A 72,089-nucleotide genomic window follows, 5' to 3' on the forward strand; every position below is an offset into this window, starting at 1 on the left:
AATGATGATGCTGGAAGTAACTCTAAAGGATTTAAGGCAGAACCAGATATAGAGGATACTTTCCTCACATCAAAGCAGCATCTAGATTTATAAATCATCTGCTGTTAGGGCTACTAGGGACAGGGATAAAGGAACTGACGATGGAAGGGAATAGTCATGACAGCCCTGCAGGAACAGACCTGAGAATGTTTCCCCCTACCTTCTCCTATGAACAAGACCCTTTTTGAGACTGTGGCCCCTTCCCCAGGTAAATATTCAGTGAAGATACCTACAATATGGGCTTCTGTGGAGGTGGAGGGTATGTGGGTGTGGATGAGAGTGAAAGTCCTTTGTGGAGTTCCAGGCATGTTGTCTGGAAGGAGCATATATGATAGAGGTCCCATATAGAAAGTGATTTTTGCCTCCCTTGCACATGCTCTGAGAATGGTGGACACATAATGACCATAGTCATCTCTTTGTCCATACATTGATGATAGATTAGTGCTTACCTAATATCTACATGTAGCAATATACAGGCAACACAAATTGTACAGATGAACAAATTGCAAGCCAAAACCCAAGTGAGCAAAAGTTAACTTCATTTTTTTTTGTAACAGAACTTTATGTTGAAAGTTGGCTTTCTAATAAGTGGTGTCAACTTGATCTCAGCCAATCAACTTTCTTCCCTTACCCTGGGGTTGCTTCTGAGAGCATCTGGTGGACCATGAAGGCATTGGATGGGGTAGGGATGGGGGAGAGAGGAGCATAGGTGTCTGCTCTGAGCTACCTTCTACCAATGCCATTGTCAGCTGAAACATCCATTCTATTCTTTGAGAAGTCTTGTGCTGCTCAATGTTACTCCATGCTCCTTGAGAGTTATGTGAGAGTCATTTTTGCTCTTGGCTATTACCTCCTAAATGACTACCTGTATGCAGTTGTTCATTATCTGAGGCTCTGCTTCCAGGTGGAACTAAGCTTGGGCAGGGTCTTTGTTTATCTATTGGGTCAGCCTTAAGAGGTGCATGGTTTAATACTGGCTCTTTTTTTGTACTCTAGGCTCAAGAAGGCACAATTTGAAAGGGATGGTATTGGTAGTGGAATGAACAAATGGAACTTTTATTAGTTTTGTTGATATAGTAAGGCTGTGTAATCAACTACCTGAAGACTCAGTTGCTTACAACAGGCATTTATTCTCAATTCAACTTGCCAAGGTGACAAGTTCAGTTTATTTAGGCTGCACTCATCTGGACAGCTCTGGTTCATGCTGTGAGATGGCTGGGTTTTGTTCCAGAATGTGGATCTGCTCCATATACATCTATTCTGGAAACAGGCTGAAGGGGCAGTAGCTCCCAGGAACATATTCTTCTCATAGCACTGAACCACTGAAAAGTAAGCACCAAGCCAAACTGCGAGCAGATTTAGGGCCCTTATTTGCACCACGTTCACTAATATTTCATTGACCAAAGCAGATCAAGTTTAGCATCCATAGGCTAGGAAAGTACACTCTGTCCACTGGGGCAGAAAGAGTAGAGTGAATAATCATCATCATCGTGTGTATTAGTGCTATATAGCCTTGTAAAATTATGAGGCAGTTAGGAAAATATTACCCTTTCTCCTTATGGGTTTAAATTTATATTTAAGAATTAATGTCCGTCCTTGAGTCATATGTGTGTATTTGTGTTTGTACTCACAACTTGTACATGGTTAGTTCAATAGTTACCAAATGGGCATTCAAAAGGAAACAGATATATCTTCAACCCTCCTGGTGGGAAGACTTTGAAGATGGCTGGATATGGAGGACAAAAGCCAGTTGAACAATCCTCTGGAATTCTTGAAAAATTATTTTAGTTTTACTGAGTATTTATAACTGAGGGGGAAGGAATGGAGTCTGGGGGAAAACCAACACTCCCCCTCCCACCCCCCAGCAGGAAGAGGTCAGATTCTGAAATGGTGGGTGGAAATTCCTGGAATGAAGGTTTGAAGCAGGAGAGAAAAATGGGCCTGAAAATAGGAGAGCAGAGTTAGGAATTGGGGGCTTCTAATGAGGGGCCCTCTGGGAAAGCGTTAATGCTTCGTTGCTGTAATCTGGCCTATAAACAATGTCATGATTAGTGAACTGTTGCAAATGACTTCTCTCACATGCAGTCCCTGTAGTTCGGGTTTTTTGGTTTTTTGTTTTCTGTTTTTCCCTCAACACTTTAGTTAACGCTCAATCATACAACTCGCACAGTGAAAGATGGGGCTATAAAGGAAAATGAAATATACCTATTTAAGCAGATTCTTAAATTACCTTCAAGAAAGCTCATTTAGGGACTTCCCTGGTGGTCTAGTGGTTGAGACTCTATGCTTCCACTGCAGGGGGCTTGGGTTCAATCCCTGGTTGGGGAACTAAGATCCCACATGCCCTGTGGTGAAGCTAAAAAATAAAGAAGAAGAAGAATTAATAAAAAAGGAAAGAAAGCCCGTTTAACGTCTTAATGTAAACCTTCACCTTTTCCTTTTTATAGTTCATTTGGGAAATATAATAAGTAAGAGAAGGAGGTCCTGTTTTTCTTGGAAACATAAGCTTTTTTTTTGACTTCGTGAGAAACCATTTATTCTTTTGATTTATAAGCATATTGTACATATTCTAGTTAATACATCAAGTATATAATGTGGGAGTTCCTTTAAAAATGCTAAGACCATACATGTTAAACTCAGCTACACATTGTATTAGGCTATTAGACAAATGTCATTTTTTAATACCACAACACATATATATATTACACTTATTTTTTTCACTGACAGAGGAACATGCCTTTCAAAAATAATTTTATTGCATGAAACTCTCTTATTCTCAGGAAAATTTTGGTTTTTGATATAATTTATTATGCCTTTTAAAATTCTGTTTGATAAAAGCATTTGGTAAAGCATTATAAATACCTGTAAAGAAAATATAGTTTAAAATTCTGAGGGAAATATTATATAAGTTTCCTTTTCTACATTTTCACAAAAATCCACAGAGGTACTAAGAAAATGACAAAAATATTTTATGTCTAAACAATATGTTCCAGGTTGGAAACATTCTAACATGACTTTATTTAAACATTAAAGCTTCTCTTGATTGAACCTTTGGCTACAATCCAATGGTTGGTTGGGGTTTTATACTGTCAGAAGAATGAAAAAGAAAGCTTCATACAATTAGCACTAGGTTAGGAATGGGGATAGGATAAGTTTTCATTTTTTACCATTTATTGGCCTCTCTGGGCCTTAGCTTTATTTTTTTAGTTGAAATTGATCTAATAACTCTCTGGTACTTTTCAGCTTTATTTAATACTTTTTGATGTGCAGAAATTTTCAAAATTCTATCTAACACTATGTATCAAACAACAGGTGATACTTCCAAGGACAGAGTGATACTGCAATTCTTTCAGGAGAACATCCTAGATGCATCATGGGTATTGCTCTGGAAATACCCTCATTCTGCACAAGTTCAAATGGTAGAATTGGGGGTGAAAGTTTGTCTTACCAAACACACTTTAAAGCAAGTGACAGACTCTAGGGTTCTTTTCCTGATCTAGTTCAATGTAGTTCTCTTCCTGGTCCAGTGCATGTGTGGCCTTATGAAGTTCAGACTTCATGGAAGAATTGCAAACAGCAAACTCAGTGGGAGAATGCCAGTATTGTAGGTGACTGGAACCTTTGTGAGCATATAGGGAGTGGGAAGTGAGGGGATTGGCAGTTAATGAATTAGTATAAATGAGCATCTGGGTAAGGTGAGATGAAACACATAAGTCAAACAAGATTTCAGAGGTACTTTCAGGGGTCTCAAATACTACTTTTTTTGCCTATAAATTAGATCATGACAGATTCTTATACTTATTGATTATCATACAGGTCCTACCTGAAAGAAGTTGGGTATATTTTTTTCCTAGTGCATTTACACTTTGTACATGTTCATTAGTGCAGGAAAGGGTAAAATCAAATGCCTATTGAATGCTGACCTGTAAGGTGCCTGTGATAAGCAGCACAAAACAGGGTATCATGGGGGCATATGTTCAACTCTAGCTGGGCAGCTGCTACTCAGCTCCAACCAACTGTTGCGATGAGGGAAGATGGGTCTGAGAATTAGGTTTTATGTGAAATCTCATATTTTCAATAATCACTCACATATTTAAAACATTTAACATGCCAAACAAAATCTAGCCTTTGGGCTGCCAACTTGTGTCCTCTGAGTTGAAGCTTGGAAACAATTTGGTAAGAATTTGGATACTATCATCTATAAGACTGGAGAAGGGCCTTTAGTGTCAAAGAATGAACACTCAGTTTCAAAGATCCAAAAAAATCTGCTCTAATGAACATAATTTAAAAAACAAATGAAACCTCCCATTGGCTCTCATATTATGAATTTTTTTTTTCCTGTTATTGGTTTTCCATGTTATGAGTGGTTTCCTATTATGACTATTAAAAAAATTATGATTAGGAATTTGCTAAGTCCCAAGTATAAGTTTGTTCTGAGAAAGTGGTATCAGTAGTTCTCTCAGCATTTAGTTTGTGGCTGAGAAAGGAGAAGGTAATGAAGAAGAGAGGAAGGCCAGAGCTCACAGCATGAGTCAGAGTCACCTTTAGATCCATGGAGGCCTCTCCATGGCACACCAAGCAAAGAAAAACGCTCTAAAACTGCTCAAACCAGAAAATGCAGGGTTTGAGGCCTGTTTCTGGATCTAAATAACCCAGCCTTTCCCCAGAATGATCTAATGGCCACTTCCTGAATGAGCAGTACTTTGGAGTAGAAACACCCAGGGTGTGAGTCTGATTGTGAACTCCTTCATTAGAGACTTTCCAAACCCTTCTTTGGCATCAAAATTTGAATCACCACATGGCAAAGACAGAGGACAAGCTGTTGAGAATAGTCTTCCTTCCTCTCATTTTTTGCAGATTACTTTTTCAAATTAACTGTTGCCCAGGTTATGCCTTTTCTTTTCAGACATGAGATAGGAGGCCTGAGGAGGCATTCTCGTGTGGTATGAGGACCACGTGTGAACTGTGGCTCCAGAAAGAACAAAACATTTGACTTGTGCAGGCAGGGAAGATGTGTTTTGAAAGAGCTATAATCAATTCAGGAAGTTGGATTTACTGCTTGAGCTCATAGCTTTCAACTATCCAGGTTGGGGAGAAAAAGAGAAAGTACCGCAAAGGATATTACAGGCAGAAGAATCAATGACAAAACAACCACTTTAGACACAGGCAATATCTAACAGGAAGGAAAAAGCATGACTATTTCCAACTTAGGACCACCACTCATTTTAATTTTCCTTCCTCAGAATGTCCACCAGAGCTTGCAGCAGCCGGTCATCCCTGTGCTTATAAGGTTTCGTGTTATAGAAAACATCAACGTAGTCATTATACAGACTATCCTCAGGGTCTTTAAGCTGGGAAGGTTTGTTCAGCCTTTCCAGGGCTTGATAGAAATTTTCGTAAGGGATGTTGAGCTTTGCACTTGGAGACTTCTTTGCTGATTGCTTTGGGGGTGAGTTTTTGCTGAAAGCGCTTTGTAGGAGTTGTAGCATGGCCTCAGAAGGCGTTGCCTCTGCCAGCTCATCCCTTCTGCCCCCCACACCGCTGCTGCTGGGGCTTTTGGATGCCAGAGGGTTCTCACTGAGGTTCTCTTGCGTGGGCTGCTCCTGAAACACAGAAAGCCACCGGCAAAGGGGAGAAGGCTCATTATTTAGGAGCAGGCAAGCCAGCTGCAGCACACGCCCACTGCCTGCCCCTCGAGAGGCAATCTGGGGAGCAGAGAAAGCACAAGGCTTGGATTCCTCACTTACTGAGGCACCTTTGGCACCTTTGTAATCTCCGTGAACTTCTCCTGTAAGATGGCAATAAGAATCACCATTTCTGGTGGTTTTGAAGACTGAGCGAGATGATGTATGTAAGTGCTCAGATCTATCGGTCTCCTTCACTTGTCAGCCTGCTGTCGTAGAATTCATGTTAGGGAATTTAACAATATTGAATCCATTAATTTTAATGTCTGAATTCTGGATGAAAAAATAAATTTTAAAAGATAGTAGGGTTTCATCCTATGGAAAAGAAGCAGCTTACCACTCCCACTCCTTTTCCTCCCACCCATGTTTTGGGATGGAGCCGATAATAAAATAGGTAATAACTCGTACAGAGGCGCCAACAGTGCTGTCGTGTGGGAATAGCTTTCTAGAGGCCTCTGGCTCTGTCAGGAGCTGCCCTTTCAGCCTCGGAGCTGTCAGAAGGGGCCTGGGAAGAGACTGGGGTGGTGGGCGGGGAAGGGGGGAACTGGAGAAATCAGAGAAGCGGCTCTTTGTCAACCGTTGTGGAAGCATTTCAGTATTTTAACAGCCAAGGGGTCCTGTTAATACCCCTTAAGGAATCTTGGAGGAAGAAATACCCACAAGGTCCACCTGCCTCCAGAATTGGGAAGAGGAGGCCTCCAAGGTGGAGTCCCAGAGGAAAGCTATTCTGCAGAACATAAATGGGGCCATACATGAGTTGAGGCCTTCTCACAGCTAGTTTATAAATTTCTTGAATGAATAATGTCTTTGTACCTTCCAAAACACCCGTCACAGAGCCATACCTATTCAGGGAAGGACATTCTGGAAATTCTGATAACCTACCTACTACATCTGAGGCACTGTGCTAGAGGCCTGGGGGATACAGAGATAAAGAAAATGTGCTTTCTGCCCCACCATCTGATAAGGGAGAAGCCAGCAGCCTCAGTAGACTGAGACCTAGGAATGTAACTGACTCACTTCAGCTTTCCTTGGCAATTTTCTGAGAGACACTGTGATTCTATGGCTCCCCTTGGAGTTGCCAAGAAGTGTCAGTTAAGGAATTAGTAAAGAGAAGCATGCATGATTTGGTCACTTGAGCCTTGGTCTTCCTTCTGTAAAATGGACATATTGAGGTCTATCCTTTCTAGGTTACAAGGATTATAAGTTAAATGAGACAATGTGAAAAATGCTTACAAACTAGGTGCAATAAAAATGTTAACTATATGTGATCATACAAAAAGACAGCTCTCTTTAAAATTTGATATTGTTATAAATGGGAGAAAATTCATATTAGAAAACTGAATAATTTTGAGTTCATTAATTTTACTTTCTAACTTTTAGATAAAAGAATAAACGAATGAAACAATTTCCTGTGGAAAATAAACAGTTTACTCCTACTCCCTTTCCTCCCAACCCATGTTTGATTCACTTCCTGCCTAAAAGTTAGGGGCAGCTTCACCCACTACATTGTCTACTACAGTTCACAAAAGAACATGCCAGTAAGAACAGAGCCACACAGACCTCCCCCGAATCCACCATCTTCTCCACCCCTCTTCGGTCATTCTGAACGGTGTTGTAGGACGTGTACACTCGGGGCTGTTTCATGTGTTCTGGTTGAGAAGAGGTCCCATGCAGAATTAGCTTCCAGTTCACGATTCTTCCTTCATTTTGCATTCTTCCAGACTAATGAATAAGCATACATAATTTTAGTGTATGTTCTGAGCAATATAAACTCCTTCAAAATAGCCAAATTTTATAGTTTAATTTTAAAATTCTGTGCATTTCACGTGTAGAGCTCTGGGTACAAAGACAAAAATCACTGGAATCACTCTTGCTATGAAAATAGTTGACAGGTTCAAAGATTTAAAAACTGATTAATTGCCCTCAATTAAAAAAGGAGAACTCTCTACGTGAACCTTCTTTTCTATACTGGGTGTGTCCTTGAAAAGTTGACTGTATCTTATATAATGAGAATTATATTTATCAATTATCAACTTGTAGAAACATTCCATTGGAAAAAAAAGTCTGCAGAGTAATATAAATAGCCTTCAGCATTAAGCAGTCCTTAAGAACTGTATATTTATGGGAAGAGTAATAATTTTCACAGGCTCAACAATTATGTTAAAAATAATGCTGAGGGCTTCCCTGGTGGCGCAGTGGTTGAGAGTCCGCCTGCCGATGCAGGGGACATGGGTTCGTGCCCCGGTCTGGGAAGATCCCACATGCCGCGGAGCGGCTGGGCCCGTGAGCCATGGCCGCTGAGCCTGCGCGTCCGGAGCCTGTGCTCCTCAATGGGAGAGGCCACAGCAGTGAGAAGCCCGCGTACCGAAAAATAATAATAATAATAATGCTGAAATCTAAAATATCTTTTTAAAAAATCTAAAATTGTAGAGTCAGATTTTGCAAACTTGGTATAAAATAGTCCCATCTTGGTAAACACTTAGTTTCCTTATGGTGAAACTGAGTTAAAGAATGGAGGCCAAGGTCAGGAATGGACCATAAACTATGAATGTTTTCTTGCTCTCCCTATGAGAGCAGAAATTTTTACAACTTCCATTGCTAAATCACAATTTTAGCAGTCTTTAGGTGAAAGCTATTCTCAGAGGAAAAAAAGTAACAATGACTGTAGAATTTTTATTAATTTAATTAACATCTCCAGGAATTTAAAATCATTTATTTTTAAAAAGTTAGCTAGACATTGAATCTGGTGCTACTGGTACTTATAACACTGCTATCTCAGAATAACTTGGACCTGAAAAACCATTCATTTATATGCTCACCTATAGAAAATGCTGGAGAAATGATATAAAAATAAATAATTCAACTGTATTTGGCTTTTTGCTCAGACACTTTATTTTGGGGACTGTGTGTTACAATTATAGAAGAAAATCAGAGTGTTAGCAAACAGAAAGAAAACTGAGAAATGCTTTTGTTTCATAACTGAAACAAAAGCAAAAAAGTCATTAAATAAGATGTTATCTAACAAGTAAGCTACTTTTAAATAGCCACTGCAGTAAATATTGGTAAGAGCTCTGTCCTATGACTCCAGAAGAGTGCCATAGCAAAGTTGGTGTAGCATGTAACTACGGTTGTGAATACAGCTGATTCTGGTGGCTTAGTAGATCGTGTGGCTGGCTGTGTTCTGACATGGGTATACTTGGATTTGCCCCACAGTCTGTCACATTGTGTATCAAAATATCTTTTCTTCCTTCTTATGTGGCTGGTGCCTGATTTTTTAAAATTTATTTTCTATATAGCTAAGTGGGCAGAGCTTGAAACACTAAACTTTCTCCTTACCTCTATAAGGAGTGATCAAATTTTCTTTGGGCCCTTTCTTATGCACTAACTTTAAAAGAGCTTCAGAGTGTTTGAAAGTGAGCTTGTGGTTCTGTATCCTTTCATTCATACTTACAATGTCTGTAATTCCCAAAGTCCAAGTGCCTATGGGATTCTCTCCCCATGTGTGAACAGACATGAAGTCCCAATTCTTAAAGCCATTAGGAGATGTATCCCGCTCTCTTTCAGCCAACAGTACGGTGCTGGTTCCTGTTTTCATGCAAGAATCACAAATTAACAAGTGTCCTAACAGATATGATAGTAGGACACACTTTAGCATTTGATATCTGAAAATGGAAGCTGGGAAAAACTAGCCCTCTTAATTTTCCCTTTGAGTATAATACCAGGATGGGGACATTCTCGGGAAATAAAAAAGTTTTTATTCACAGTACTTAGTGCATTGCCTGACATATAATAAGTTGTCAATAAATATCGTAGAAAAATAAATAATGGATGAATATATTGAGTAAGGTTTATCTGAATAAGGAGAACTCAGAGAACTATGTTTATGAGCTACATTAAAGAAGAGCATCAAAGACCTAACATACATATTAATGGAACTATCATTTTGAAATTTAAGAGGAATTTTAAAAAATTTAATAGGTGCCTGAGTCTATAATGTAGCATAGACATAATAAAATAAAGCCATATATAATTTAATCTCTTGTCATATAAAAACTACTAGTAAGAGTAGTTTACTAGTAAGATTAGTTACTCTAAATTTTCAAATGCAAGTTCTCTATAGATCAATAAATAATATTTTTAAGAGAAAGTGTCAAATGAACTATAGGGCCATTAATGAAAAAGCATTCTGCCAATATTTCAGGCCAATTCCAAGGTATTAAGGAAGCATAATTCCAGAATTAACAGAACTTACTCCAAACCTCTAGGAAGTTCATATCCTGGAAGGGCATTATAGAGATAGTTCATCTTTCTCATACATCACTTATGGGAATTAAATTTAGTCAGTTGAATCCTACTAAAACATGAAAAAGGATTAGGACAGCTTCTCCTGGTTGGATCGTGGTTTATGTTTCACAAGCTCTTTACTATCTATGATCTTGTCTGACTTAGTAACCTTTCAGGAAAGGACAAATGTCCATATATCATATCATATGCCTTAATCATATAATTGTGGAAAATTTGTTAGTCTCCTCAACTCTCTTTCATGGATCAGAATTCTCAGTTTTTCCACTTAATTCCTTGGATGAGACTGATGTATCTGTCAGCTTAATTATTAGAGTAAATTTCACTAATGTGTTACCTGAGAGAAATGAATGATAGATCAGTGACCTGGGATAATGAACACAGTTTGAAAATGCATAACTCACAAGGGTTTATTAATTGGTATTATTTGAATAGGACTCATTCTTTGCTTCTCTAAGGATCAGTTTGAATGAGCAGAGCAGAGTTCTGATGCAAAAAACAAACATATTTTTTAAGACCTGAAAGTATCTATAGGAAGACTTAGGTCTATATATAAACAAAAATCAATAATTGATTTGAAATCATTTAATTTATACTGAAAAATTTAAACACATAATTTAGAAGAAATTGAGGGGTTTTTTTTGTTTGTTTGTTTGTTTTTTATTTGAAATTTACCAGCAGCAGAAGTGAGGGTGACATGAAGGTCTCCTCTGCGGGAATATTCAATTGTTGCTTCAAATTGTACATGTTCCAGTGACTTGATAGCATTTTCTTGTCCTTCACAAGCTCTTGTTGGAATTTCTATGATAACTTCTCCATTAGCTTTCAGAGCTCTAAATACATTAAAGAATCATCACTGAACAAAGTGTATCTCTTCTTCCTTGCATTTTATGGAAATATGTACACAACACTCTTAAGGAGATACTCAGCTAGGCTTGTTGTCTCTCTCTATTATGAATAGAACTCAATTCAGGATTAGGTATAAAGTAATTTTAATGCACAAGAAAATGATAAGGTTTTCTGGAAATAGAAAAAAACAATTCTACAATTTATATGGAACCACAAAAGACTATAAATAGCCAAATCAACCCCAAGAAAGAAGATCAAAGCTGGAGGAATCACACTTCCTAATTTCAAAATATAATACAAAGCTACAGCAATCAAAACAGTATGGTACTGAAGGGGAAAAAAAGCACTAATTTGAAAAGATACATGCACCCCAGTGTTCATAGCACCATTATTTACAGTTGCCAAGATATGGAAGCAGCTTAAGTGTCCATCAACAGATAAATGGATAACGATGATGTGATACGCACACACACATACGATGGAATACTAACCAGCCATAAAAAAAATGAAATTTTGCCATTTGCAACAACATAGCTGGACTTGGTGAGCACTATGCTAAGTGAAACAAGTCAGAGAAAGACAAATACTGTATGATATCACTTATATGTGGAATCTAAAATACACAACAAACTAGTAATTATAACAAAAAAGAAACAGACTCACAAATACAGAGAACAAACTAGTGGTTACCAGTGTGGAGAGGGAAGTGGAGGGGCAATACAGGGGTAGGGGATTAAGAGGTAGAAACTCTTAGGTATAAAATAAGCTATAAGGGTATGTTGTACGACACAGGGAATATAACCAATATTTTATAATAATTATAAATGGAGTATAAACTTAAAAAATTGTAAGTCACTATATTTTACATCTGTAACGTATATAATATTGTATATCAACTATACTTCAAAAGAAAAAAAGTATTGTACTGGCATAAAGACAGAAATACAAGCCAATAGAACAGAATAGAGATCCCAGAAATAAACCCACCCATTAGACCTGAAACTGTAAAACTCTTAGAAGAAAACATAGGGAAAAAGCTTCATGACATTGGTCTTGGCAGTGATTTAATGGATATGACATTAAAAGCACAGGTAGCACACACACAAAAAATAAACGAGTAGGACTACATCAAACTAAAAAGCCTCTGCACAGCAAAGGAAACAATCAAACTGAAATGGCAACCTGCAGAATGGTAGACAATATCTTATAAAGGGTTAATCTCTAAAATATATAAGAACTCCTACAACTCAATAGCAAAAAAAACCAACAACCTGATTAAAAAATGATTTAAAGACCTAAGTCAACATTTCTCCAAAGAGGACATACAAATGACTAACAGGTAAATGAAAAAAAAAAAAAAGTTTACCATCATTAATCATCAGGGAAATGCAAATCAAAACCCACATCAAAACACCTGTCAAGAGTCAGATGACTATTACTAAAAAAAAAAAAAAAAAAAAAAAAGACAAGTGTTGATGAGCATGTGGAGAAATTGGAGCCCTTGCACAATTGGTGGGAGTGCAAAATGGTGCAGCCACTATGGAAAACAGTATGAAGTTTCCTAAAAATAATAAAACTGCCATATGATCCAGCAGTCTCACTTCTGGATATTTATCAAAATCAAAAGAATTGAAATCAGGATCTCAAAGAGATATTAGCACTCCCATGTTCATTGTAGTATTATTCACAGTAGCCAAGATGTGGAAACAACTTAGATATTCATCAACAGATGAATGGATAAAGAATATGTAATATTCCATACATACAATGGAATATTAGCTTTAAAAAAGAAGGAAATTCTGCTTTATGTGACAGTATGGATACAACTTGAGGACATTGTGCTGAGTGAATAAACCAGTCACAGGTAGATAAATATTGCATGATTCTACTCATATGAGGTATCTAAAATAGTCAAATGCATAGAATCAAAGAGTGGAATGTTGGTTGCCTGAGGCTTGTGGGGGGAATGGAGAGTTCCTAATCACTGGGCATAAAGTTTAAGTTAAGCAAGATAAATAAGTTCTAGAGATCAGTTGTACATTGTACCTATAGTTAACAATTATGTATTGTACACTTAAAATTTAAGGGGGTAGATCTCATGTTAAGACTTCTTAACACAATAAAATAAAAAGGGAAAAAAGGGGAAAAAATGTTAAGGAAGACACAGATACTTAAATACAATGCTATTTGCCGTGGCATTGAATTCAAGCAGATTTGCCTTATACCCATCAAAAGTGGTCCAATACTGAAATATACCCCCTTAAGAAATGATTTTCTCTCCCTAATGCAGGCCCTCCAAGCCTCCCACCCTTGAGTATTTTGTGTGAGTGGGTCTTCAGTATAATTGCTGTTGCCTTGATACGAGATTCTGCTTCCGTAGCTAGATGTAGTGGGAGAGGTGTAGTCTAATTGAAAGCCATATGATAAAAGATCCTTCACGGAAGGAAAGTCATGATTCACAAAGCACTGTGGCATGCAGCGAGGTTCTTCTGGAAGTAGGTTTGGGATAACACTGGTTGGCAAGTACTGCATTTCATCATTTCTAAGATGCATTAAAAAAAACATTTTAACATCTTTGAATTTGGAATGAATATTAAAGAACTGATGGTTGGTAATAGTTTAATTGGCAATGATTTTTCTTAGTGCTATATAAAACAATTGTGCACATTAACTTACTGCTATCTGGTTGGTAGGCTATGAAAGGAAAATACAAATATGTTAACACTATTTGCAAATCTTTGATCTCTGTGATTCCTCATGGACACACAGGGAACACTGACAAATGCTGTCTCCACCTACTTCAGAAGGGTAGGTGAGAAAAATTAGGCAGAGTGACAAATGTCATACTCAAATAGTGCCACGAGCACACATTTGTTTAAAATTCCTGGAGACACTTACCTGGGCTCAAAGTCATTGTCCTTTACAACACACTCCTTCTTCTCAGGCACACTGCTCCAGGTCCTGGGATCAGCTAAATCCACCAGAGCTTTGGCATTTAGCAACCCGAATCCAAATCGACTATTCACCATCAAGCCTGCTCCATTCTTTTTCCATCCAGGGTTATTGGCCAGTGGGTCATACTCAGAGGTCCAGACAACCAAGTGCTGCATATCTCGCCAGGTGAGATTTGGACTGGAAATGAAGTGACCCAAAGAATCTTTCAGGGACAAAAAGAAGATTCCTTGCAAAAGCAAGTGCTAAAAACAATCATCTCCATTCAGAGATGATGAGGTATCTTTTGCAACTGTACTTATATAATTTTTGTGTGTATCACTATTGGTATGTCTTTCATTCATAATTAAAAATACAGTCTTGAAAACTTCTCCTCATACTACATAAGTTAAGATCTTAGCATGAGTAAAATTGTTTTTCAGCATTGTAGAAAGGTAGAACTTGGCCCCTGATTCCTATGTACTTAATTTAACTGGAGCAAAAATTAAAAATGACAGCACTTCCTTTGTGCCCTCCAATCTTCTGCTGTTCATTAACAGCCTTAGTATTTTCAGCATTATGAACCCACAGTTGAGCTTTTGACTTCCTTCTTAGGAAGACTCAGATTTAGACATGGGCTGGCTACCTACTCTTAAATATTTTTTATCTCTTTTCTTTATATAGCAAAAGTGTCAAGAAGCTCTTAGCTACTTGAGATCATTCTTACAAGGCACCATGCTGAGTAGTGTGGGGATATTCAAGGAGGTAGTTCATGTTTTTAAGAAGTGTACAATCAAGTAAAGGAACTAAGTCTTTCAATAACTATAATATATCTGTTGAATGCTGTATTCATAGCATAATGTATTGTAGAATTTTGAAGAGAAAGAATTCTTTTGGGATGGAAAGATCTAGGAAGGCTTTTCTAGGAGGAAATATTTGAGTTGATCTTTAAATGGTGGGTAGAATGTCAAAAAGTTGAAAGAGAGAGAACAGAGATGAGGCAATGGGTCAAAACCTCTGACAGGGGAAGGATAGGATGTGGCCAGAGTACAGTGAATAGTTTGGTTTACTGGAGCAAGGAAGAGGTGAGCAGGAGTACTGAGCTGGATGGTGAGGACCTTGAATGCCAGGAAAAGGAGCTTATACTTTAGCGTTTGGGCAAGGGGGAGCCATTGAGGATTTTTGGGCAAGGGAATGGTATAATGAGGAGTCTTGGCAAAATTAATTTAGCAGCAATATAAAGATAAATCAGAGATGCATGGGATTGTCAGGTCTGTTATAAAGAATATGAAACCTTCCCTGATCACCCTATTTAAGATTTCAATTCTCCCCAAATACTCCTGAGCTCTCTTATCTTGCTATACTTTTTTTTCTTTTATAGTGCTTATCATCTTCTAACATACTGAGCAACTCATTTGTTTTGTGTATTATTAATGTCTGTCTCCCCTGCTAGAATCAGGTGGGAGAAGGGCTGAGATTTTTATCCATCTTGTTCTCTGATGTGTACCTAGCACTCAGAAGAATGCCAGACACAGGGTATATATGCTGGGTAAATATCGGTTGGTTGGTGTCTAAGTGTTAACTAGCCTTAAATACAATTTTAAAACGTACTGCTGTTAGTCATTAGAGTCTTTCATGATCTCAAGCTTTTCCTCAGCTTTGAGACCTGCATTATTTCTATCAAGCCAATCAAGCATTATTTATTAAATAATAAATGCCTAAGTGTTGAGTCTTCAAGGTTTCTATCTTACCACTAGGTTGTGAAACAACCATCAGGGGAATCTGGCTCAACTTGCTATTTTCTCCCCAGAGCACATAATGGACTGGTTTAACAATCCCCTGGTGACAAGCAAGAGGCAATACACATTCCTAAACACTGAGGAGTCGGTTGCTGTCTAAAATCCTAGTCCTCATCATAGGCATTGCAAAGGCCCTATCTGGTGGGCCTCATGGGGAAGCTGTCCTCTCTCCACACCAGCTTGAGTGCACAGCCCGTCCATCACCACCTCTGAAGGGAGCTGCAGTCAAGGACTCAGGCCTTCCTCCCCCATCAAGCTCTTCCCATATTTACATTCCTAGGCCCTGTGCCTTCATTCCTAGGTCTCCTTATCTGAGGCCTTGGGCAAAGCTCTTCTTCAGGCACCTCAGCCAAGGCCTCCTAATGGGGGGAGGAGAAGGAACCTTGAAGATACTTCTCCCCACTCTGACTCAGTACCCAGTACTTCTCCACTCTGAGCCCTTCCCCTCACCCCACCCCACCCCAGAGTCCATAAAACTACCAGAGCCTTCTGTTGGGGCTTCCTCAACAGTGAGACAAGCCCCATGTCCATGCTTTCACCTGACCATCGGCTGGTGCACCTTTCCATGGGGGAAAATGGAATAGGGAGAGTCAGTGTTTTCTCTGGTTTTAGACTCTGGCCTTTGCCATCACAGTAAGTGATGAAAGGCTTAACTCTTTCATTTTTGGTCTGTTGCTTTAAAGCTACTCTGACCCCTGGCAGCTCAATATGCTTTCTCTCTGCTCCTGAGCAGAGACAAACTGAGCTCCTGACAAACAACACAGAGTGACTGACAAAGGCCTGAACCTACTGAATCAAAATATCTGAGGGTAGGGCATGATTTTGTATGTATATTTGAAAAAAAACTGTCTAGGCAGTTTTATGTTATACCTAAAATAATAGGAGTTGGAAGAAAGAATACAAGCATATAACTAACTAAGACAATTAGAGGTCAGAATAGGGAGTAATAGAAGGCACATTAAATTATATTCTACTGCCAAAGACCTGTGTGACCTTAAGCAACCCACCTCATCTCCCTGGGCCTGAGTGGACTCATCGATAAGATGAGTGGTTGAGTATGACAATCTTGAAAATTCCATATTATTCAGAACTCCAATCTGCTCAATATCATATATACTTCATTGTATATCTTGTTTCCACATTGGCCATCTTACACTGAGGAATAATTAACTAGCTGAGCAGAATGGCTTATTTTCTGAATGTGGAAACTAGTTCTGGCCTATATGGCACTTTATTGAAATTCTTGCTTCCAGTCTTTTAAAGGGAGTTTTAGGTAAAAGCCTCTTATCAAGGGGGTCTCTGGGCAACACACCAATTTCCCACTTGGACTCTCAGTGTGGGCAGGTGTGTGTGTGTGTGTGTGTGTGTGTGTGTGTGTGTGTGTGTGTGTGTGTGTGTAGATTGGGATGAGGATATGTAGTAAGGAGGCATGGTCGATAATCATGATAATCAAACACAAAGCAGATTTTCTACATTTCTCTAGTTAGAGAATTGTTTTTTATTTAGTTGCAGATTTTATTGTTTTTTAATTTTCTTTTACCTATTCTTTGCAAAATATTCAAAGAGGCTTCATTGTCATGCAATTAGGAAAATTAAGCCTATTTTTCATTTGAGTGATTGCATTTCATAAATGAAAAGGAGCTTCTAACAATAGTGCATCTCATTCCTGACAGTCTTCCTCTGTTAATTAGCATCTCACTCCTCAATGGCATATCCAGAATAATTAAACTTTTTAAAACTACATTGGGTTGCTAATCAAGGTTGTGCTTATAGAAAATAAGGGCTTTGGAATTAAACACTGAAATTAAGCATTGCTTCTAATTAGAAGAGTGTAGGTAAAGTAATCTGGAGACAAAATTCTAAGATGAAAAATCTTAAAGGCTACGTGGTTTAGCCTCTAATCACAATTAGATAAGCCTAGATGTTGAAGATTTTCTAACCTAGAGACTTTCCAACATTTCACAATCCACTGAGTCAAGGTTTTCTTTGAAGTGATTTATCCAAAGGTTTCATGCAACTTTGAAAGTCTGTTTCCCATCCTCTAACCTTTAGTGAAAACAGAAGATCAGTTCATCTGTTTGTTTAATACCTCCAAAGGTGTGAAGGGATTCAATGTTTCACTTTTTGCTCTTTATTAAAAATTATTCTGAATCTTTGCTCTCCCCTCAAAAGACAGGTTACTGTCTGCCATCTTCCTTAAGTATAATGGTACCACAGGCATTGATCCAAGGAATTCCTGTCTCTCTTAGTGTGTGTGTTTGTGTGTGTGTATTATTTATAATATGTATATATATATATATATATATATATATATATATATATATATATATATATATTTCCAGGATATGCCTATTAAGTATCCTAATGGACATCTTCACAGTCACAGCCCAATGAGGTTGTAGGAAAATACAGTTGTAAGGTAACCCTTCATAGCAGCTGTTTCTCAAATTTTGGCTAAGGTAACTAACAGCATAAACATTGCCTGGAATATCAGAAACTTCTGAATCTGAGTCGCTAGCAATTGGACCCTCTGGCAATTGGACTAAATAAACACCCAAGATGATGACTGCATGCTGGTGTTTGAGAAACACTCTTCTAGGGAAGGAAAGTATTCCTGTATACATTTGATCCAGAAACTATTCTTTGAGCCAGAAATCATTCTTTCTCCTTCCCTCTCCTCTTCCCATTCCCCAGAGTCCCATATTTAATGCAGCATAGTAAGTAGTCTGCATGACAGGAGCCTTTTATTCAGAACTCATAAATATGAGTTAAGATGTTTCTTTATCAATCTCAGTCTTCTTAACTCCTCTTTCTTTGAGGGGATGAAATTTCCCCGACCTCACAGGACTATAGGAGGCAGTGTCCTGTAGCTGCTGGTAGTACAGGCTTTGGGGTCAGACAGACCTAAGTTTGAATCTTTTGTGGGATCTTGGTTACATTTCTCAACCTCTCTAAGTCTCAGTTTCTTCCTTAGTAAAATGCAATTAATAATTTATGTGTCACAAGATTGTTGTAAGGATTAGAGTTGGTATTGTATATAAAGAAGTTAGCACAGTGTCTGGCCATGGTAAGAGCTTGATAAATACTGAATGTTATTATTCTTGATAAATTTAGCCCAGAGTTGTTCTTCAGTCTCCATAGTTGTTCCTTGAGGAGAAGCACATGGTTAAATGATTCTTCCAATCTTGATTGTCTAGGGACTCTTCTAGAAATTCTGGCATTCAGATTTTCTGAAATAGTCATTTTGGTATAGACAATTGAATGGAGCTAAGAAAACTGCCCAGTTGAGAACATACATCCCAATAATCTGTATGTACTTTGGCAGGAAGTTTATAAATGTTAAGATAGATTATGGCCATCTTACTGATGATTGAATCAAAATGAAAATAATTAAATTCTTATTACATGCACCTGGGAGATCATAGACTCTTAATGTCTCTTAAATCTTGAGCAGTGTGAGAATCTGATGAAACCTACAAACCATTCCCCCCAAAATGCCAGACACGCACTCTCAAACATTTCTGCATCTAGTTTCAAAGAAGTTCATGGACCCCATGTATTTCATAACAATCCATGGAGCCCCTGCTTTATAAATAATCCATTAGGAATTAACTGAGATAAATGAGGCTAGATCATTCTTAGATCACTTTCTTCTTATACAGAAATAGAAGGTTTGAAATTTTAGAAGTCAGAGATTACACTTTTAAAATTTCAGTTCTTAGTCAAAATAACATTACATCTGTTCAGCTAGATGGGTGTTTCTACTATTCTGGTCACTAAACAAGGATGGGCTAGGTCTGGCTAGTTACATTTGCATACATCTGATAGGTGTTGGGTAGGGTTGACAAGATTTTAAGGATGGTTTTCTTTTAAAAGCTCCCTGGAGCTAAAAGCTTGTATCATAAAATCATAAATATCATGATCTTGTTTCACGACCTGTGTGTAACTACTTGCCTTTATAGGACCTTATTTCTTTCACTCTGGACCTCTTACCACCAACCTCAGCAATTCATGTTAGATGATCTATATATGCTGATACCTTCAGTTTCAAACTGGAGGATTTTATAAAGGGAAAAGGTTTGAAAAAGATGATCTGATCTGACCCCTCCATTCTATAGATGATAAATTGAGCCCTGTTAATTTGCCTAAGGTCACATAGCTCGTGATATGCCTAGAACTTGAAGCCAGGTGTTCCTTGCACTTTTCACTGCTTAGATTATCTTTCCTCAAATTTGGTTTGGGTCTGCTGATGCCAGTCAAAGCTTGTGTCTTTAGACTTTGCCCTCTGTCCATCCCCTTCCTGTTACAACTATACTCAGATTCTGAACATAGCTTTTCTGTTGGATTCAAGAGCTTCAGATTTCCCTGTTTCTCACTGGGCATCTGAATTTGCTCCTCCTTTATCAGTATCTTTCCAGCCCATCCAAGTAGGTAGACTCTTGATACAAGCCTTACTAGGCCTATCTTTCTTAGCCTCTGTGGCCATTTCATAGCTGAGATACCAGGGACTAAACCACAACTCCACAGGTGGCTCCAGGGGTCCTGGAACAATGCTGGACTCTCCTCAGCAACTGCAGGGCTTTTCCAGCTATGGCCGGGGCCAAGGAGTTCTGTTCTTCTACTACTGTGAACCTCACCTCATCTACTGAACATGACATGAAGGAACTGCTTTATCCTCTCTGTAGAGAATATGGATGTTCTTCTAAGATAACTTCCTTATTAGGAAGGATAATAGTAATTTACAAGTTTTAACACGTCCTCTATCATGCAACCATAGCACCTGACTTAACATTTAAAGATTTCTCACCACACATCGGAACATTTTTTCCTCTGTATTAAGTATTAGACTATTGAATAACTATTATGTAGGGGAAAATGTTGCTAACTCTCTTTTTGGTAACATACACTAAAATAAATTCCAGGGGTATTTAGAACATAAATATGGTAAAGGAACCATAATAAAAGACATAAATAAATGTGTATATAATTTGGAGTTATAAAGATTTTTCTGAGCATAAGAAGGAAAAAAACCTTAAAGAGACTGACAAAGATAACTGTATACATTTTAACTTCATTACATTAAAAATTACATGTAAGTAAAATTAAAAGTTAAATGTCAAACTAACCAAGCATTAGTAGCTTTTCTAACTAAGGCCATAAAACAAAATCAAGGTCATAAACAATCACAGATGATAAATGGCAAAAGAATATAAAATATTGAGCTTCATTAGTAATGAAATAAAAGCATATAGAGATGAGATGCCATTTTCACCTATCAAAGTAGCAAATATTTTAAAAGATAATAAAAGTAAGTTTGATAAGGGTTTAGGAAACTGGCACTCTCGCACATATACTGCTGGTGGGAATACAAAATGGTACCGTCTTTATCGACAGTAACTTGTCAATATGTATCAAAATCATTAAAACATGCATGCCCTTTGACCCAAAAATTCCAATCATAATTGTTTATCTTAAGGAAATTATCAGAAATGATAACTAATATATATGGACAAGGGTGTTTGAGCATGAAGGCCTTAATAAAATTTGCATTTATATAATGGTATACTACAAAAAGAGAAAAGTCCTGTTTTTAATTCTCATGTCCCCTGATGTGTTATATCAGCTCTAGGGAGGGGCTTATATAATCTAAAAAAAAAGGATGTTTTTTAAACTTATTATTCCTAACACTACCCACAGGAAATTATCTGAACAAAGTCTTTCTTGGTGGGAATAAACAGAAGTGAGAAGGCCTTATAGCTGAGTGGTAGGAGGACTGAAGAGGACTGAGTGGGAGGAGAGTATGAGTTTTTAAAAGTCAAGAAAGATTGATTTAGATATGAGAAAGTGCTCTTAATATAGGTGGATTAAAAAAATTACAAAATAGTGTGTGAATTAAGATTCCAATTTTGCAAGATAAGTGTGTGTATTAAACCTACATTGAGATGTTGACAGGAAGAGAGCTTATTTTTTATTATTTTTTGTAGTTTTCCACTGTAACCATATATTCAGAAAAATATATATGCTATGACAAAGAAGGAGAAACAGCTTTTTACAGGTGATTAGACTCTTTCTAGGCCTTACTTTGCTTCCAGGGCCAGAGCGAAGATGCCAGCAGCCAGGGGTGCTGAGGCAGAGGTGCCTGTGTGGGTCTCTGTGCAGTCGTTGTGCAGGTCAGCACTCGTCTGAGGGGCACCAGGAAAGAAAGAAACATGGGAGAACATGTGAGGAGTGTGATCCTGTCCCCGGGGGTTAACCTTACCTAGGGCTGCATCTGTTAGGATCAGGAAGCCCAGCTGATTCGATTCCCTACTTCCTCCTCTAAACTACAGGCGGATGTTTGCCATCTGCTGATATTTTAGCTCACTCTCCTCTATATGCAACTTGTCTATAATTCTGGCATCAGAATGCCTTTTCTGGGGATGAAGTCCTCCCACTATGAATTTTTTTTCTCTTCTGAGATTCCCAAATGAAATGCTGTCTGTAAAAAAAGGGACTGTTTCAAAATCACTGTGAATCATGCTGGCCCATTAATCATCAGGTCCATTGTGTTTGGCCTGGCATATTTAGAAATTTTGCCTCATGCACAATTCCCTTTTGCCTTCAGATTGACATTTGACTGCCTCTTCAGCTCAAGGAGGTAAAGCCATCCTGATTTGGGCCACTTGAACTATTTGCACAAAACGTGTGTAGTTTGCACTCACTGTTGATGTAATCTGATGGCCATGAGTTAGTGTCACATTTGTACTTTGATGAACATGGCGAGTTTTTTCAAATGAAAGTGTGCTGGACTTAGATCTGGGCTTAAATTCTAAACCTGCCACTCAGTAGATGTGTCCCATGGGCAAGTCACTTGGTTTCCCTGTCTGTCAAATGAGGTTGATATTTCTTGACTCATATTCTGAGGCTGAAATGAGATCCTGTCTGTGAAAACATTTTCACACAATGTGATTGCACATAAGGAATTACCCAGGCTAATTTTAGCTTAGTGAAGAGGTTGCTGAGATGAAGGGAAGAAACCAAAGAGGCTTCCGATTAGTCTGCCTTGAGGACCACAGTGTTGTTGGTGGAACAAGTACTTGGGCCAAAGGATTACTAACAAGACACCCACCCAGGCTCTCACACTATGATTTTTAGCTAGAGATTTCAAGGTGTGGGAGGGAGGTGCAAAAAAACAGTTTGTTCTATTATCACCTCCTTTGGCTTCCCACTTGGAGTCGCTGAATATCTCAAGTTCTGGTGGCCCCCTGTTCCTCTGGGGGCTGCGGAAGCAAGGTTGCCCTTTTTACCTGTTGACGCAAGTAAGCCCCAGAGATGATTGTGCTGAGGAAGAGGTTTGCGTAAGACAAAGGCTATGTTAGTGCAACTGTCTCAAATAGAATCCACCAGCTGTCTCTTCTATGGCTCATTTATCTAAGGAGGGATCTTTACAAAGATGGAAATTCTTCCTCCTGCTTCACAGCAGAGAGGCTCAGATGAGGGACCATCTATGAAATGGTGACTCTGAAACGGACCACAGGCCATTTTTTGAAAAGCCACTCTGAACACCCACAGGGTCGTCAAGAGCCAGGGGCTGTGAATGCAAGTGGGGCACATGTCTGGTAGGCTCCTTTACAGCAGGGTCTAAGATATACCTGCTGTAAATAACCCCTAGGTAGAATGTTACTGTCTCTTTGAGTAATTGAAGATATGGGCATGAGAGGTAGGTCAGGGCTTCTAAGTTGAGACCATAGTTTTACTGTCTAAAACTAGAGTAGGTTGCAGAAACAGGCAGTTCCAGAAGAATGATCCTGCATGAAGATTGTAGTTCTGACAATTTTGTTGAGATGCCATTAATATGAATTTTAAACACATTCCAAAGGCTAATTATTAGGCAGGTTACCCACAATCTAATTGGATCATGACCTGGTTTTTTATTGAGATTAGGATCTACATATTTTAGCTGGTTGGTTCTTTCTGTGTCAGGAGTTAAGTTTGAGGCTTTCAATTTTTAAATTAAAAGAAGTGTCTCTCTTTGTTCTCAAAGCCCCCGAATGGGCCTTCATCATCATGCCCTTGAAGGGAAATCCAATAATTGCCCTTGGCAGTCTGACTCATGGAAGTGAAGGCACAGCCAAGCGGGGGCTGGAGATGTTCTCTGAGCATATAACCTTCCTAAGCTGCTTATTCGGATGCCGAGAAGTTCACCTCAGGGGAAATTTAGACTGTTATTTTCCTGTAGGTCGTCCATCCTTAGGAGACATAGCTGGTGTATGCTCTGTATTTTTATCATCTGCTAAAGGGCAAGTCAGACATTTTCCCTGCTATTAAAGGATCAACAAGTACAAGGGTGATAAATCTCCAACAACCCTAAAATCTCCTTTAAGGCTGTTTTCAGGGAGGCATCACACAAGCTGAACAGACATTTGGAGTCTCGGCCATATGTAATGACAGATCTGTTGGCTTCTCAGGGCTGAATTTAAAAATGACTGAGAGGCGACATCATTTTGGCAGAAGCATCATTATCCCTGGGAAAGAAAGCTTCCCAATATATACCCATCAAGTGAGCAAACTGTGAGTCTCCCCAGCTGAGACATGAAGCTTAAGCAAATCAGTTTGACCAAAGGATCCTTCTGAAGGCAAGCCGTGTTCTCCTACCTAAGCAGAGAGTTAGACAAAAGCAACCTACGATTCGCTGGTCCGTGTAATCCCCGCTGCTGTACGAGGTGGCCAGCGTAGAGGAGCACTTCTCGGCGTACCAGGGGGATAGGCCTTGCTGCGAGGCACTGCTGATGGAGATGGTGTAGATACTGTCCGTGTACCCATCACAGTCACAGTTATCTCCCTGACGCCCCCCATTCCCAGAAGCCCAGACGAAGATAGAGCCCTTGCCTTGTCTCCCCTAAAGGAAAAGCCAAAACATACCACATCTATTATCATCACTGGGGTCATGTCACATCCCAATAAAATCCCCAACAAATATATAAATACATGCATGAAGTTTTCAGAAACAGTAATTTGGAGTCTGTTTCAACTCCAGGTCCTCCAGCATCGATGTTGGAACTCTCACGAGACTGTATGTTATAAGCCACTGAGCTCTGGTGCTGCCAGGCCTTCATCTGGGCCCTCTGTGGGATGGTGCTGAGTGAGGACTTTTCTTTTTTTTCTTTATTATGTGGATTCATAGTCTGGCCTTCAGCACTCACTCAAATTTTTTCACTGTTCCCTTGGCTTATGTCACTACGCTTGGATCTTTGAACTTCCTCTCTTTCTTTCTGCTTGAATCTTCTGGCTGACTGATAGAATGACAAAATCAGGCATTATTCAGAAGTGCTTGGCAGCTGCATTAAAAGGGACTCTTCAATTGAATGGAACTCGTCAAGGCTACCCTTTCTATGATTTTTCAATTTGTGCTCTCCAAAATTTCTACTTTGTTTCATCCTGTGCAGAACTAGGCCTTAGAATCCTGGCGAGAATGCACTAAACCCCAGTGACAGAGCAACACAACCAAGGCACAAGTGTTCATCAGGCACGTGCAGAGAGGGAGGTGGCACATTGCTATATTTAAGGATGCATTTGCAGAGTATTTGAAAGAAGTGTGGGTAGTAGTTTACCTCGTGTAGAAATCCAAAAGCAGCAGGAAAATGAAAAAAGGACACGTCCAGAGTATTTTTGAAAGTAAATATTCTAAGACTAATGAATATCTGTTGAATGTCAGACCCAAATGGGGAAAACTTTCTTAACCCTTAACTTCCATCCCTCTGAAGAACGATTTGGCTCTCTAAATGCACTTCAAATCATAAACAATAACAGGAAGTTCACAACCATTTCTTTGCACATAAACTAAGTGTTCTTCCCTTCCCTTCATATTCAAATGGTCAGGCTTCATTTCAAGTGGGTCTGTGTTAAGCATCTCACCTGTTTGACACCATATTCAAAAGCCTTCTGGGCTAGTCGGCCAGGCCCCTCCACAGTTTTCCCATCATCATTAGGGCCCCAGCTCGCACTGTAAATATCCACATGTCCAGGATTAAATCCAATTGAGCTGGCTTCAATAGCATCCGTCACAATGCCATCGAGCATTCTTATCCCTGAACAGCAAAACAGACAAATACATATGTTGATGTCAGTGTGTACATGTAGAATGGCACGATGCTCTTCATATTCATTTTTCTAAAGGACTCCCCAAAGAGTCAAAAACAGGTAACCAGTGTATGTCCCAAATGACTGTGACCCAGCTGCTAAAAGCACAGCAGGAAGATCAAGTCACCGTCTCCATAAGCTTCCTTATCTGCCCTTTAGAGATAACTATATGTGCTGTGCTGTGCTGTGGCCATGGTTGTTGTTGCCTACAAAATGTCTCCCCTCCGTCTGCTGCCCTGATAACCTGAAAATGACAGGATAGCTTTCAGAAAGAGGCATCAAACAGCTCTCTCTCAAAATGCCTGCTCGTGACTATACCACGAATGGCTGCGGCCCAGTCAGTGCCTTACAAAGGACTCTGTACGGGCAACTGCAGCTTGAAAAGATCTACTTACAATAGGAAACTCACAAATAGGGAAAGAACTCTTGTTTCTAAGCACTGATTAAAAATAACCCAGAGGCCATTCTTTTATGTGTTTGCTAAGAAACATTTTCAAGGAACATGCTTCCTTTTCTTCTAAATAATCTCAAGGATGAAATCATTGCCATGGATTTTACTCCTAAGGGGGAATCAGTTTTCATCAGGAGAAGGCAGGTGCAGTGACTCTTTATGCTTTCCCACAGGCTGTCACCCATCATCAGACTCATGTATTCAAGAGCCAGGAAGGCAAAAGCAATTTAGACAGATACAGGCAGTTACCTGGTTATTCCTGGCTTCAGGCTAATGATGCAATGGAGTGCATAGCTTTATATTTTCACACTATTATTTACTATGGAGCTTGGGTAAAAGAACATGTAGTTGACATGACTAGTAGAAGTTATATTTATTTTTTTAAAATTGTTTAAAATGCATTTGGGAAAAAAAATCCCAGCTCTGCTATTTACTAGCTCTGTAGTCTTGGGTAAGCCACTTAACTTCTATGTGCCTCAGTTTCTTCAGCTGTAAAATGCGGATGATAACAGCTCATGTGCATTGAGGATATACTATATGCAGCTACCATTGTACAGGCCTTAAACATATGAACTCATTTATCCTGATGACAACCATTTGAGGTGGGTGCTGTAATTCTCCCCATTTTACAGGGAGAGAGACTGAGGCCAGAGAGGGACAGGGACTTGCCCAGGGCCACACAACTTGCAACTGGGAAGCTGGGACTTGAATCCCAGAAACCTGGCACTCAAATCCATCCTGTTAACTTCCAGGATGTGGATAATGTCTTGGAAGATAAATGATGGACATACAGTAGGTGTGTTTTGGTTTCCTTGAGAATATTGCTTCTGATTCCTCCTCTATAAAATGAAGGGATGAGATGATTCTCTCACAGACTATAGCTACTTAGTTCATCATTACTTAAAAAGTGCACTCTTTTTCTAGGTGATTATATAATTTGTGCTCCTGCCTCCATTTTCTTTAAATTAACATGGCATTTTGACGATGCTGGTATAAAGGAATCAAGAATGACCCTTAAAATCTAGGAGTGTGCTGTAATAGTAAGAGGTGCAATCTATATGCTAGGATGTATATTTATTTATTTGATTTCTGAAAAGGAATACAAAGCCAGATTCAAGGTATACTCAGGTAGAGCTTAAAGTAGTTTTACTGTCATTGCCATGTTCTACAATGAATCTTTTCTGTTGTGGTTTTAGAAAACAAACTAAATGCAAAGTTCATAGTATAACCATGAAAGCCTGAGGCAGGGCTAGTGTGAAGAGGAGAGACGAGTGTTTTATTCTCTGTGAGCTTCTGCAGATCCACTCTGCACCCTTCTTCATGGGGACGTGGATGGCAGCAGTGGGTTCTTTTGTCTTCCCATTGGTTTCAGCCAACTGAAACAGCAGCAGGGGGTTTGGGGGTGAGGGTAGAGTGACGTACTCATTCCTGGATCCCCCCTGATTAGAAGAATCTCCATTGTTGTACTCATGGCCACAGCTCCTGTCCATTGGCTGTCTCATGTGGTCACAGCTTTCTCTCTCCAGTTTCCATGACTACTCCCTCCCCTTGCTCCACTAAGTCTAAAGGTGGTAACATCTGCTTACATCAGTTAGTCCCTTGTTGGTTTCTTTTAACTCTTGTAAATAGTTCCTTTATTAAATTGCCCTGATGGAACTTACCATATGCTTACCTATAAAGACACTGACTGAAACAACCAGAGATTCTAAATTTTTGCTACCACAGATAACCTGTGGCTTCTTACTATAAGTATGTATTCTTTTTAACTGTTCTTTGTTATGAACTAAAGGACTACAGAATTGAGAGGCAGGGAAAATCTTTGTCTAAATTTACCTCCTCCTTCTGTTCTCTTAGCAAGCACTCAATAACAAACTCTTCTAAATCAGAACACAGAGAAAATTAGATTTGCTTCAAAAGCTATTCAACATTTCCTTTTCCCCCCCAACAAAGATGTATGGGCTATATTCAGCTATCATTTTCTAAGAATCCAGATCCATTGATTTGCTTGCAAATCACATTCAAGTCATGTAGCAAATTTTGCATGAAGTTCATTTCTTCCTCTGGTTGTTGAAAAGTCCCCCCACACCACCCCATTTACACCAGGTAATGCAAGACTCAAATTAAAGTGCAAAACTACAGGCACAACCCTTTGCTTTACCTCCAACTTTGGAATTGTATGCAACTCCGACCCCACACTTGTGATTATTTGCTTGCATAGCAATTTCTCCTGCACATCTGGTCCCATGTCTGAGGATTAGAAAATAGGATTTATAAAACGTAAATGAGGACAAACATTGGTGTTGCATATGAATCCATGGTACATGGATATGTTAACTTTCTGTCAGGCTTGTTGCTGGTTTTCTTCCCATCAGTATTAGATGAAGTGTAGGTATCAGATGAAGGGAACACATACTGGAGCCCAAGTATATGAGTTCAAGTTCTAGCTTCTGCCACAAACTAGTGATGTGACCTTGGTTAAGTTACTGGTCCTCAAAGAATTGTGGCATCCCATGAAATATTGTATGCAGAACACTTAGAAAAGTGGCTGGTATATAGTAAGAACCCAGGAAATGTTAGCTATTGATACTATCTCAAAGAAATGGTTTCTACACCAGAATTTTGGTGTTAAAGTGACTCCTCACTTCCCCTCACTAGTGACTTCCTTGGATTAGTTTAACCTGTACAAGTCCTAGTAGGATATGTAAAACAGAACCCCTCTCAAGCCCTCCTCTTCTCCTCTAACCATATACCAGACTAAAACATCTGAAGGTTTCCTGGTACCAAGAGGATTTTGAAATTTTAACAAGACACTACAGGCTATTTGGGAAACCAGGGTGCTCCTGCAACTCTGACTGGAACCAGAAACCTGAACAAGACTAGTTTTGCAACTAGGGACAATTAAGGTAATTTATGATTTCAGAGTGTTTGGGCAAAAAAAAAAAAAAAAAAAAAAAATCCATCTCTAAAACAGACCAAAGTCCACCATTAAAGTATCAATTTTGAAATTCTGGGGATAGTGATTGCCTTTTCCCATTACTTCTCTGACCTCAGGAGGGTCAATAAGTTGAGAGAAACTTTAATGTGAATTTGTTTACTTCATGACTTTATTCCATTGTGGAAGCTCCTGGGAGCAGCATGAAGGCTGCTGGTGCCTTGGAGGAGCCACTGACAAGATATGCTGACATAGAGGAATAAAGAGGAAGGGTTAGCTCTGAGCAACTCTGTCAACCAGCTCCCTCTGAGCACTACTGTACTAGACATCAATTAATTTAGCCCAGCATGAAATATAAATATCCTAAATTGACTGGGTCATTTAAAATAAGCCTGTTTCAATCCCTGATCTGGGAAGATCCCACATGCCACAGAGCAACTAAACCTGTGCACCATGACTACTGAGCCTGCGCTCTAGAGCCCATGAGCCACAACTACTGAGTCCACATGCCTAGAGCCTGTGCTCCGCAACAAGAGAAACCACCGCAATGAGGAGCCTGCACCCCGCAGTGAAGAGTAGCCCCCACTTGCTGCAACTTGAGAAAGCCCGTGCACAGCAACAAAGATCCAATGCAGCCAAAAATAAATACATTAATTAATTAATTTTTAAAAATTGCTATCTCTCAAACCACTAAAAAAAGTTTAAAAAAATCTAAATATTGATACTTGATTTATTTAATACTTGTATTATGAATTAAAGAAAGAATAATTCCTAAGGAAAAAAATAAAATAAGCCTGTTTCACTTATCTTTTTTTCCTAAAATACCAAACATGATTTTCTGTTCTCCTTCCACTAAATGATGTTCCTCCTTTATGTTAATGCTGGATAGGAGTCTTAAGTCAGAACAATGTAATTATCTTTAATTCACAGTCTTCCCTATTGTAGCAGATACCCACTTCTTTTGGGCCTTCTAGCATTTCCCCCTTTTGGGAAGTGGCCCTCGCTCGCGTCTTGTGATTCTCTATCATGAGGCTTGTCCTCCCAGAGAGCATTTCAAGAATTGATGCAGATTCTGGGGGAAAATTTATATTCTTTCTCAAGAATCTTCAGCTTTAAGTTCCATGTGAGCCATGTGGATCTTGCTACCAGGCAGTGTTCTATTGAGAATGAAGCTAAGTGGAGGTGAGCAGCACTAGGAGTTGGATACAGAGTAATTGGTGTCCTGATGGCATACTATTTGAGTTTCTGGATCTTGCAATGCCTGAAGCTGAACATCTCTTGGGTAAAAATATTTTAATATCTCCATTTTACTTAATCTTTGTGTTAGTATTCTTTCACTTGCAACTGAAGCTCTCCTGACCAACACACCCATTCTCTGAGAAATCATGCCTATTGAACACATAGAAGGCACCTTATGCCTGTGGATTAGCTTTCTTTCCTTTTGTGGAAGGGAAAATTCATTTGCCATTATTGGGGAAATACGCTACCAGAAGTCACCACCACCTGTATTTCCATTTACACAAGATGGAAGACAGTGCCCAAGATAGCAAAGTCTCCAGGTAGAGCGTACAGAATCAACCTGTTGGAAAACATCTCCAGCATTGTACCTCTGTCCTAAAAATGATGCAATATGACACTACCTATTATTTATCTCTCTTTATATAGTGTTTATCTCTCTTTACATAGTACTATTTTCTTAAAAGGTGCAGGATCATGGTACAAATAGGGGTTGACATCTTTGCCTCCTCTTATCCTCACTTCTCATCTCCACACCTTGAGAAAAAAAGACTATCAAAGTGGTTCTATATCATTCTTCCTAGACCTGCAGTTTTCTTTCCTTAAATCAGGCTCTGAGATAAAAGAACACTCTATTATCTTAGAACAATGGTTATAACTGGCATTTAAACAAATTTATTTTTAAAAACGTATTCAAGAAGATAATTTAAAGACTACTATTGTACTAGTTAAAATATCCTTGCCACACATTATAAAATAGAAGAATAATCTGTAATTGGTGTTGAAATAATGACCACAAATTCATGCCAGATTAGTAGTAAGAGTTACCTGCACTTTTAAGATTTTGTTATTTAGTGATTCCTCATTTGATTTGCAGAGGAGAATTCAAATGCAGCTTTTATTAACCTCATTTACATAGTAATAAAGAACAGCAGCAACACAGATAGTTTGGAGAGATAATGCCCTTGGAATTGGGAGATAATAGGTCTCTAACTGCTATAAAGGCCAAGACAAATGGGGCCATTCATTTTATAAACCTAAGGGATTTATTTCTGACAATATGCTAGAAGGGTAACTCTACTTTTTATAATACCTTTTGATAAATGTTGGGGATGCTAGCTTTTTGGTTGATAGTCAAGAGGACTCTGAGAGATAGCTGCTTATTGTGTAATTTTCAAATAGCAGATTCTGAATTGGCTTAGCAAATTATCTCTGCTTCTGCTCTTATCAGATGATACTATTCTTGTCATGCTTTTTTTCTCAGTGAACGGAGGTTACCTTAGTTGCTAAATGAAAAGGCTTGATCATTATCATCATCATAGCACACATTTAACTTTTTCTATATACAAGGCACTATCCAAGCCAATTACATATATAAACTTATTTAATCCCCCTAAGAACCCAATGAAGTAGGTACTATTATTACCTCTTTAGTAGATGATAAATCTCATCACAAAGAAGTTAAATAATTTGCTCAAAGTCACTCAACTATTAAGTGGAAGATCTAAGATTTGATCTAAATCTAGCTGCAAAGTCTGTGCTCTCTTGTTTGGCCATGCTACACTAACTCTATGGTATGTGCAAGGTCCATGGTCTGCTATGCTCTGGAAGCTCAGAGTTTTCAGGCACAAAATACATACAATTATGGGTTGCTTCCTTGGGGCATTTGGAACTCTGTGAATTGGGGGAAATGTGGCTATTATCAGTACCATAAGTTGAGAGTCCCTTTTTTTTGGGGGGGGGGTGGACAGTAAGAGGGACATCTGAATTCCCCTTCTCATGAGTACAAAACTCTAGAGAATGTCATTTCACCAGGTATCACCTATCATGCATCTACCACACAAGTTATCACCCACTTTGGATCCTGGGCCGGACCCAGTACACACTGCCTAAGAAGGAGGCTGACACCTTCAGCTAACAGTCTCCTCAGCTCTGCCCGTGTGGTCGGGAGCAGATTTCCCTTAGTCTTTATCAAGGGGATGGAATGAGAGTTGTCATTTTTACTTCATTCTAGGAAGAGTGTCCTTTTCTTCCAAGCACTTATTGCCCATTTCCTTAGGAAGCTTCTTTTGGGAGGGTAGGGAACAGATATCTTGTCACCATTTTAGGAGACGAAATAAAAAATAGAGGCAGAGTGAGATCAGTTATCTCCTCAAGGTCATCCTCCCTCCCGGTAATTGGCAAAGCCATCACTACCAGGCAGACTAACATTACAAGGTAATGCCCTAAAAGAACAGGTGTTCCTCCTGGTCGTGCACTGCCCTCACTCAGAAATATGGCTGAACGTTTGTCTGGGGGGTCCTGCTCTAAGTTCCTGAGACATCCCACTTTCCTCCAAGATTCCTTTTGTATTCCTTTTGTATTGCTACTGGAATGGTTCCTTTTGTATTTTTATGGTTCCTTTTGTATTGTTACTGGAATGTTCTAACCTCAAGGGCTGTTTGCTCTTAACCCCTTTAAGAGATAAACCCTAAAAGAATTAAATGGTACTGAAAGAACCCTCCCCAAGCCTCCCCTTCCCCTCAAGGAAGAAATATACACTCCGAAGTTGAGGCCAAGTCCTTGAGCCCCAGCCTCCCTTCCTGGGGTTTGTTGGCCTTCTGGGGGACAATCCAAAGTAACAACTTTAGGACAATAATACTACACCAGCCACATGGGAATTCTGAGAAAATAAGGGAGAAGGGGAGAGGGAAACTGAGAGCAAGAGAGAGAGAGAACTCTATTGACCTTAATTGGTTAATAATCTGAGAGAGGAAGAAAGAAAAGGGAAGCATTTTATGTGGCATCCACAAAGAGCTTTTCACTACTTGCTCTTTGCATCCCCACTTGTGGCAGCATTCATTTTGCCTTGGCTTTCATCTGCTTTGGTGCAAGTTTCTTTTGGGTGGAGCAAATGAAGAGGAAAATGTGCATGTCTCCTTGAAGTCTGTGAGAGACATCATTATGCACAAAGATGAGTTTTCACATGGGCATGGATGCTTGAGGCTGTGTGCCTAGAGGGTGAAGTTCCTTTGGAGCTAAGAAAAAAAAGGTTAAAATTACTCTTGCCTTTGGGTCTTTATTTGGCCTCTTGCTTCGGTGGGTCTGGCTCTTGGCCTCACTCATCACCTTATGGCTGCTATGGAGAGTTAATTTAGGAATCAGAAGATATCCTTTTTCTCTTCCCTTTAGCTTTAGAATACCCAGCAGAAACTCTGGAACAGGCTACTAATTAGCCCAATGCTCCGGAGACTGTGTTGGATTTGAGGGCCAAGTCCATGGTATATTTCTCATCTGGTGCCTTGCCATATTCTTCTGAGGGAACTAGTGAGCATGGTTGTGGCCAACATAGGAAGTCGTGGGGATTTGTTACCTTGGTCATCTATATTTCTCTTCATGACTAACATCAAGCATGTTGCTAGCAATAAACGATTCATAGAGGAATTGGGGACAGGAGGATGGACTCAGATTTTTATTCTTTATGTCTCAAACAATTTTTTCTAAAGCCATAACTATTCAGTAACATTTGAGGGGAACATTTCATAATATAAGAAGAAAGTTTAATTGAAATATGGTTCTATAAGCCCAAAGGAATATATAAATAGAACCTTTCATTTCTGTTTTAAAAGCAACAAAATATTGTGGTATGGATGGTGTACATGAACATTTTCTGAGAGCTAAAATGTGGATCATATTTATAGTGCAATTTTCTCAAATAAGATAAAAGCATTTTAAAGCACTTACCCCCACCCCCAAATCCATATTTACTCACTTGTTCTCATTTGTGGGATCATATCGGGGAAATGGATCGTGGTCATTATCATTAAAATCATAGCTAGCCTCTGGATCCTAAAGAGAAAACAAAAATAACACTGTAGCATCATTTAAAAAAGCAGTACTTTCCAAGTCTTCTATCCCTATCCTATTCCTATCCTGGCTGATAGCTTGAAAGTCTGCATTTTAGAGTTTCTGGCCCAGTTGCTGATCATTTATCATCCCCATAAACCAGACAGAGGTGATGTACACAGAAAAGTGAGCCATCGTCCAATTCTCAGTGAATGTTTCCAAACCTCTAGCTCATAGAGAGTCAAAGTTTACTTAGTTCAACCACCTCATTTTCCAAATGAGGAAAATTGAGGCCCAGAGAATTTGAATGGCTTAATTAAGCTAGAGAACTAGTTAGTGACACTTTGATGCTCATCTTTCTTAAGAATATAGGTGCAAAGAGCTGGCTGTGGGCTGGGGCTCAGGTCTACAGTGATCTCCTTCCACCTCCTCAGTTAAAATAAACATGTAATCTAATTAAAGAGGCTGTGCTTGAAATTCAAGACAAGCTTCCAGGTCCCACCCCCTTTTGCAATCAGATTGCTACACTTAAATGTCTTCCACATAGGAATTGTATCACTACTACTGCTACTTCTCTATATTTTCCATATCTTTTAATAATTCCGAATCTTTTTCATCTCTTCTTTTCCTTCCTGTTTCCTTTGCTCTTTAGCTGGGGAATGTTGGTTGAGTAGAAAGGATGAAAGAAAGACAAGGGGCAATACTCAAGATGAAACACTGATTTAAAGACCTAAAATATAATGGAGAACTTCATAACCAATTAAGTAAATAAGTTTCATTTACTTATTTTCCATTTTTAGTAAATTTTTCTCAGCTTGTCATTTTTGTATTGTGTAGTGCATGCTTTGATTTGCATGGAAGGAATCACATTCACATAACTTCACAATGTGAGAGATATTGACCCATAAGGGATGTGAGCAGGAAGACTGTGAAAATGGTCTCAGATGTCAGGCTTGATTTGATTGCTTTCATGTCCCCAAATACTGAGTGGCATAGAGTTTGAATGGCTTTTAATAATTTAGCTGAGTGGCATAGAGTTTGAATGGCTTTTAATAATTTAGCTGATGTTAAGTGCCTCCCCCTACTCCAACACACATGCTTTTGTACAATCCTTGGCTCCAGCAAATTCTTTCAATGCCCAGTGATACAAAAAAAAACAAAAAAAGTTTATGTGCACTGGCAGAAGGGTGAGGGAAGTGGCAAAACCGTGGCCCATCATTACCAGGGCTGACATCAGAGTAGCCTCCTGCTTGAGGGAAGCAAAGTCCTAACTGTGTGTCAGTGTAGACAATTCCCTAAATTGCAGCAATGGGAGGGCTTAGACTCACATAGTTGGCATAGATGTCTGTGTGATTCCACTCCAAGCCATCATCCAGTACAGTGATAACAACTCCTTTGCCTGTAATGCCTTTTTGCCAAACAGGTATCACATGGAGGTCCAGCTTGGGCAGGGCTGCAGTCATCCTAGTATCTTGCTGATAAAGAAAAACAAAGAAGCATTGGTAAAGCCATGATTTGTTTGCTGCAAAATAAGAACTGAAGCTCCAGTCTGGAGACCCATCTTTCTTCTTCCTGGGGTCACTCTATTCTTTAAAGGGGGCATTTAGGTGAAATAAAAAAAACAAAGTTAAGGGTAGGACCAAGTGAGTCATCAGAGTGCTGCTCTTTTTCCAGTTGTTCCAATGCAAAATCACTCAAAAGGATGACTCACTCTGTGCCCCTTGTCTTTGAGCTGCATGGCTTTGAAGAAGAAGTTCATCCCTAAGTTGCTTTCATTTATAATTACATGCTCAAGCTTTTCATCTACCAAAGCTTTATTTGATGTCCCATGTTACCATCTCCCCCCAAATCCTGAGCTTCCACTGCCACACTGAATGTACTTTATATTGTCTGGTTCACAGCTCTTCATGGATGTTTTTATAAATTTTCTAAAAGAAAAGGCAGAACCTGGAATGCCCAGGAGGCTGTGGTCTTACCACGACTTGCAATCTAACTGCCTATTTCCAAGTATGAGTGATTTAGGGAGTACGTGTCTGTGAGAGGAGATGTGGGATTTTTTTTCAGATAATTTTTCTGTTAGTTACTGTATGTGGGACTGTAAGGAAGAAGAGCTGGACAGCAAGGGAACACAGATAGGAGCACATCCCCAAGCATTCAAGAGAGATTCACTAGAAGAATGCCAGCTTTTTAGTGAAGAGGTCCACAAGAAATTTATAAATAACAACAATCAAAAGTATCAGTGAGTGCATTGGCCCCTGGCTGATGCTCCTCAGAAAGAGGTGGGACAAAACAAGAATCTACTAGGCCAACATGAAGATGAATCACAGGAGGCTGGAACTACACACAGACGGTTGGCCAATGCCAATGTCAGTCAGAAGAACAATCATAGGGTGTGGTTGTTAAGAGTATGGCCTCTGGAGCCATGAATTATGGCCCCTCCACTATAATTACGTGATTTTGGCAAGTTATTCAACTTGCCAATGTCTCTGTCTCTTCATCTGTTAAATGGGGGTACTTACTATACCTACAACAAAATGTTGTGTGAGAACTAGATGAGTTAACTCATGTCAAACACTTAGAATAGTATTTGACACATAGCAAATGCACCAGTGTTAGCTAATGAGTCTCTTCTGCTGCAATGAGTAGGTATTGCCTAGATTAAGAGAGTTTCAAGAGGAATTGATCTCCTTTCCCACCCATTATGCAACAAGGATGTCTAAGCGTTAGCTTATGGTTGTCATGAAAATTCATCTTTTATAATATTCTGAACAATAAACACTTCTATTAACATGTATTACTACGATAGAGGCTTAACATTAAAACAGAGGAGAGTACTGTGCAGGCAAGCAGGAACACTTACAGTTTCTCCACTAGGTGCCTACATTCCAACAAGGATTTGATAACTACCTTAAAGGTAGAACTAGTTTGCAAGTCTAGACATTGGCAGATAGATGCCTTTTGTCTTTCCTTGTGTTCTTCCTTTAGCCTAGTTCAGAAATTCTCACCTGTAAGCATGTACGAATTGCCTCTCAGGGCTATATATACTGAATCATGTTCACTGTACTCTTTGGGTGATTTAAAGAGTTCACAAAAGTAACTTTGATCAAATATGTGTTTTGCCATGAGTACTGTTTTGGAACCCCTAAATTGCAAGACATGATTCTTCTGTACTTATTCCAGATAAACGTAAGAAGACAAAAGGCAACAACCCCAACCCTTCCTCTCATAGTAGCTAAAGATCTGTGTTTCAGACATCCTCACATAGTAAAACAGAAGATTCAGGTCATGGAAGGTCCCATCAACCCAAATCTCTAGGTAACACAGCCCTCTGCTTAAATCTATCATTAAAAAAATATATTGTGCAGATATAACAAATAACCCAGGTCCTACACAGTCCTCCTGTAGGTACTTACCAAGTACCACTGCTGATTCCACATGGGATCATTGAAGAGATCTAGTGCTGAGTCTCTCAGAACTGAACGTTTACTTCTCTCTTTTTCATACTGTTGTTCAGCCCATAGCACCTACAAGGAGTTTTAGAGCAAAAAAATCAACAAATAGCCACCTCTGGTGTAATCATCTTCCCTCTAACTAGTTCTAGTACTCTCTCCATCAGAGTTCAGGCAGCTCCACAGTGTTTTTGTTTGACTATAGATCAAACTGGCAGCTCAGTGAGAAGAAGGGATTGCCCACTGGGGAGATGAACATTTCCTCTATTACAGTAAAATGTACCTTTGGGGGGAGGAGAAGCAGTCAGTGAAGTGATGATTCCCTCAAATTATTTACACTGTGATTACAGTGGAAGTAAAAGTTCAGCCTGCTTTCATCAGCAAATGGACCATATTACTCACTTTTATATTGAGGTTCCAGGGTTCTGTGGCAGAAAATTTGTCCGTTTTCATGGAACGAGTCAACAAGCTAAGAGATCCCAGAGACTGCTGTTATGTTGCTCTTACAGCTTAATTTCTCTTTCTTTATATACAAAAATAGAAATTGCAAATGTAACAAAAGACAAGAAAGGCGCTACGTCTTTGCAGATTTGAAATTCGGCCTCCTCTATTCTTCAACCTTCTGCTTAAGTGTATTTAATATGAGAAACAGATCCAGGGTGATGAATGAGCACTACTGACCATGCACACTTACCATTGATTTAGTTTCATGTATTATGCAAAGACACCTGACAATACAAAAATTACCTTCCCCACATTTATAGCATAATCCTGTTATACTTGAGGCCCTGAGAGGGTGAGGGGCTGCCTTGTGGTTATATTCATTATGAGATAATACCATGCTCTAATTTTGCTGAGCGACATGACTCTTTCCTACCCAAAACGTATCCTCTCTTCTGTACACATGGTGATAGTCCATGGTGTGATAGGATATTGTGAGAAGACTAATGAGTCAGATCCAAAAATAAAAACTGAAAAATAATTTGCAACTAAAGGATAAAACCATCCACTAAGACTGTCCTGAATTTCCAATTAGAAAATATACTGCAAACCTATTATAAACATTGGGAGGGACTTGAGAGTTGGAAGTCAGTCACTATAATTTATCTTTAAAGTGCCTGTATTTTCAAGCTTAAACGTGTTGGCTTAAAATACCTCAACGCTTGGAATATACTGCCTGTCTTCTGAGTTGGTCTTTGGGAACTGGCTCCTAGGGAACAAGTACTAATCTTTGAGGGAGAGAGTCACTTACAGTTGGAGATTTCATTAAGAGACTTATAACGATAGCTTATTGCTGCATTTCGAGTGCTAATTTGAAAGAATATCATCTCTGTCAGAAAAAGGAGCAATAAAATGAAAATCAAAAGCAATTTTTAAAAAACGGAATATAAGAGGAGGCACTCTGTCATCTGATCAGATGAACATCCAATTGCTGGAAACAGTGTTATGATTAACGTCATTAACTCCAAATGCCATATTAATCTCTGTAAAAGCAGACCAAATGGAGCAGAGCAAATTAATGGTGTCCTTCTATTATGTATATAATAAGTATCATGTACTTAATTGTAAATAATCCTTTTGATTTGAAAAAGGAATTAAAAATCATCTAGTCTAACCTCCTACTGCAAGCTTCAGTGTGTTCTAGGGTTTTTCTTGAACTAAAGTTATTCTGGGGATAACTTTTCATAGGATCATATAGACTCCTTTTTTATGAAGTTATGCTGAAGAGTAAATTCTTAGCTCTTCTTCATTATGCTTTGAGATTACTCCCCCAAATCAATTATTAAGGAACTATGTATATCTAAAGAATAGAACTGGGCCATCTGTTCATTTTAGTGAGACACTTGAGTAATAGTAACAGTTAGGTCTGCTCCACTCTATCCAATTTCCTCCTATTAAGATGAGAAGGAAGGTCAGTTTGACTTTCTTGTGCATTAATGTCAGGCATGCATTTAGGCAGACAAGGAAATCTCTCTCGTTTTGCCCAAGGACTAAGCCTAGCCAGAGTGCTAGAAGTTGCCCTACTTTCAAAGCCCACATACAATTAGCCATCTGCTTTGGGACAGCGAAGAGAAGATTTCACTGGACAAGAAACGTTTAAAGTAATGTTCAGGGCCTCTGATTAGGTCTCTCACTTCTAGCCATTAACTTGGGTAAAAGCCAGCAATGGTTGTTTGTGAGCTGTGGTGTTGCTGTCTGTGGTCCTGATACAGCATTCTTGGTCTGGGTTTGGTTGCTTCTTTCATGTTTGAACACTGATAACCCAGGACCAGTCATTTCATACTCTCTTAATTTGTCTTCCTTTTTTTCTTCTTCTTTTTAAAATTCTATCAGTTGCATAACAAATAAAATAGCAAATTATTTAACAGGGTTCACGAATTCCTGTACTTTCAACAATTCTAGCACCTTTCTGTCACATACTTTTCTTTATGGGAAGTTGAAAGTATGTGTTTTATCTCTCACAAAGCTTCCAGAATTCTTTAGAATGTCCTAGACAACAGAAATCATGTACACAGATATCAGGCCAGCCAGGATAAGTTTTCACCAGTATGGCACATTCTTGAGAAAAGGCAACATAGTGTATGGAGATTCCAATACTTCAAATTTCTATTTCATATCGACATTCTATTGGTGTGTTTGCTGACCTTGAAAACAGACTTCAAAATCAAAAGGTACATTAGATATACATGAAATTGGCTCCACACTTTACCTGTATTCATTCTAGACATTTCCTGCTGTTGCCTAATCATTGAATATGTATACAAACCAGGATAAAAAGAGATCAAATGCTTTGGATCAGACTATACAATACTTATAGAAACATTTGCCTCATGAAGACGTGGATTTAAAGCTCCTTCAAAAGCACTAGTTCCCTACATAACCAAACCAGACAGAATGGCAGAATGTTTTTTCAGTTACACAGAAACGTTATTAAGAACAGGGTTTATGTATTATATTTCTCTGGCAACGTCACATCGGATATCAAAGTGCTTGGTACATAATAGGCATATAATAAAAGTTTGTTGATTGATTGTATTGTCAAACAGTTCATCAGTGCTGCCACTTGATTCTCAATATTCATTTTCATGCTGTTACACTGGATTTGTGAGCTAGTGTTTATATATAGTGTGTGTGTGTATATATATATACTTTATATATATTTATACATATAAAATTTAGTCAACCAATTCAATCTGACCCAGTTATTATTATGTGCAATTATAACCCTATGGAAATAATAAGAAACACTACAGATTTTGTGAACACAATAAAAAAAATCATATTTGCTTTTGCTCTTGTTAGCAATCACAAAGAAGGCAGATAAATCAGGTTACTGGTTTGAAGACAAATGCACAACACTTACACGATCATCATCAGATAATCTCTTAGTGATATGAAGGGCACTCCTTCGAGACCTCCGAGGATGGTTTTTATGTTTGAATAAGTAGTGATTTTCAAGTGACCCAATCTATAAAAGAAAAAATTAAAATAAAAATCCTCTTTCCAAAATAAGTATCTATAGGTTAGGTTGAAACACAGCTAACTTGGAGACAGGCAGCTTTTCTTAAATCCATTTCTTGTATTGAAGTTAACTTTTTTCTTCATGAGGAAGACACTGATCAAGCCTTCCCTCTCAGTGTGTTGAGTGAGATGAGCTTCATGATATTATCACTTGGGCTCACAGCATACTTGGGAGCTGATGATGCTTCTGTTTCACATATTTCAGAGGAACTACATTTGCTTTTCTAGGTGATGTTATTGTGTAGATAGACATTTCTTAAAAAATATTCATTTTATCAAATTTATTCTGTCAGAGAACAATAATTTGTGGAAGGCAGGCAAACCCTTTGGTATGATATATAGGCAGTGCCACATTCAGCTAGAATAATTTGTTGTTATTATGAAATATAGCCATTGAATCCATAGTGATAATTATTATAAGCTACTAGTAGTGACCTTCTGACTTTCCAATAGTTCAAGGCTTTGAGGAAGAAGCCAGCATGCCACATTTAGGACAAGTGTTCCCCCTTAGAGTATGTAAACTTCTCTGGGTGACTATCAATACATTTGGTCCATTTAGAACTAAGTTCATTATTCTTTTAAGCTAGTTTCCCTTTATTCAAAATAGTACTTAATTTGAACCTACCAAATTCTCTAGATGCACTGTATGTTTTTAAACTGAGACAAACAATTGACAATGGGTTATTTCAGAAGAACTACATTCTTTAAATTGGTGTTTCTTATGACCTGGAGAATTTTTTATTAGAGATGCTTAGGCCCTGCTCCAAGCCTGAACCTCAGGGGCTGAATCTGCTATAAGCTTTACATGGAGTTGGGGAGAGAGAGTATTAGCCATAAGAAAAGATCACCAGTGCTTAGCTCTGTTTCTGCTATCAACTGGTTTTGCTTCTTGTCACCCCTGACCCCAATCCTAGCTTTTGAGGCCTTAAGGAGCTCAAGATAGTGATGCTAAGTTAAGTGTAAACAAAGGAAGAAATAAGCAGAGCCAGGAAAGCACTATCAGTCTTTTACAAAGAATTATTGTTTTTAAAACATTTATTCGTAATGTCATTTAACTGGAAACATGCATATGCAAATCACACGCAAATATAGATAGGTTTTCCCACTATTTTCTAAAGCCTCTGTGACTATGCCACCCCTTCCTTGAAAATCCTACCAAGAGTACTGATTTATTGTTATTTATTTATTTATTGAGACTTGTGATTTTGAAAGACAGTCCGCATAATGAATGGTCCAGGTTTGGATGTATGCCTGGGGCTAATAAGGTGAGAAAATGAAGAGGGAGTTATTTTTTGCTCTCTCCTCCAATCTCCTTTCACACAATTACTAATGCTATTTAGCTGCCCAAAAGATTAAGTTCCCAGTTTTTTTTTCCCCTCATAGGACACACAAGATTTCCGTGATGCCCACAGTACCCACCCATACAGTTCCGCCCACTACTCACTCTCTTTTTGGATCCCAACAATGCCTTGCAGTTTCCAGACTTATAGTCACTTTCTTTTTATCTCCCTGGTTTCCCACAAGCTGTTTTCTATGCCTGGGGTGCCTTCTCCAATGTCATCATGTTCTCCAGGGCAACCTTTGATTCTTCTTCCTAAACCTGTGCAAGTGTTTCCTCCTTGGGCTGTCTTCTTTCACCCCTCCCCAATTCCCTTCCATCCTCAATCCTTCAATCAACAAGTATTGAGACTCCAGGAACAGCTTCTATTGCTATACCAATTGCTTGCAATTGCAGTCATTTGTTTCTAAACCAATCTCTAGACTCTTGATTCCTTGAAAGTTTATTTTCCTCCTATTATTCCTCAGCCCCTAACACGGAGCCTAGCACAGAACAAGGACTGGGCAAAAGCAAAAGTATGGGTCTGCTACTGGGACACGGAGAAGAGAATTCAATATGTGTATTGACTTTCTTGCTGGGAATTTCAGACAGTTTGGCTCATGAAGCTGGAGAATGAAGCCTCTGGCAAGGAAAGGCACATTCCCCAGTAGATCTGGATCTATGGAATTGCCAACGCCCACACCCCATTACTCATCCATGACTTCAGCTGCATCTCTACCACCACCTCTAGAAAAAACGCGCCAAAATGTTTTACAACTCCTTCTCCCTCCCACCCCCCCGTTTCCATGCGCAGCAACTTACAAGGCAAGGAATGAGAGCTTGATTCTGAGCCAAGGGAAAGGAAAGCTTAGATTAGAACTCACACCCCCTGCGGTGCACAGCTAAGGAGCCCCCTACATAATGCCCCCCTTCCCCCAGCTGTCTATTAAGCCATGCCTTGCTTGGAAGGGCAACAGTTTTTTTTCACAAGATGAAACCCCTGGAAAGCTAATGCGCATTTGGCTGGGGAAAAAGAAAGTAAGAAATCCTTTCCCCAGTCAGTTCGGCAGCTTGACCCTTCAGGGTAACTGACCGAGCAAAGTTGTGAAGCTCGGACTTTGCAAGTTTTCACTGAGAATCCAGAGCTCGCGGTAGAGTTGTTCCCATGTCTTTCACCCACCTCATCTGCCACTCCATAGCCCCCGAGGCCCCGGGTCGCCAGTCCCGGCCACTGACACTCTCCCAATGCCCTGGGCGTATCCTCGAAGGCTGCCGGCGAACATCTCCAAGCCTGCTTGGCCCCTTGCATCAGGACTTGGATCTGATGCTGCCATATTGAAAAGAATGAAACAGCCAGCTCCTGACGCAGACCCGCCGAGTCTCAGGGGACAGAGCGCACTGCCTCTCCTCTGGGCACTGGTTGGTAAGAGCCTGCGTGCATCTCAAGTTCCGTGAACAAGCGTGGAGGGGTTTTTCTTCCAAACGGCGCGGGAGCGGATTTCAGTTCCAGAGCGGACAGCAGCAAGACCAAGCTGTACCCAGCTGCAGCGGCTTGGTTCTGCCTGGCTGCGCCCAGCGCAAACAATAAATAAGGCAAGGCTTCTCCAAGCGCGCCAGGGCCGAGAGCTGGAGAAGCTCCTGCTCTTTGCCACTGTGCTCAGGAGAGTGCAACCTGGGACTCCCACATGGGAGATTACGCTCCAGTCCCGCCAGTCCCCTCGAGCCCCAGAAAGTTTTTTGAAAGTGCAAACTCTTACCTGACCCAAAAGGTCATAGCCCAGCTCCTCGGCTATCGCTGAGGCTGCCTCCGGTCCCCCGGGAATCTCCGCCGCCCATTCATTCACAAACTGCCTCTTCGCTTTTACATTATTCAATGCACACCAAGCGCAAAAGAGAGCGAAAGCAGTACACTGCAGAGTCCAGGCTCTTGGCTCCATGGTTCTCCCACTCGCTTGAACACGAGTGGGAAGGAGAGGGGGGATGAGAAGCAAGGTAGAAAAGCCAGAAAGGATCGCCCCTTCCACCCTCCGGCGCTGGACCACTTCTCGCTCCCGGTTGTTCTGCGACAAGACAGAGACGCGCAGGAGAGGCTGGGCGGCGGCGAGCGCTCAGTGCAGCGCTTCGGTCTCCCGGTCTCCCGGCAGAGTGGAGCCCCAGCCCTTCCGAGTCGGAATGGAAATGAGTGTTTACACGTCAAATCTACGAAAGCCATCTCTTGACGTCAGATCTACCTGGACTAAGATCTGGATGGTATTCCCAGCGGGATGGAGAAGCGGCTAAAATAAGCAGCAGAGAAGAAAAGGAAGGAAATGTTTGCTCGTATCGGTTAAGTCTGCGCCCGTTCTGATTGTAAATTCTGTAGCCGTGAGAAACACCTTCACTTCTCAAAGAGAAGTGCCCCATTTGAATATAACTACCAGGAATCAAAGATCTGGAGTGCAGCACACTTTCCTTCCCTTCTGTCCGTTTTCTTTATCTTTACTTGATTATCTCGTGTAGGAGGAGAAGGGAGGGAGGGAGGAGGATTCTTATAACGGCCCTGTGGATATCGGCACCTGCTCTGAAGAACAGGGCTTTTCAGTCTTTCAAATCGGACAGAGGCTGGGAGGGCAGAGAGAAGAAGGGAAGCTTCTACTGCCCGGATTCTAACCTAAATCGCCTGGGGAAACGAGCACTTCTGGAAGACAATGCTAAAGCAATACTTTTAAAAACGTATTTTTAACCATTCAAACCACCTTAGTTAACAAGTTTACATCCTTCTCTCCTCTGTTTCTCAGCCTCAGTAAAACAATACCTAAAATTCTATCCCAGATATTGCAGGACCTACTACCACCCACTTTACAGTCCTTATCAGAAAAAATGATTAATCTCGTGATTTAAAATATTTATTTATTTTTATTCACATGATTTTTAAAAACAGAAAGTTGTTTCCTTTATTTATAAACAAGGGAGTGTAGGGACCCAAGTGCTGTTGTGTTGACTCAGGGAGAGAAAGAGCAGGTTTCATTAACTCTGAACTTTCCATTCTTCCTTCAGTAGAGACTCTTCAGTTTGGTGTTGAACTGAAGCTATGACATTACTTTCCCGTAAAATGCACAATTTCTTTTTGTGGAAGGGTGTTTTCCCGTGGAAGGAGAATAAGCAGACATCTAAATGATGCTCCCAGCCACCCCCCCTCCCCTCCCCCGATCCCAGAACAGGGAAATGGGTACAGTGCACTGTGGCTGAACCTATTCTGATCCCGAGGGGTTGAACCTGGAGGGAAATTCCAGGATCGCCATTCAGCACCGAGGAATGGACAGCGCCACAGGCGCTGGTTGCTGGAGCTGCCCTCCTGAGCTCCAAAAACTGTCGTCCTCCCGCAACCGCCTACAACCAAACTGTTTCCCTTTTGACTGGTGCCTGCCTTTCCTCTCTTTAAAATGGAAAAAATAAGAAATTGACCTCAAGGGAGAAGGACGGTTAGGTAATGGTCGTGACTACTTGCGTCGGAGTCCGCGGGAACGCGACGGTCTCAGCCCAAAAGAAAAATTGCAGGGGATTCAAAGTCTTGCCTGCGAAAGGTCTTTTTCTTTTTTTAAGCTCCCAGCCGCCGGGGGGCGCAGCCTATTCTAAAAGAAGAAAAGAGATAAGAGTGGAAGAAAGCATATGAGCTTGTGGAGAAAGGAAGCAAGAGATAACTCTTCACCGGAAGCAAATGAGATGGAGATGGAGGCTTGGTGGAGGATAAGGCTGAGAAATGCATTTGCCTCCATGTTTGCAGAAATGTGGAGTAGATTGATAATTTCTTTAAACATAAAGCTTCTTAACAAAAACAAATTCCAACGTTAATAAGCCATGTGATGCAGTTAAGTCTATTACTATAATGTAACTCTCACATGAGGTGCTGTAGAATGGGCTCAGATTGATAGTTCTTCTGTCATCTCTGTAAATTCACATGTGTGAATGTTGATGGCTGGGTGAACTGTCTTCTTTTCTCTTTGTGCCTCAGCCTGAGTTGTGGCCTCAAGCTCTCTAGGGTGTTTCATTCTCACAACAGACAGATGCTAACTGTGTGCTAGCAAAGCAAAAGAAACTTGTGGCAAATATTTAATAATGGTGTTTCATTATTAAATATTTTTTAATATTTAATATTATTTATTTAATAAATATTTAATATTATTTAATAAATATTATTAAATATTTACTGTCAGTTTGACAGTTCAAGTAAATCGTTAGTGAGGCCAATGTCTTAGTAATGAAGAATTTGTCTTAAATGGAGCACCCTACACACTGGAATAAACATTTGGTTGATATATTTAATAGGGCGAACTAAATTCTCACAGTAAAAAGATAATATCCCCATCCAAACTATATATATATATATATATCAATAATTTATTTTGAAATTCTCTGAATCTTATCTGATGGACCTTATTTGCCAAAGTTTCTGGGATGCAGAAGAAATGAATGTCTACCAAGGCTGGAGGGTGCAAATAGATGTAGAATTCATCTTAACTTTGTCATATCAAGGGCTAGTCTTATCCTGCTATGTGGATCATAGTAATAACCTCCAGGCCCATCACTGTCATACTTTAGATCATGAATTAGAAGAGCCAATTATCACCCTTAAGTTGGTTTTAACAGCATTTGATTCATGTGATTAATTTATGTAGAAAACAGGATAATTCAGAAACCGAGGAGGACTATGTTTCTATTATGAATTATTAAGTAAGTGTCATGCCTTTCATGACTGCTTCCAACTGCCCAGTGATACAGTTAATCATTTATTAGGTTTTCTTGGAAAGTAATAAGAGCAAGGCTATTATGAACAGGAAGTAAGAATACGATCAGAGATGACCGTATCTCTTTAGTCGTAGAAAACAAAATGTTTAAACCTTTTGTTACGGTGAAATAAACTATGTACACTAAAGTGCACAAAATCAGGTGCTCAGTGATTTATCACAGCGTGAACACTATATAACCATTCACGTCAAGAAAAAGAGCATTGCTAGCCCTCCAGAATAATATTCCAGGTTTTCTTTCAAGAGGCATAGGAGAATGAGTGAGGAAATAACTTAGGTTTAACATTTTCCAATTGTTATGTAGACTTACCTGTTTTCTTTGGGTAATAGTAGCTATATATTAAGACAAATATATAATTAATTAGTCTGTATACTAGAAGATAATTGATAACAGAACATATTATAGAGGGAAATCTACCTATAGCAGTGTTCCCCCAAATAGAAAATTACAATATTTGTATGATACACTGGGATAAAACTGGAGGAAATTTGGGAATATCTGTATGGCACTTAGTAAAGATATTCATTACTTTTTTTTAATATGATACAGTTTTGACAAGAAAATAAAATACAATATTTGGAGCAATATATTAAAATTGAATATAGATAACATTAAATTGAGAACTGTGAATATACTTCCATCAATATAACTTTTTATCTCAGGTTTTATGCTTGAAAGCCTATATACCATTTCTAATCAAAACATTTTAATGTAAGTCTTTTTGAATTGTTGATGGTTGCTGTCAATGAAAAAAATATTTGTACGAGAGAATAAAAATTTTGAAACAAGTTTTACAACCATTAAACAATTTGCAACATTTGAGTTTAAATATAGCAACTCTTCCTTTTAGCTCCTTGCCAGATTTACCATTGGAATTTCATAAGAGGATGCTATAGATTTAGAATTTACCTAAACTTTATATGTCAAGTATTACAAAATCATTTTTCTAAATTGAAAAATACACATACCTTTTAGAGATGTAACCATGCATCTACTTTGCCACAAAGGGGAAAAAAGTATTTAATGTATGGGAAGACTGATATCAGGATCATCACCTAAAGATACACCTGCCAAAAACCTCTTTCTTTCCCATTGTCTATCCTCCCATGGCCAAATTTTGGTGGGCATGCTATGCTAGTGAAGCACTTAAGACCTGAACTTCTCCAACAGATCCACAGAGCCTTCTCCTAAGATAAAAACGGACATGCTTGCAGCAAGTTGCTGAAGTTGGTATCAAGATGATAGACACTTGGCTTGGTTGAGCTCAATGTCTTGAGGCCAGACTAATGAGTGCTAGGTGTCACTCACTAATCATGATTGACTAATTGCCAACCTGGGTGGGTCTTCTTCCCAGGAGCCCAGGATCAAGCTACTTGCCTGGCCTTCCCAAAGGATAAGAAGACCGAATATCTTGAGGGACATCTATAATTCTACCAGCTGGAAAGCTCTAATCTATAGAAATGAAGGTAAGAGAATAATAAAGCAAAGTCAGTGCACTGAAAGGCTCTGGAGTGGATGGATAATTATAAAGGACTTCTGTTGAGTGAACTAGACAAACACTTAAAATCTTGAATTTAATATAGATTCGGATTATTAAAATTGAAGAAATGAGTGCTATTCTGATTATTGAACATGACTTGTCACTTCTAATGAAAGTGGATAATTAAATGTAGTCATATAAAGTATTTATTAACAATTTTTCTTACCTTAGAACAGGTTCCTTAAAAATATGCATTTACTGAGTAAGCTTTGGAGTATGGCTGCTTCTGTTTCCAGGCAATGCTCCTGCTTCCTCTATGCGCTCAAACACTGCCACTTTCATATGGAAAACACAGAATATAGCTGCTTTCTTTGCTCCTGAAGTGTATTTTTTAAATGAAAATTATAGGCTCTCAGTATCAAAAAGTAACCTTAACAGTTATCTGGTTCCTTGCTTCTCAAAGTGTGGTCCATATACCACATGATAGGCATCACTTTGGAGCTTGTTAGAAATTTAATCTCTCAGCCCCCACCCCCAAAACTACTGAATCAGAATCAGTTTTTCTAATTAGTCCATGTCGATTCACATGCAATTAAAATTTGAGAAGCATTGATCTAGTTAACACGTCCCTAAATACATGACACTCCTCAGGAATAGTCCTTTTCACCATTGAGAATGATGTTAGCTGTGGGTTTGCCATTTATGGTCTTTATTATGTAGAGGTAAGTTCCCTCTATTCCCACTTCTGGAGAGCTTTTATCATAAATGGGTGTTGAATTTTGTCAGAAGATTTTTCTGTATCTATTGAGATGATCATATGGTGTTTGTTCTTCAGTTTGTTAATGTGGTGTATCACACTGATTGATTTGCTTATATTGAAGAATCCTTGCATCCCTGGGATAAATCCCACTTGATCATGGTGTATGATCCTTTTAATGTATTGCCGGATTTCTTTTGCTAGTATTTCGTTGAGTATTTTTGCGTCTATGTTCATCAGTGATATTGGCCTGTAATTTTTTTGTGTGTGTTGTATCTTTGTCTGGTTTTGGTGTCATGGTGATGGTGGCCTCATAGAATGAGCTTGAGAGTGTTCCTTCCTCTGCAATTTTTGGGAAGAATTTCAGAAGGATAGGAGTTAACTTTCTCTAAATGTTTGATAGAATTCGCCTGTGAAGCCATCTGGTCCTGGACTTTTGTTTGTTGTAAGTTTTTTAATCACCGTTTCAGTTTCAGTACTTGTGATTGGTCTGTTCATATTTTCTCTTTCTTCCTGGTTCAGTTTTGGAAGATTGTATCTTTCTAAGAATTTGTCCATTTCTTCTAGGTGGTCCTTTTTTTTTGGCATATAGTTGCTTGTAGCAGTCTCTTATGATCCTTTGTATTTCTGTGGTGTCAGTCGTAACTTCTTTTCCATTTCTAATTGTATTGATTTGAGTGGATAAAGAAGATGTGGTACATATATATAATGAAATATTACTCAGCTATAAAAAGGAATGAAATAATGCCATTTGCAGCAACATGGATAGACCTAGAGATTATCATACTAAGTGAAGTAAGTCAGACATGGAAAGACAAATATCATATGATATCACTCATATGTGGGTCTAATAAAAAAATAAAGATCCAAATGAACTTATTTACAAAACAGAAACAGACTACAGATATTGAGAACAATCTTATGGTTACCGAAGTGGAAACGTTGAAGTGGGGAGGAATAAATCAAGAACTTTGGTGAACACACACACACACTACTCTGTATAAGATAGATAACCAACAAGGGCCTACTGTATAGCACAGGGAACTCTATTCAGTATTATGTGATAACCTATATGAGAAAAGAATCTAAAACAGAATGAATATATGTATATGTATAACTGAATCACTTTGCTGTACACCTGAAACTAACACAACATTGTAAGTCAACTCTACTTCAATAAAATTGAAATTTTTTTAAAAAGGAATATTTCTATCAAGTGGTTAGGTAATCCAAGGTCTCCCCACATAGCCCATTCTTTGGTTTGGGTTGGCTCAAATAGTTACAAAGCCCTTCCTTATAATGACATAAATCTTCCCTCATTATCTGCCTCTAGTCATGCTAACTTTGTCCTATAGTACCACACTGATAGGTCTCAAGCTCTTGTCTTTATGACAGCTCTTTTGACCTGGAAGACAGATTATTATGTCTTGTCTATGTTTTTTCTACTCCAGGTTAAACATCCCCAGTCTTTTTAATGATTTTGCATCCTGGTTACTCTTGTCTGAACAGGTTTTTTTTTTAACATACTTCTAAAAATATGGCACCCAGAATTAAATGTAATATAGTTGGCCAAACCTGTGTTGATTAGAGCAAGAATTTTACCTCTTTTTGGAAACTATCCTTTTGCCACTGTAGCCTAAAACTGAGTTAGCTTTACTTTTTTCTTATTGAACAAATAATTTACTAGAATCTCTATTTGTAGTCACATGTGCTGCTACTAAGTTACATTTCCACCCTGATTTGCACAGTTTTAATGTTTTTGTTATCTGTGTATATAGAGGCAGGGGGTTAAGTGTTTTCCTTGTTGAGTTTCAGCCTCTCAGGATTTTTGGAATCTTGATTTTTTCATCCATTGATTTGCTCCTAGCTTTATGCTATATACAAATGTAGTCAACTTTCCATTATTATCTTCATTCAGGTTATTAATAAAAAGATATAAATTAATGAAAAGGCAGGAGAAAAGATAGAACCATTAGAAACTTTCCTACAAGTTAATTGACTTAATTATCATTATGCTTTAGAATCAGTTACAAATTTATCTTGCTGGTGACTGTTCAAAAGGAAAGCAAAAAGACCTTGTCACATGATATGCAGAAGTCCAGATATATAGTGGCTATAGGACTGACTCTATGTCATGCTGGGTGTCGGTGATCAAAATTTATTTTGTGAGTAATAAAAACCAAAACTTTATAATTTGTTCTGAAATTGATGGTAGTCCACTGATCTAGTTCATAGAACTTACTTCTTTTTCATTCTTGGAACCGAGAATTTTTGACTATCTCATCTTTCAGTACTGATCTTTATTCTGCTTTCTAATATTCCTTAGTGATCTTTGACACTGGTTCAGGTGTCTTCCTTTTAGAATAAATTTATTCTTAATTGAAGTTTACCCTTATTATCTGTCCCTTCCCCTTGAATTAGTCCCAAGTAGTAGTGGTATAAACAATCATCTGATACATATAACATTTTTGTCTATCAAAACAAAAGTCATCTTGGATGAATCAAAATTATTTTGGTTTCAAAAGACAAAGAGCTGTATCCTAACTAAAACTAGCTTAAACAAGAAAAAGGAAATACATTGGCTTATGTTATTAAAGCTTGAAAAAAGAAAGATAGAACTGGCCCAGGAGACTGGAATCAGAGACTTAAACAGCACTATCGAGTGCCCTCCCCACACCATCTCTCCTCACTTCTCAGCTTCTACATCTTCTTAGCTCTCGTTTCTCAGACTTTTCCAAAGGGTAAAATACACAACTGTTGGTACTTCTGGGATCACAGCTTTCCAGTTCATAATCCAAGGAGAAAAAGAGTACCTCCTTTCCATCCTCGACATGAAAGTCCCAGAGCAAAACTCTGGGTGCTAGGTAGGTTTGGGTGATATGTTCGCCCTGGGCCAATCACTGTGGCCAGGAAGTTTTAGTGTTGTGATTGGATGTAGGCCATGTGGCCAACGTTGTATTTGAAAGTGGGAGGAGGGTATTAGCTTTACTACGACTTGTAGCCACATCATTATTTCAGTGTTTTCAGTAAGGAAAGAGCAGTTCCCCAAAGGAAGGGTGAAGTGGAGGTCCCTATAATACAGGAAGAAAAAGTGTTTAGAAACAAAAGGAAGTTCCCAAAATAAAAGGAGAAAAAGTGTTTAGAAACATAAACAATCACCATGCCCTTCAGTAGGCAGAAAGCAAGTAAAGAATAGTCATTGACAATTCATATTTTCCCATTCTGCATATTACCTGTCCTGTGATTGATGCATTTAAGCATCATTCAACATTTAAAAGCAAATATCAATATTGAATTAGTTAATTTAGACAAAATAATATAAATATAGCATGTGATTAAATTTAAATCCTTAAAAATTGTTTAAAGAAGACTTAAGGGTAAGTTTATAAAAACAAGATAATATCTTTTCTAACTTTTCATCTTGAAAGTTTAGATTTACAAAAGGTTACAAAAACAGTACATAGAACTCTTATGTACCCTTCACTCAGCTTTCCCATCTTATGTATCTATAGTACAATTAGCTAAACCAAGACATTAACATTGATACAATACTATTAACTATTCTACAGAACTTCTTCAAATTTTCTCATGATTAGATTGGGATTATGCATTTTTTAGTAGGAAGTGATGTTATGTCATTTTCATTCCTTGTATCAGGAGGTACAGATATCCACATGTCTAATTACTAGTGATGCTATCTCTGATCACTTGAGTAAAGTGGCATGTTATCCTCCACTATAAAGTTACTATTTGAGAAAGACTATTTCAATGCAAAAATAATTGTTGAAGTCATGATAAAAAGAACCAAAGTAAATTAATAATATCCAAATTTATTTTTTTGAGAAAATAAAAATAATTTCACTTTCATGGACACTTGTACTTTTGATCCTCGTTATTTATTTTTCCACATCCCAGGAGATTGCTTTTCAGCCTTACTGATTGTATTTCTTGCTTGTCATGTCTGAGATCAGGGTTGGCCCACTCGTATAACCACAATTAGAGACAATTGTTTGAGGCCTGCTTTTCCTTACCTGTTTACAGCAGCTTCAGTGCAATCCTTCCTGGATTACATTTGTTTAAACAATAAGCAGATTAATTCCAGCATTCACTGGAGGGAGATGAGAAGCAAAGGAAAAGTTAGGTTCAGTCCATTGTTGTTTATCCCTCACTGGCCCTGCTAGAAAGAAAGCCTGAGGATGACCAGTCCTAAAGCTGATGCTGGGGGATGGAGGAGGGTCTTAAATTGCCACCCTAGCGCAGATGATTCGGTTCTCAGCTGCTCTCCTGGGCCTCTTTGACCACAGCTCTCTGACTGGAAACAGAAAGCAAATCTGTGAAAGCAGAATCGGTCCATAGCACATTACTTTAAAATTCTGAACTGGTTTCTGACACTCAAGCTCAGGAGATGTCTAATGCAAATAGGGTTTTCTGGCTTCTTTTAAAAACTAGAAAATATGGGAATGGGTCTGAATTCCCACCGTTCTCAGACACTGAGACAAAGTGTCAATTTCTGCCATTACGTTTACCCCCACTTTTGTTTTCTTATGATAGAGTTTAGGTATCCTTAACTGTATCGAAAGTAGGAAAACAAAGCACAGCAGAAGGAATCAAGTATTTAAAGACAACTTCCTCTTATGCCTGACTTACTCGTTCAGCTATGGTATCTGCCTATCTCCTCTGAGTATTTGTGTCTGCAACCTTTTCCCTGGAGCCTCCTGAAGACTCTTTCCTGTATTGTCCAGAACTGGCCACACTGCAGCCGTAGCTCTTTACTCACAACAAGAAAGAGGCAAAGGACAGCAGGTCCAATAGCTTAAGAAAACGTGTAATTGGCCAGGTCTGGGTTGTTACATCCCAGGAAGAAACTAATAGGTGACAAGAGTTCATTCCCAGCCCATGAACTTGGGAAAGAGATGGACTTGTGGGTGGGTGTGTTGGTGGGGATGGAGGTGGAAGATATGTTAGCCAGGGGGAGGGGTCAATTCAAGGCTGCTCATGGTTTTCTGACTCTCCAGTCCAGGTTAATCAGGATTCTAGGGTGGGGTCACACCTCCACATGGGGAAATGTGGGGTTTGGCACTGGGAAAGCTGGGGGAAAATGGGCATGAGAAAGTGTTTGGTGGGGTGTCGAGGCTGGTGATCCATTTTCTCCTTCCTGGTACTCTATCGCTAGAGAAAGCAGAAGCAGGGGCTTTAATTTTGTTTGCAAGGTTAGTTGAGAGTTGACTGGAAAACTAACACCATTTGACAGACTGGCCCCAAACTCTACATGGACACTGTTTTGAAAAGCAATAAACACAGAGGTAAGAACAGGCTCTGGAGCAGACTGCCTGGGTTTGAATCCTAATTCTGCCACTTATTAGCTGGTGATGTTTGGACATGTTTTGTGTGCTTTAGTATCCTCATTTGTAAAAAGGGCTATAATAGTAACTTGCCTGATGCAGGTATATAATATACCTAGTGCAGGTAAATGATAGTTATTTTTATTGAGAAAACAGCACTTTGGATATACCACAGTTTGTTATAAAAGTGTCTTTTCAATGGGGAGGAGGTTGTGGGGTTGTGGAAGCACACTGGTAGTGTGATTTCAGTGCTTAAACCTGCCTGGCTCTGGCACCCAATTCGCACATCACTCTCTCCTCTGTTCCTACTCACTGGTTTCCAATGTGTTCCCCTCCCTCTTTTCTTTCTTTCTATCATAGTCTTGCATATTTTCGGTAGATTTTCCCCATAATCCTGTTGAGAGAAGCAAGACAGATTTGATTAACTCTACTCCACTGAGATGGAGAAGAGTGAGGTAATTTACCTTGGACTCATGCAGCTGACATCACACATTTGATTTTGGGTACCAGCTCCTTCCTCTTTGAGCACTTGCCATTTGGTTTCATGGTGGAGAATAAACAGTCACTGAGTTAAGGGTATTGGGAAGAACTAGAAAGTTGCTCCTCTAAACACAGTCTCTAAAAATGGCACTTTAAAAATAATGAGGTACTATGCTGACTTGATATGTTAAGTATGATGAAAATGTATTGTGTGAAAGCTTGAGCCAGTGTATCCTACTGTCAATATAGGAGTAGTGGTCAGATTTTGAGGCACACAGAGAAAACGGTCAAAGGGGCACCTTTTAAAAAACTTTACTTCACCCCTCCACCTTGTCCTTCTGCTATTAGAACCAACATATGATTCTACCTGTGTGATTGAATAGTAACAAAATTACTTCATTTCTATTTTCTAATGTCATGTGGGAAAATTTAGATCTGGCCCATGTGCACCATGATTATAGGAGTATAATGATAACTGGCATTTATATGGTACCTTATACTCTTGATAAGGAGTTAACATCTACTAGCTTCTCACTACACCAATACCACCAGTGCCATTTTACAGACAAGTAACCTAGGCAAGTGAGGACACCAGAGTTTGCATAATTAATCTGATAGAGCTAAAAGGAGAACTCAGGCATGCAGTACTTCTATCTTCTTCTGCATGGAATAATTTTGATGTTTAATAGTTTCAGCAGTTGAGGATATGAGTCCTCTTACTTAAACTGAAACTTCAGCTTCCTCATCTGTGCAATAGGGGAAATAATACTGACTACTCTTTATAAGAACTGAAGGTGACTCAGTCATGTAAATTGCTTAGAACAGGGCTTGGTGCAGCATGGTAAGTGCTCAGTAAAGGCTACCTGTCATGACTAATGGTCTGTCCTCTCTGGTCATTTTCTTGGCCTTGAATCAAAGAGAACTGCCCATGGTTTGAGAGTAATCCTAGAAACACTATGTCCCTAGGTTTATATTATCTTAAAATAGTATTACCCTTTGTTGCTTTGGCAAGACTGGGAGCTCGAAAAATAAATGAGTTAAATTGGACAGCATCCCTGGCATTAGTACCAGGCATATTTTAGGCCAGTAAATTTCAAACTGTTTATTTTACATAAAAATGTAAAACAAGCACCTGCGGTGCTTGTTTAAAAGGCAAATTGCTGGGCTTCCCTGGTGGCACAGTGTTTGAGAGTCCGCCTGCCGAGTCAGGGGACATGGGTTCGTGCCCCGGTCCGGGAGGATCCCACATGCCGCGGAGCGGCTGGGCCCGTGAGCCATGGCCGCTGAGCCTGCGCGTCCGGAGCCTGTGCCTCGCAACGGGAGAGGCCACAACAGTGAGAGGCCCGCATACCGCAAAAAAAAAAAAAAAAAAAAAAAAAAAATGCAAATTGCCTTGGAGATCACAAGAAACTCTGAAAGGCCCTTAACCAGTATTGACTCCTAACCCTGCTGTTGCTTCTCCTGCTCCTCTGCCTTCTGTTCATTTTTTGTTTTTGTCATTGTGATCATCATCCTCTTCATCACCTTGTCTTCTCTATCTTCTCATTTCTTTCTTCTTTTTTTTTTTTTAGCCTTTCAAATAGACTGCCTGAGGTTATTTTCCACTGTTAAGCTAGCTATATTATTATCTCTTTAGAGAAAATGCCCCTGAACCTGGGGGAAAAATACAGAGTAATTACTCAAAGGGAAAATATATATATATATATAACTTCACTGGAGCCAATTAGGAAGACAATTATTTAGTTGAAGTGATCATTTTGCTCTCACACCGCTGTAGGGCTCTGGCCCTCTCACAAAGAGTAAAATAGCCCATGTTTGTTTCCGGAGCTTATTAAAGTTAGAACCAAATTTAATGCCCTGACAGTAGTTTTAAAGTCTTTCCTATTAAGATGCATAACTAGGTATAGGATTATTATCCATACAATCCAATAGGAATCTTACTTATATTGATATTTTTACTTCAAATCAGCCAGGTATTCCAAGTAATATGTTCTTGGTCCTCTCTCCCCATCCCAACTCCCACATTATTGAGCCTTATTGCTGAGAAACCAGAAAAGAGAGCCAAGTGCCAACAATAAACCACTTAAACGAACAAAGTATGGTCACCTATTTGGATACTATATCTGTACAGCTTCAAAGACAGTAGATATTTAGCGCTTACCAAGTTTTAAAGAAATATAAATAGCTAATCCAAAGCATGAGTTTCAAAGTGTTTTTAGCCCAAATTATAGATGTGATTATCAGTGGTTGTCAGTTCTTGCTGCACATTTGGGTCATTTAGGTAGCTTTTAAACAATACTGATGCCATGGACCCACACCCAGAGATTGTGATTGAACTAGTGTGTCCCAGAGCATGCTAGGAAGCAACTCTACTGAGCATCACGGGATGGTTATTAATACACATAGATCAGATTTACTTGACAACTGCAGCTCTCTTCCTCCCTCTGTAATGCATAGGTACAGATTAAGATTAGAAGTAAAATAAAGCAGAGAATTTTAAGAACGTTTTCATCTCAATTCCTGCATATTTTAGGGAAAGTGAAATATTAGGTCTAGGACTTCTTAACTGCCTCAATTCTCCATTTCATTTTGCTAGGGTATACTTGACCTTGTCAAAATACTCTTATCACCTAATAACATATGCTACTTCAAGGACATTCCAAGTGAATCTTAGCAATATGAAGAATGAAGGTAAAAAGCAAGTTAAGTCTGCTGGTCAGTAATTTCTCATGGCTGAATCAGAGTAGTCATAGAAGTAGCCAGAGGGAGTTGAGAGTTCATTCACCCCATCTCACCCTTTCTGGAGCTTGTGAAGATTAGCTGGAGAGATTTATGTAAAGAGGCTATTTTTTTTACACTGGTCTTCAATTTTGGCTTAGGCCTTTTCAGCTCTCATTGAAAATAGGTGCATTGAGATCATGATTTGCCAATATGCCTCATGTAACAGATTTTTCACTTTGTAGGTGCTTGGCATAAAATTTGTTTTATTTAGAAAGATCACTAATAAAGTTCTAGTACTTGCTGTCTTTCTAGATGTTCTGGCACTTGGGAATAAACTTTTCCTGTTTTCTATATTTTAAAATTTAAAGACCTTTTAGAAGTTGAATTCTTTTCTGATTTTATCTCATGCTACAAAATCTGCTGGCTTATATAATTTAAAATCTTTCTTTCAAAGATTTCCACCAAATCATTGTCTATAATAGATAAAGAAAAATCTTTTCTTTCTCATTTACAGTCTTTTTTTTACTACTATTTCTGGAAAATTTTTCTTATATTCCAGCTCTTCCACTGAGTTCTTCATTTTCATTTTTGCCATCATATTGTTAATTTCCAAGAGATCCTTTTCGTTTTATGAATGTTCCTTTTATTTGTCCTTGTTTTTCTCTCATCGTTGCAAAATGTCCTCATATCTTTGAGAATATTCATGCCAGTTTTTTGCTTTTCTGAAGTTTCCTCCCCCTGTGCAGTCACTAAGTTTTTTTGTTTTTTGTTTTTTTCTGTTTCTGCTCTGTCAAAGCAAAGGCATTCCTCAGATATCTGGCGATCCTTTTTTTTTTTTTTTAACATCTTTATTTGAGTATAACTGTTTTACAATAGTGTGTTAGTTTCTCCTTTACAACAAAATGAATCAGTTATACATATACATATGTTCCCATAACTCTTCCCTCTTTTGTCAACCTCCCTCCCACCCTCCCTATCCCACCCCTCTAGGTGGTCACACAGCACAGAGGTGAACTCCCTGTGCTATGCGGCAGCTTCCCACCAGCTATCTAATTTACATTTGGTAGTGTGTATATGTCCCTGCCACTCTCTCACATCGTCACAGCTTACCCTTCCCCCTCCCCATATCCTCAAGTCCATGCTCTAGTAGGTCTGAGTTCTGGCGATCCTTGATTGCCAGACCTTGTTTAAGACTGAGGCAAGGAAAGGATGGTTGGAAGTTGTGATCCTTTCAAAGGGGACTGACAAGTGAGAACTTTGCTATAGGGCGGTCTAGCAGATAGTCTAGGTGAGAAAACTGATGCCCGGAGTTTTTTAAGTCTTTCCTCTTGTGTTGGTCAGGTGTCACAGAGAAGACTCCAACCTCCAACCCCCAGTCTGGAGGGAGAGGGGGTGGCTTCAGAGGGAAAAGAACCCTGGGGAACTCAGCATCTATTCTGACTCACTTAGTTCCATAGGAAAACTCCACCTTTAGTTGTGCTTGTGTCCTGGTAAATCCCTGTTTTACTCTCTGTAGGGAAGAAACCTTTAGTCTTTGGTTGGGGTGGCAAAAGAGTGGATTCCTGGTAGTGATAAGGGGATCTGAGGTTATAGTTGCTTCAGAAGCAGGCTTTAGAGTAATCCATTTTATTTTAGCATCTCTTTACATCTCAGCTTCCAGAGCCATTTGGCGCCATCAATTCCCAAGCCTTAGGGGAATTCAGAGATGTAGAAAGGGTTAGCTGTTAGTTTTCCCTGCTGCTGGCTTAAGATTCAATTTTCTTCTTGTGTCCGCCAAAGTATTTGCTTTTCTGCTTCCATAATTTTATTCCTATTGCTTCCACTCCTGTTCTCATTACAATGAGTTTATGCCTTAAAAAAATCCCTTCCCTGTAGTTTTTGAGGGGTTTGGGGAGGGAGTGCATGTAGACACATGCATTTAATCAGCTAACTTTACCTGAAAAGATAATAGGCAAACAAGTAAACACAGTCTAAATGACCCCCAATATTTGACTAGTTAATAAACCATAGGACTCTCATAAAATGGAAGATTATCTAATCATTAAAAAATTATGCCAATGATTAGTTATTGACATAGAAATATATCAATTTCCATGTGGAAAATGGCAGATTAATAACATTAATAATAGTAGCTAACAAAGTACTTTCTCTGTCCTCACCCTTTGCTAAGGACCCTAATGAATTTTTTTCATGTAATTTCACACAAAAAAAATGTTATAAGGAAACTATCTTTATTATCCATTTTATAGATGAGAAAACTGAGGCTTAGATAGACTAAGCAATTTGCCCAAGGTCACAGTATCTTTGGCCCAGATTTGAGAAGACTGTAACTGGGTTCAAAAATGACAGAAATAGAACTCATAGGCACCAATGAATTCTACTCACAAGCTGTATCCAGCATCAAAAGGGTATGAGAACAATATTGACAAGGATGCCTCTGACCAAGCATAGCCTCTGGTGTTCCTCTTCTTCCCCCAGGGATAAGGCAGTGGTCAGCAGCTTGAGCAGGTGAGAAATCTGACAAGTCTGAGAGGCCCAGGGCAAACAGTGGTCAGGTTTACTTCCTTTTCTGCTTTCCAGGCCATTTCAATCCCCAGAAACAATTTATTCTACCATGTAAGGTAATATTTAGCAATCGTGCTACCTGGCTACGTCCAGGTTCTAGGTCCAGAGATTCTTATTATGACACACTTTTGTGATTTACTTTATCCTACACCTGCACTGTGGGAGTCTTCCACTTATGTGTATTTAGTGGCTCTCCATAAGTAGGTCTGGTCACAGCCTATTTTGTAGAGTTAATAAGCGAAGTTTATAATATAGGATTCAATTTCTGTAAAGTGAAAAGAAACATGCTGGGTTCTGAGAAAAGATGAACCCAGTTCTCATTGTTCTGTGTGAAATTGGGGTGGGGAGTAAGGGGTGCTGGGATTCTATTTGGAATTGCAAAATAATTTTGTGTCCGAAAGAACATCAGAGAACTCCTAGTATTACCTCCCTACCAGAACCCTTCATTGAGTCTACATAAGAAACCCATCCTTCTGTTGTTAACTTGACTCTTTATTATGGTATAAGAACCATTACTCATGACCCTGGGTTACATCACAAAGTACTCTACCATTAACATGACTTTGAAGGGTACCATGGCCAGTTGCTTCTCTCTAATTTCTTGGCCTTCCTCCATGTTTGAAACAAGAAAGGACTGGGTAGGCGCATCACTCTTACGGGTGTGGCAGGATAAAATTTTGAGATATTAGCCAGGGTCCAACATCCTCTCCTATTCAGTCAGTAGCAAGCACTGCTTCAGAGAAGATGTGGGGTTTTATACCAAGAATACAAAAAGAAAATAAGCAGTCAGTGCTCAGCTTTTGAATGTCTAAAAATAAAATTTCAACCTCATTGCAAAGAAGGTAATCTATAAAGTCAAGGGTATAGATATTCCAGTTTCTTTTGAGCTGCAAGAGGCCAAGCCCCGAAGGAAACTGGGCATAAAGTTTGTGCTATAAACAATAGAATGGAAAGAGAATACAGAAAGAGTCAGAGTGCCCTATCCTGGAGACCAGATAAAGGTTATCTAGGCTAGGGGAAAAAGTTACCTTGAAGAAAAAGCAACAGTGGAATATGGGCATGAGACTTCAGCTCCTGTCCGCATCAGAGCAACATCTAAGAGAGAGAAGTGACTGAGCTTTCTATCATTTCGGAGGTTTGAGAGTATAGTCATCATTCTAAGTATTTAACACAGCACAAAGATTGGCCAATTAGGAGAGATACACAATCAAACCCACTGATCATTCTGGTGCATGTTGGCTAAATAACAGACCTGGACAGAGTGGAGTAATGCCTGATTCCCATTTGAGAATTCAGGGTGGCAGAGCCTTGCGTATGTGTTTCACAGGACAGTGGCAAGAGAGGAATAAAATTTAAAAGTTAAGGCATGAGAAAGCATGAGATACCTCTCTGAGTTTCTTTCAAGCTTCCAGTAATATGGTTACAGCCGAAAGTGTGCAGCCCCAAGGGGTCTTGGAAGTGGCTGAGAATACCAGTGGACTCTAAGAAGCTTGAACCCATGTTAGGACCTCAGGCAGTAGCAGAAGTAAGGAGCATAAGGGCCTATTTCCAAAGGGTAGGAAAGACAATTTAAATAGCAGCTGATGCCAGCAGAGAATAAAGAATGCCAATTGACCACGCACACATGCACACACACACACATGCACACTCCTGCCAAGCCCTCTTCAGAATTTAAATATCATTCAGGGGAGAAAATAGAGAAAGGCAGAATCTTAAAATTGTCTGAGTTTGAAATTAAAATAGCTGAGCAATAATTTTACTATCCACTTGGGAAAATTTGATCAAATTTTCTGCTTTTAGACAGAAATGTGGATGTATGATAGACATTACATTCATTTACAGATAAATAAAGATGTATTTTACCCATTGGGTGCCTAATAAGGTGTGTGTGTGCACATACACGTGCACAAGTATATAAAACCCAGATGTCAGCTGAGGGGCCCTGTTCTTTGAGATTCTAATTAAATTGGCTCACATGCTGTCCATCGTGTGGTGAGACCACATATCTGTTCCAATCTCTCCAGAAAATACGCAACAAGAAGTAGAACGGCTGCTCTGCTAGAACAGCACATGTCTACATCAGTGGTTTCATTTTAAGCGGTAGAGATGTCCTGTTGGATGGAACTCTCATCTGTAAAAACAGATAAAAGCAGGGCCCTCCTGGCTGAGTGGAGAGGAGGGACCAGGAAGCAACTCAGGGCATCTGTCTGGAGTATTTTCATGGGATAGGACTGCCCCTATATAAAGAATATCATTTTGAAAACTATTGCTCTACTATTGTGGTGCTGGGTGTGTTACAGAGAGTGTATTAACAGGTGTGGGGGCTGTTAATCTTTTTTACAAATTAATTAATTAATTTATTTATTTTTGGTTGAGTTCGGTCTTTGTTGCTATGCATAGGCTTTCTCTAGTTGCGGTGCGCGGGGGCTACTCTTCATTGCAGTGCACAGGCTTCTCGTTGTCATGGCTTCCCTTGTTGCAGAGCATGGGCTCCAGGCACGCAGGCTTCAGTAGTTGTGGCACGTAGGTTCAGTAGTTGTGGCACATGGGCTTAGTTGCTCTGCGGCATGTGGGATCTTCCCGGACCAGGGCTCGAACCCGTGTCCCCTGCATTGGCAGGCAGACTCTTAACCACTGTGCCACCAGGCAAGCCCGGGGCTATTAATCTTAAAGGCCTAGGTTTAATTCCAAATGGAACAGGAAATTTGTGCATAAAATGTTTCTAATTATGTCCCTTGGGCTTATAACTTCATCTGAGTCCTTGCCTTGCTGAATTTAAAGAAGTGATAGCAAGTAACCAAATGTTTTACTCTGGCATATGCAGACCATCCTGTCAGCCGTCCCAAAAGAATTTGCTATATTTCATTCATTCATTCATTCATTCAACATATGCTTATTATGCTTTCACCAAATACCAAGCACTGTGCTTGGAAACAGTCTCGCTGCCCTCAGCTGACTATGATATCTTTACATGTATCCTTGGAACTATAGACCCTTCTGCTGCTGGCTGCCTTTTCCAATCACAACAAGCTGTGACTATTTGGATGTGTTTCTAACAGTGCTTAAATTCTCAAAGCTCTTAGTGCATTTAGTCCCTTTGGAAAGATCAACCCAGAAACTCGAAATATCTAGAGCTTGCCCAGGTTGTCATGTTCACATGAGGAAGGAATCTGGTCTAAGACACAGGGACACAAAGATCATATCACTGATCAGAAAAGGTAGGCCAGCAGAGACCCTCAAAAACGTTTCTGTTTGCTGCTTAACTGATTCATATGCCATTTAAAAATGCAACCAATTCCCTAGACCTAGACTCCTTGATAAACGGTGAAGAAAACTAGTACCTTTAAAAACATTTGGCATTTTATTTGTATAAAGTTATACACATAATTAGGTCAACTACCTCTGCTGGACTTATTATGAAATGGAGTCCTCTGCCCTCCTTAGTCTGTCCCATTTCCAGTTCCTCCAAAACAACCCTTTCTGCTTTCTTAGCTTTCAGTATCTTACCTTCATTTTATTTCCACATCTTATTTTCCTCTTTCTTGATTTTTTTTCCATTTTAAGCATTATCTAGCCTAAAAGCACCTAGTTTTCTTTAACCACATTTGCACTCCAGCCATATGCAGTAACTTTTGTCTCTTCATACAGTTATATCACAATCGTGTTTAAACACATAGTCAGTGTTTACATGATTAGACTGTGTAAAGTCTTTTCACCCATGAGGCATATTGTCTACTATGATTACTTTTCGCTTCTTATACACTTTGCCAGATGTGTTCTTTGCTTAGTGTTCTATGTGTTTATCACCAATTCATCTCTAAATTCTCACCCATTTGTCTAAATCTCCTCTCGTTATGTTCAGATGCATCATCTAATCTGTCCATCTCATCTTCCTGGGGATATTCTCCCAGAGCCGCCTGGCCTGTCTGGACAGGATTCTTCTCTTCATGCCTGGTGTATCTTGTACACTTTCATCATCATCAGGGATTCTCTTCACCACCCTCTTGAGTTGGAGCCAATTTCCTGGATTCTGTCTCTTTTGCCTTCTTGTTATTTTCCCTTGTGTTTATAGAGTACTTTTAAAAATACAATTCTGAAAAACTGTAGTACATGCCTGAAAATGCCTTCAATTTACCCTCACATTTAACTAAGAATTTAATTGGATGTATAATTTCATGTTGGAAAAATGTTTTCCTTGGAATATTGTAAATATTACTCTAATTTCATACTACTGCCAAATGTTTTGTTGAGAAGTTCAAAGTTATTATGATTCCTGTTGTTTGTTTTTTTTAATTTCTGGAGGTCTAACATTTTCTTTTTAAAATTATCCCAGTGTTCTGAAATTTCACAGTGAAGTACCTCAGTGCAGATCTATTTTCATCCACTGTACTGGACATTTAGTGTACCTTTCAATCTGAAAACTCATGTGTCAGGAAATCTGAAGGACAATCTGGAAACTCATTTTCTCGCCATCAATATCCCTTATTCTCTCTTTCTGGGACTTCTATCTTTTATTTGGATGCTGGACCTCCTGGACTGGTCATTCTTATGGGCAGGAATTTTTTCATATTCATATTTTTATCTCTCAGAGTCCCAGGTATCTTATCCTTAGCAGTTGCTCAGCAAATGATGGCTGAATCAGACTAAACTGAAGGAGTTCATATTAAGAAAATTCTCTCCTGCTGGGATGCCCTCCTTCTTCATTTACTGGCATTCTGCCTTTCCTCCAAGATTTGACCTATGTCCTCTCTTCTGATTCTTCTAATCTTTCTCTGCAGTACTCCAATGCACCTATCATTTACTTCTGTGGCATATATTTAACTGTTTATATGAATCTACATAAGCTTAGATAGCAAACTGCTGAATGGCAAGGACCTAGTCATACATCTTTGCATACCACCTATTACCTACATATAACCTCAAGAATCTAACTCAGTGCTTACCACTACAGAGTTCTTAATAAACGTCTGTTGAAAGAATGAATAAATGAAAGTGAGGAAATTGATGTATTTTTAAACATCCTGTCACAGAAATAAGAAGTAGCTAAGGAATGACTTCAGCCAATAAACAACAATGACCCCCAATATCTATAGAGAAAAAAAAAAACAAAACAAAAAACTGTTTATTTTAGCTAAGAAAGAATGAATACAGAAAAATGGTCCTCCAAAGTATGATGAAATGTAAATCCTCAAAGTCATTGTTTCTGAATCTCAAAACATAGCAGAAACAGCTATTTAAAAGTGCCAGTTGAAAACTTAACCAAGGAGGTGAAAGACCTATGCTCTGAAAACTATAAAACGCTGGTGAAGGAAATTGAAGATGATACAAAGAAATGAAAAGATATCCCATGGTCTTGGATTGGAAGAATAAATATTGTTAAAATATCCATACTACCCAAAGCAATCTACAGATATAATGCAATCCCTATAAAAATACCCATGACATTTTTCACAGAACAAGAATAAATAATCCTAAAACTTACATAGAATCACAAAAGACCCTGAATTGCCAAAGCAATCTTGAGAAAAAAGAACATGGCTAGAGGTAGCATGCTCCCTGACTTTAGACGATACTACAAAGCTACAGTAATTAAAACAGCACGGAAAGACAACTTACTGAACAGGAGAAAATATTTGCAAATGACATGACCATTAAGAGATTAATATCCAAAATATATAAAAAGCTCATACAACTCAATATCAAAAAACCCAAATGAAAAATGAGCAGATGACCTGAACAGACATTTTTCCAAAGAAGGCATACAGCTAGCTAACAGACACATGAAAAGATGCTCCACATTGCTTATTATTAGATAAATGCAAATCAAAACCACAGTGAAATATCATCTCACACCTGTCAAACCTCAAAAAGTCTCCAAATAACAAATGTTGGTGAGGATGTGGAGAAAAGGGAACTCTTGTACAGTGTTGGTGAGAATGTATATTGGTGCAGCTGCTATAGCAAACAGTATGGAGATTCCTCAGAAAACTAAAAATAGAACTGCCATATGATTCAATAATTCCACTTCTGGGTATATATACAAAAACACATAAACAATAATTTGAAAATATATATGTACTCCAATATTCAAAGCAGCATGATTTAAAATAGTCAAGATATGGAAGCAACACAAGTGTCCATCAACAGGTGAATGGATAAAGAAGTTGTGGTATCCTAAAGATGCCACCAGAAAACTACTAGAACTAATCAATGAATTTGGTAAAGTTGCAGGATACAAAATTAATGTGCAAAAATCTCTTGTGTTTCTATACACTAACAATGAAAGATCAGAAAGGGAAATTAAGGAAATAATCCCATTAACCATTGCAACACAAAGAATAAAATACCTAGGAATAAACCTACCTAAGGAGGTAAAATATCTGTACTCAGAAAACTATAAGACACTGATGAAAGAAATCAAAGATGACACAAACAGATGGAGAGGTATACCATTTTCTTGGACTGGAAGAATCAATATTGTGAAAATGACTATACTACCCAAAGCAATCTATAGATTCAATGCAATCCCTATCAAATTACCAATGGCATTTTTTACAGAACTAGAACAAAAAAATCTTAAAATTTGTATGGAGACACAAAAGACCCCAAAGAGCCAAAGCAATCTTGAGTGAAAAAAACGGAGCTGGAGGAATCAGACTCCCTGACTTCAGACTATACTATAAAGCTACAGTAATCAAGACAATATGGTACTGGCACAAAAACAGAAATGTAGGTCAATGGAACAGGATAGAAAGCCCAGAGATAAACCCACACACCTATGGTCAACTAATCTATGACAAAGGAGGCAAGGATATACAATGGAGAAAAAACAGCCTCTTCAATAAGTGGTGCTGGGAAAACTGGACAGCAACATGTAAAAGAATGAAATTAGAATACTCCCTAACACCATACACAAAAATAAACTCAAAATGGATTAAAGAGCTAAATGTAAGACCGGACACTATAAAACTCTTAGAGGAAAACATAGGAAGAACACTCTTTGACATAAATCACAGCAAGACTTTTTTTGATCCACCTCCTGGAGTAATGGAAATAAAAACAAAAATAAACAAATGGGACCTAATGAAATTTAAAAGCTTTTGCGCAGCAAAGGAGACCATAAACAAGATGAAAAGACAACCCTAAGAATGGGAGAAAATATTTGCAAATGAATCAATGGATGAAGGATTAATCTCCAAAATATATAAACAGCTCATGCAGCTCAATACTAATAAAACAACCCAATGAAAAAAGGGCAGAAGACCTAAATAGACATCTCTCCAAGTAAGACATACAGATGGCCAAGAGGCACATGAAAAGCTGCTCAGCATCACTAATTATTAGAGAAATGCCAATCAAAACTACAGTGAGGTATCACTTCATACCAGTTAGAATGAGCATCATTAGAAAATCTACAAACAACAAATGCTGGAGAGGGTGTGGAGAAAAGGGAACCCTCATGCACTGTTGGTAGGAATGTAAATTGATACAGCCACTATGGAGAACAGTATGGAAGTTCCTTAAAAAACTGAAAATAGAATTACCATATGACCCAGTAATCCCACTACTGGGCATATACCCAGAGAAAACCATAATTCAAAAAGACACACCCCATTTTTTATTGCAGCACTGTTTACAATAGCCAGGTCATGGAAGCAACCTAAATGTACATCAACAGATGAATGGATAAAGAAGATGTGGTACATATATACAATGGAATATTACTCAGCCATAAAAAGGAACAAAATTGGGTCATTTGTAGTGAGGTGGATGGACCTAGAGTCTGTCATACATAGAAAAACAAATATTGTATATTAACGCATATATGTGGAATCTAGAAAAATGGTACAGATGAACCGGTGTTCAAGGCAGAAATAGAGACACAGATGTAGAGAGCAAACATGGATGCCAAGGGGGGAAAGTGGCGGGGGGCGGGTGGTGGTAGTGGGATGAATTGTGAGATTGGGATTGACATATATACGCTAATATGTGTAAAATAGATAACTAATAAGACCCAGCTGTATAAAAAATTCAAAATAATAAAGAAAAGAAAACCTTAAGGTATGAATAAATTGGTTAGAATGAATAAGGGAAATTATCGAAGTTGAAGATACAAAAATCAATTATATTTCTATATACTGGGAATGAACAATTTAAAAAATGAGACAAAAAACTCAATTTATAATAGCACCCAAAATAATATACTTGGAAATAAATTAAATAAAAGATGTTCAAGACTTGTACACTGAAAATATCAAAATGTTACAAAATAAATTTAAATAAAGTGTAAAACAAAATGAATATGTGGTATATATAGAAAATGGAATACTACTCAGCTATAAAAAAGAATGAAATTCTGCCATTTTGAAACAACATGGATGGACCTAGAGAGTATTGTACCTAGTGAAATAAGTTGGACCGAGAAGGATAAATACTCTATGTTAACATTTATATGGAATCTATAACACAAATGTATATGACAAGGCAGAAACAGACTCACAGATATAGAGAACAAACTAGTGGTTACCAGAGAGGAGGGGGAAGGGGTGAGGGGCAAGATAAGGGTATGGGATTAAGAGATACAAACTACTATATATTAAATAAATAAGCAACAAAGTTATATTGTACAGCATAGGGAAATATAGTCATTGTTTTGTAATAACTTTAAATGGAATATAATCTTTAAAAATTTTGAATCACTATGCTGTATACCTAAAACTAATATCACATTGTAAATCAACTATATTTCAATTAAAAATAAATTTAAATGCCAGTTGAATAATTATCTGTTATCTTTCACCATGTATATGCATAAATCCGTTTTGATCCTGTTTCGCATTGAATCGAGCACAGTTATTAATTGTATTTGAGGAGGAGCAGTAAGGTTTATAATTGGTGTGCAAAATTATTTTCCAGATTAACTTTATTTTGCCACTACCTATGTGTGGTCAACTTAACAGAGTTCTTCTAGAGAGTACTGTAAGTAAAGGAAACTATGAATTTTAATTCTATTTAAGGGAATAGAATTCCTTTATGAAATGAAGAGTAGAACAATATAAAAAAGAAAATGGCTATCCTGGCTATACTACAATCATGTGTCAATGCAGCTGCAGGAGGTATTTGGGGCCTCACCATAAAGCACTGTTGGGGGAGATCCAAGTGTGATTTTTCTGTTGACCATGACAGTCTGAGTGAGGTGTGAATGTGTAATTGTTTCCAGTATACATGGGGTATGATTCATTGACCTTTCAGGTAACTAGACTCAATCAAAAGCACTATGTTGATCTAATCAGAAGACTTTGGCAGCAACTAAAAACCTAAATCTAAAAATAGTTCTTCAGTATGCAAAAACATCCATGAAACACAACGGGCAAAGTGATGCATCTGTTGGTCCACACTAGAGCTGTATCCATGCTACAAAGGAGAGAATTCAGGAAATCATCCATATGAATCAAGACAATACAAAAACAATGCAAACCGGCCTTCTTTAGTTCTAATGAGCAGGAATTTTGATCTGGAATGCCTGCATAATTTCTTCAAGATCTCTCTCCAATTTGTATCCTTAGAAATGTTTTTCTGACTTTGCCTAATTCTCTAAGTATAATTTTTTCTTTCTCAACTATGATGTAAGAAGAGGCCTTGGAGCTATTGTAGACTATGTATGTGCTATCCTAAAAAATAGCTCCAAATAATCGCAGCCCTACTATGTGACAACCATAATACATGTGCTACCTCATTAGTCCTGATAACATCTCTGTAGGAAAGGTATTATCAGACCCATATTACAGACAAGGAAACCAAAGCCAGAGAGATTAAATAACTTGGCCAAGGTCTGAAACTAGCAAGTTCCTAAGCATGTATTGGAACATAGATCCAAAGTTAATTCCCTTTAAAAATTCTACAGTGCTACTGTCACGTCGTTATAACACAAAAGAGGTGTTGGTGATCGATTCACTGTCAACAGACCCAGCACTATGATTTTATTGTCCAGGAGTTCAGCCATCTTACTGTGCCCAAATCTTTGCAACCAAAAGAAGCAATTTTGTGGGTGTCTGGCAGAGGCACGGTGCAGTTGTAGTTGTAGATGCAATTATGGGGTGTCTGTCCTGCTCCCAGCTCTGTGCTTAGCCTAATGGGACACACAAAACACTGAAATGTCCAGTCTACTTCCTTGGTACACTAAATAGACATTGTTTCTTTGAAAAATTCCCCTATTTCCCAAATGTTTCACCAGCGGCAATTGAAATGATTTTAGGTGGTCCACTGACCCCTGAATTAAGTAATATTGAATCTCAAAGGGAATATTGTATACCCTTTTCTATCCTTCCAATAATCATCAAGAAGAATGGCTTAGCTTGGTGCTAGTATGCTTTTAAAGCTCCTGCTAATCTCTTTTACCAATAAAGTGAAAGCAAGCATTTGGTTCAGAGGTTTTGGCAAGCAACAGAGCATTTATTTTATTAGTAGCTTCTATTTATGACAACTGATGCTAACTTTCCATTTGTGACAGTGATATAAATTGTCCTTTCTAAATGAATTTAGGCTAAAAGTGAGCCAATTGAAATAATGATATTTTAAAAGTAATAATACAGGCATATGGTGATAATACATGTTAAAAACAATGATATGGCAAGATAGCCAACCCTGGAAACGGACTGAAATACAACCAAAAGAGAATAGGCAGGGTCTCAGGCAGCCCAGCCTGCAGTAGGTCCTGAACTAGGCTCTGCCCCTGCTCAGTTGTAGGGAGAAGCTACCTCCAACCTCTTTTATAGAGATTAACAAGTGGAAAGTTCTTTTTTATAGGAGAGAAATTGTGTGTTAAAAAAAATTACTCCTGTAAGCCTCATTCACGGTCATAAATAAACAGAGTGACCAATAGGTGACTTTTATTCTAGGCAAACTATAAATAACCCCTGGAAATAAGATGAAGTTGTTTATAAAAAGATACAGACAATAAAGCTTGACGTCATTGTTCTACTAATTAAGAGAATTTCATTTGAGGGGTTGAAACCAGAATACGCAGGTAACACATTTGCCACTTCGTTGTCACAACTAAGGAGCATCTTGCCTCCTGTACAAACTTTCTCCTTAGGAGGCAGATATGGGCAACTTAATGATGGCCCTCCTACCCAACACCAGCCGAGAATGTACACTCCACAAAAGCAAACATCCCAGATCCAAAGCTTGGTGATTTCACCCCATCATCTGGCTTTAAACACCTTCTGTGTGCTGATGCTCCTGTGTCAGCTCCGTCAGGGTGAGATTTTGTCTCTGTCACTGGAACATGTGGAAGCAGTCCTGAATATGTGCTGATTGAATTAATGCAGGCTGCCACTTAAACGCCTGATTTTCTCTAGTCATTCCAGACAGAAATCATCCTGTACTGTTTTTCACCCCTCCGCAATCTCTAATAAAACAGCGCAGACTGTCTACAGCATGACACGCATTACCTCTATGTATCACGGTTGTCAGTATGAAAATTAAATAACTAAGGCACAGC

General features: G+C 38.8%; 1 protein-coding gene across 1 annotated transcript; it reads right to left on the minus strand.

Moving 5' to 3' along the window:
* Positions 1 to 5,246: 5,246 nt before the first annotated feature.
* On the minus strand, positions 5,247 to 44,917 carry PCSK1 (proprotein convertase subtilisin/kexin type 1). The gene is made up of 14 exons (XM_059061856.2): positions 44,214 to 44,917; positions 40,981 to 41,085; positions 37,581 to 37,691; positions 35,496 to 35,642; positions 34,094 to 34,170; positions 28,333 to 28,421; positions 25,499 to 25,671; positions 24,270 to 24,482; positions 21,686 to 21,786; positions 13,773 to 14,006; positions 10,701 to 10,858; positions 9,175 to 9,308; positions 7,284 to 7,445; positions 5,247 to 5,642 (listed from the first exon to the last, which is right to left on the minus strand). The coding sequence occupies exons 1-14, from the start codon at positions 44,391 to 44,393 to the stop codon at positions 5,265 to 5,267; spliced, it is 2,262 nt and encodes a 753-aa protein (XP_058917839.1). The 5' UTR covers positions 44,394 to 44,917; the 3' UTR covers positions 5,247 to 5,264.
* Positions 44,918 to 72,089: the final 27,172 nt, after the last annotated feature.

The sequence above is a fragment of the Kogia breviceps genome, chromosome 4 (assembly GCF_026419965.1).
Source record: "Kogia breviceps isolate mKogBre1 chromosome 4, mKogBre1 haplotype 1, whole genome shotgun sequence".
NCBI classification, from domain to species: domain Eukaryota; kingdom Metazoa; phylum Chordata; class Mammalia; order Artiodactyla; family Physeteridae; genus Kogia; species Kogia breviceps.

Bases quoted from the DNA above. Each gene is read 5' to 3' on its own strand.
- PCSK1 (XM_059061856.2), bottom strand. From the start codon at position 44,393: ATGGAGCCAAGAGCCTGGACTCTGCAGTGTACTGCTTTCGCTCTCTTT. The intron at 28,422-34,093 runs GTGAGTAAATAT...TCTAATCCTCAG, and splicing joins GATCCCACAAATGAGAACAA to ACATGGGACCAGATGTGCAG. The intron at 9,309-10,700 runs GTAAATTTCAAA...GCATGAAAACAG, and splicing joins CACCCTCACTTCTGCTGCTG to GAACCAGCACCGTACTGTTG.